Consider the following 71905-nt stretch of genomic DNA (forward strand, 5'->3'; position numbering starts at 1 on the left):
TTTTGCAAAGAGAGGGGAAAAAAACAAAACAAAGTTGAGCTATTTCCTCAAGGGAAAAATGAAAGAACCATGACTGGTAGAGATCTATTCACTACATTTAGGTGAAAGGTTTCAGTGTAATTCTGCAATTCTGTAATTTCAGATTCTGGCAATTTGGGCAAGGGTGCTATTCTGTCAGAATGAACCCAAGTGACTGTGCTCACACAGGGAGACTGAGACACAGTCCTCATTCTAGGTTCTAGGTGATCCCTTCGGCTGCTCTTCAACCTTGCCTGATAGAGTAGGAGCAGCTGATTTTCCTTTTCCTTCTATTGCCTCACAGGCCGGCCATTTTAGAAGGCACTAAAACATGGTGGTAAAGAGCTTGGCCTTTGGAGTTCCTGAGCCTTGGGTTCAAATCCTGGCTTCGCCACTCTCCTAACTGTGACTTCAAGACATTTGCTTCCCCTGTTGGGTCCTCTGTTTCCTCATGTAAAAAATGATTTTAGAGAACCTGCCTGCTAGGGTCTTTGGAATGATGAAGAGGTAAGTATAGAAAGTGCTTGGGAATTTATCCTGATGGGCACTGAATAATATATGGAACTGTTGAATCACTATGATGTACACCTGAAACTAATATAACACTGTTAACTACACTGGAATGAAAATTTTAAAAAAAGAAAGCACTTGGGAATAATAAATATATAAACAAATATCACCTATTATTGTCATCTTGCCCTGTCAATTCTCTCTTGCTAGAATTTCTTCCGTCTATCTTCTGCCTGATACACTCCTACCCATTCCTCAAACCCTGGCTCAGACGCCATCCCTGCAAAACCTCCTCTGGTCTCTCCCCGCACACCCAGAACTGGTTAACACTCTCTTATCAGAGGTTCTGCTGCATGCTGGGTACCCCAGCATCATCATTGCATGTTATGTTCTGGGTTTGCTTGCCTGTCTCCTTTACAGACCCTGACCTCCTGCAAGGCATCAGCCCCCTTCTAGCCATCTCAGAACCTCAGCACTTACCTCCGTGTGGGGCTCAGAGTTTGAATTCACATAATCTTTTTTTTCAAATAGAATTAATCTCCTCCCTGCCTCTATCCCCCCGGGCCAGGTATCTTTAGTTCCTGGTGAAACTATGGTAATAGCATTCTAATTGCTCTCCCTGCTCCGTTTCCCCCCATCCCAATCCGGGCTGATGTTCAGCCCTGGGGTTTAGTTCCACTTTTGCCACAGGCTAATGCGATCCAAGCACTCTGCTTTTTCTCCCTAACAGTTAGCTTCCTTATCTGTAAAATGGAAACAATAACCTCCTCCCACCCGGTAGTGGAGGGACTCAAAGAAAGCTGCATGTGAAGGGCATCAACATTACCCAAATTTAGCTATTGCTACTTCTGCTTTTTGCTTACTTATTTATTTACTTTGGAGAGGGAAGGGGGAGGCGGAGGGGGAGGCGCAAAGGGAGAGAGAGAGAATCTGAAGCAGGCTCCATACCCAGTGCGGAGCTGACAGGGGGCTCAATCTCAAGACCCTGAGATCATGACCTAAGCTGATTTCAAGAGCCAGCTACTTAACCGACTGAGCCACCCAGGCACCCTGCTATTTCTGCTTTTTGAAAGGCAGTGTACATCAGGGAAAATAAAAGAGTATCTGAAAAGTCCCTGTCCTGGAAGTTAAAGCACATCCTGTGATTTTGAACAAGTTTCTCTAGTTATACATAAACTGGTGAGCTCCCACCTGGGGTCCTGTTTCCTCCAGAAATTGCATTTGATGTGCCCTTCTGTGAGACCAGTCCCAGAGGCAAAGAGGCAAAGACTCTTCTCCACCCTCAGAATTAAATACAAATCGCAGAGAACGTTGGTGCAGTCCTTTACCATTCATGGAACACTTTCATGTCCGTCACTGGATTTGAAAACGGCTTTCGTAGGAAAAAATCACAGCCAAATCTTAACAGTGATAATCTCTGGATGCTGGAATTGGGCATGATTTTAATTTTATGCGTGTTTTCCTAAACCTTCAAAATTTTCAATTTTGGAGCTGGAAGGAGATCGTGTACCACATTGTGAAAGCACTAAATGCCCCTGAATTGCACATGAAGTGTACAATTTTATGTTAGCTTTGTGAATTTCACCGCATGAAAAATATTCTGCAATACACACTCATGATTTTACAGCCATTTACGGAAATGTGTTTGAGTCGAGAACAAAAACGGATTCTTAAAGCTCAAAAACTGTTCAATTAGCTGACACTCTCCGCACCCGCATCTCCTAGCCACAGGTCCTGGCGGCCAGTCTGCAGCACGCTCCTCCGACCGCCAGGGGTCTCCGCGGAGCCCTCGCGTCCCCCACCCGCGGAGGAGCGTCTTCTCTTGCGCCTTTGAAGCGCGCATGCACGCGAGAGGCGTGGTCGGGGTTTGTCCCCTCTCCCCACACGACTGCCGCCCACCCAGGCCTTGACCCGGTGCTTCTCCGGCGTCGGCAGGGACTTGTCTGTGGTCGGAGTCCTCACTGGTTCCTCCAGTTCCCACCCCCCGGCTGCAGCCTTCTGCCGTCCGGGCCGGTCCCCGACTTCCATCTCCCCACGTTTAACCGGCAACCCCGGTATCGGTTGCCCAGCCCGCTGTCCTCTGCCCTGCTCTGCTCCGCCAAGGGTCCCTGTCTCTGAGCCTCGGCCCCATGGCGCTGCAGGCGCTGCAGAGCTCGGGGGTGGCCTTCCGCAAGATCCTGTCTCACTTCCCTGAGGAGCTGAGCCTGGCTTTCGCCTACGGCTCCGGGGTGTACCGCCAGGTGGGGCCCAGTTCAGACCAGAAGGTGAGCCTGGCCCCGGGGCAGGCGCCACGCCGGGAATCGGCCTCTTCTCACGGGGTCCCTTTTGCCTTGGATGCCTCCAGAGCCCTAGAGCTGCCCATTTACTCTGCGCACTGCACGTATCAACTAGCAAAATACAAACCGTAGGAAACTGTTCCTAGTATAATGACATCATGAGCTGAGTTTTGAAGGATAAGTAGGAGCCCACTTCGGTCTAGAACAGGAGATGCAATTATGCGGAGGGCAAAGATGATGCAGAGGCAAGATGGAAGACAGGAAATACTTGCCTGGTGCTAGTTCAGTGTGCTTAGCCTTGGCTGAACATTGCCGTTTTCTGAGAAACTTTAAAATGCTGATGCCTGGGTTCCACTTGTGGAGATTCTGATTTACTTGGCCTGGGGTGAGACCTGGGCTTCAGGAATTGTAAAAACTTCCCTGGTGATTCTAATGCGCAGCCAAATTTGAGAGTCTCATCTGTAGCTGTGGGAGAAAGTACAAAATGATGCTCCTGGCTTCAGGAAGCTGACGGCTGGTTGTAGGGCCAGGGCAGATGCCGTGAAGTTACCAGCAAAAGTTAGTGGGTGACCGACATGTTTACCCACGCCCAGGACATTTAACAAGAGTCTATTCAGGAACTTTTCAAGGTTGCCTGAGTGCAACAGCGGTGAGGGTACAGTTTTCCTTGTGATTGCAGACTTTTTTTCCCCTGTAAATAAAGGGGAAAAGTTTGCTTCCAAGGTGGAAACAAGATTTAAGACATACAGCAGTGGAGTGGCAGGCAAATATTTTCATTTAAATGAGGCTGTTACTTTCTCCACTAAGGCTTGAGAGCTTTTGCTAAATTAACAAAAGGAGCAAGAGTTTAATAGAGATGTTCTCTGGTGAGCTGGATTTTTACTTGCTGTAGTTCATGCACAGCCTAACAATTCATTGTCATCTTAGTTTATTAAACTAAGGAAATGATTGCAATAGGGTCTCCTGGATTTGGAACACCTGACTGTAACCTGTTTTTTAGGTTAAAGTTTGCCTGTTCACCTCCTGGTGAGCCGTCTATACTGTTGCTTGGATTTCTGTTTCCCAACTATACCGTATTTAAGTAATACTTTGCTTTAAGTTGACAACATATGAAAAATCATAGATTGTAGGTATATAAGAAATTATAGATTATTATAGGCTAGTTATTTTTTCTAACATACATTAACGTAATTATACATTTTTTAAAAACATGTCCACCCCAAATCTTAAGTTTCACCAGTGGTTTGTGGTTTTTGAGAATCTTAAAGTAGGCCTTAGCCTCACGATTCAGTAGCCACTTCTTCATTTTTCCATGGAGATTTTCCTCTGAGTAGGCCTGGGATTTTCTCCAAGAAAAGGCCCTTTCTTCCCTTTCCTTCACGCTTATTCCCTACAAGATAACAAGTCTTATAGATTCCAACACGAAGTCTCTCTCAGATCAGTCCCTACCCTCAGTGCCTTACTTAATTAATGTCTTTTCATTTCTCACCTAGAGTTTTGCAGTTAGCCTCCTGTGTGGTTTCCCACCTTTAGTGTTCCTTCCCTCCAGTGAGCTCTTCTGTAGGAAAATTTTTTAGCACGGCAACCCAGCCTCGCTCTCTGGTCTCCCTTGCTTGTGTTCTTTTCCAGCATATCAAACTAAATGCAGCATCCAGAACATGCCTAGCTCTCATATCCGCAAGAAGGCTTTACTTTAACAAGACTCCCTTCCCTTCCCCATGCTTACACTTCCACCAAGCCTGCTTAACTCTTGGACATTCTTCAAGACTCAAGATTTATCAGAGTCTTGAAGAATATAATTTCATAGGAAAATTTCTTATTTCTGTTATGACCCCATTCTGAGTGAAATTAGTACATTTTGCATTCCTCTATCGAGTTCATTTAGTGGTAATTTGTCTACTCTCCCCAGTCGACTTTCTTTACCTCTCCCCCAGGATCTATCAGAGCTCCTTGTAGGTGCTCAGTGAGTGGCTGGTGAATGAGTAAGAGTTAAAATAACTTACTTCCCATTACATAATGCTTTTCAGAGCTTATCCGTGCTGTGTTATTTGATCTGGAAGAAAAGTGGAACACATTAAGCTACATTTAGATGACAGGCCATGTGGCATAAGGTTCAGCACTCAGAATTTGGATCCAGATTGTGTCTGCCACTCACCAGCTTTGTGTCTATGGGCGTGGAACTTATTCTGTGCCTTGGTTTCCTTCCTATAAAATTGGGGTAATATCAGTACCTACCTTGTAGGATTTTTTTGAGGATAGAATGAACTATGATACATATAGAATAAAGTATTTGAAAGAGTGCCTGGAGGACAATACGTGTGGAGGAAGCATTGTCGTTACTATGCATGTTCATGAAAACAAGCTCAGACTGGTCCCAGAGACTTGCTTAAATTTCTGATGACAGCCTCACGTCTTCTATTTATTAATCATAATGGCATAAGTTTTAGAGCTTTCCATTCTATCTAGGTGCCTTCAAGGAATTAAAACTAAAATCATTCTCTTTTCTTCATTCCCAGAATGCCATGCTGGACTTTGTTTTCACAGTAGATGACCCTGTTGCATGGCATTCACAGAACCTGAAAAAAAATTGGAGCCATTACTCTTTCCTAAAAGTTTTGGGGCCCAAGATTATCACCACTATCCAGAATAACTATGGCGCTGGAGTCTACTATAATCCATTGATCACGTGTGATGGTAGGGTAAGTGACTTTGGATGTTTGTCTTAATCTGGGCGGTTATTAAATTAAATATTAGAATATCAGCTGAATATGTGTGTTCTTGCAGTCAGGAAATGTTCACATTCCTGCTGGATAAAGGTGGTTGAGAGAGACTGTGTTGAATTATTGCCTTTGGCCAGCGCTTCTCAAATTTGAGTGAGCACCAGATCTCCTAGAGGGCCTCTCCGACATGCAGATTGCTAGGCCCCACCCCAGAGTTTCTTTTCTTTTTTTTTTTTTTTTAAGATTTTATTTATTTATTTGACAGATGGAGACAGCCAGCGAGAGAGGGAACACAAGCAGGGGGAGTGGGAGAGGAAGAAGCAGGCTCATAGCGGAGGAGCCTGATGTGGGGCTCGATCCCACAACGCGGGGATCACGCCCTGAGCCGAAGGCAGACGCTTAACCGCTGTGCCACCCAGGCGCCCCCCCACCCCAGAGTTTCTGATTCGGTAGGTCTGGGGTGAGGTTTGAGGTTTTGTATTTTTTTTTTATTGAGATATAATTATATAACATTGAGTTAGTTTTAGGTGTACAATGTAATTATTTGATACCTGTATGTATTGCAAAGATGATTCCCACCACGATAGGTTTAGTTAACATTCATCACCACACGTAGTTACAATTGTTTTTTCTTATGATGAGAACTTTTAAGATTTACTCTCTTAGGAACAAGGATTTGCATTTCTAACAGCTTCCAGATGATGCTGATGCTGCTGGTCTGGAAAACACGCTTTGAGAACCACTGGTTTGGTCAGTGGGACGAATACTCAGGCCCACTGACGATGAGGGTATCACAGGTGGTCAAGAGCATGGGATGCCACGTGATAGGAGCCTCTTGGTGCCAACAAGTGGGTAGAATTTGAGGATGCACCGCATCTCCCTGTGGGAGAGCAGATAAGAAGCACAGATCCCAGCAGAGGGTTGTCTTGACAGCAGGAACCCTGCCGGGACTGTTTTTCACACAAAGGGGCCCAGTCTCTAAGAGAGCTGTCAAGAACTGGGCAGGACTGCAGCCTAAGGGGACCAATGGGGTCTAAGTCATCTACCCCCTGGAGCCGGGCTACTCTCGACAGACAGGTTCTACCAGCTGGGCCAGTTCTGCTCTGTGCTGCTGGTGGCTTCGAGCAGTCTTTCTTTGACGTGCTGATGAGTCACCTGAGGATCTCGTTGAAATGCAGATTATGATTCGGTTGGTCTGGAATGGAGCTTGAAATTTTGCATTTTTTGACAAGCTCCCAGGTGATGCTGATACTACCAGTCAATGGACTAGGCTTTGAAGGGCAGGAGGTTGGAGTACTGACTTAAGAAGGATTTTGAAGACCTGTCTGAACTTGGCAGGAATGAGTACTATGATTGATTGGTTATGTCTGTATAGCCTTTGGGCCATATGTTTACTTTTCTGGTTGAGGTGTAATCCTGCTCCAACCTGCATTTTGCTGTTGAGGAAAATGAGGGTTCAGAGAGTGGACATGACTTCCATAAGGTCATGCAACTTGTTATAACGTGAGAGGCCCCTGACTTCCAGGTCAGTGGGGTTTCCATTACCTCCCAGCTGTTATGTGCCTGCATTAAGAAGAGCTTTCTGCTGTATTGTGGCCAGATTGGAGGGAAGATGGTGGCTCAGTGCAATTTTCCACGTCTGCTTTAGTCATGCCAAACACGTAGCTTTGTTCTTTCTCCATAATTAGTATTATGCTGAGCCTATCTCTAATTAGTGGTTTCAAACAATATTACAAGCTCCAGTAACCAAATGTTGGGGCATAATTATATGCCAAAGGGACTGTACTTTTTAATTGAAATTCTTTAGCTACTTTTTAGATATTTGTAGCCTGAGAAGGCTGTTTGGATACTGAAGTTTAGCAAAGTGAGTCTGAAGTTATTTGTAGAAGCAAATGGGATTTTGTAACCTAGAACAACTACGTTCAGGGTTTGTACAAATTGCTTTTGAAATGAGCTTGGCCATAATTCCATGTGTTTAGCTCTGATAAAGAGGTTTAATTTTTGGATGTGGCTTTGTAATTATAAAAGTGTTTGAAATACTTAACAGTGAAAGAGAAATTCATCATGTGAAGGATGTTGGTGAAAACTTCTACTTAAAGGAAATTTCTTGGACTCTGTGATGAAATGAACATTGGAAGCACAGACCGACATTCAGGGACCTAGTTTTTACTCAGCTATTAACAGTGCCACCTTGGGCACACCATTTATTAGGTTTCTCATTTCTCAGATGAGAAACATGAACTATATCTTCGCTTCTCGAACTGTGGTGCAGACCCAGTTTTTATTTCCAATTCAGTGAGGACCCGTATGTGCTAGATAGCCTCTAAGAGCCGTTGTGCCTTTGACATCACAAGAGCCTGAGTGAAGATAGTGATCACTTCACCTGGCACCCCTGAGGGGACAGATCAGTCTTGGGAACTAACCTTTGTGAAAGAGTCTGGGGGAGATGGGTGTTTTCACAAGGCAGAGATTTTAAGTGGCTTTGGAAATCACTGTGCTACTCTGGTCAGAAATGTTTTTCCTTATATTTTGCATTTGCAAAAGCAACAGTATGGTATTTTGTTCTCTTTCATGCCCGTATCTTTTCTCTTCTAGCTTATCAAATACGGGGTCATTAGCACTAACATTTTGATTGAAGATCTCCTCAACTGGAATAATTTATATGTTGCTGGACGACTCCAAAAACCGGTGAGCAAGTGTCTTATTGGCTCCCACGGTTAGGGATGTCTCTCTTCTCTGAGTCTGACCCTGCTTTGATCTGTGTGATTGCACTGAGATGGAACTTCAAAACAGAAATGAATTTGAGACTCCTTTTATTCCCTATGGAATTTAATGCCAAACAATATCCAGATATTATGCACACTACTCCTGCCTTCTCTCTAAAGATACTCCAGTTGTCTGAAAGGATAAGGCTCAGGGTCAGTCCATTTGGGCTCAGGAGGATGGCAGACGAGATGCCCAGTGCCTCAGTGGAACGTCTGTCAGCGTGACCCAGATCACCATTCCAGAATGTAAGTGCCACGGGGCACTGTTTGTCCCCTGATGTATCCCAGCAGTGCCTGGGACAGTGCCTGGGACATAGTAAGCATTCAGCAAGCATTTGTTGAATGAATGAATGAATGAATGAATCGGGTAGTCCTTCAGAAGGGAGTAGAATCTGACCCCCTTTCTTACCCTCCTCAGGCCAGTGCTGAGGTCCTATTATAAAGTCCCCCCTTCATTTGGATGCTGCCAGAGGAGGCTGCGCAGGTAGGCTTCCCCCTGGGTTTTAATAGAAACAGAACAGGAAAAAAGTAGAAAGGATTTGAACTTTTTTTTTTAAGATTTTTTTATTATTTTAGAGAGAGAGTGAGCTTGTACAGGGGGAGGAGCAGAGGGAGAGGGAGAGAGAATCTCAAGCACAATCCCTGCTGAGTGCAGAGTCTGACTCGGACTTGATCTCACAACCCTGAGATCATGACCCAAACTGAAATCAAGAGAACACCCAACCGACTGAGCCACCCAGGCGTCCCAAAGGACTTGAACTTTTGACATTGTATTTGCATATTACTTTTCTTCTTTTTTTTGCAGCTACATAGCCTATTTCCTATGAAGGAATCTTTTCATAGTTTAAGAACTATGCAAAACAGTAACAGTTGCTAATCTCATAGCAAGGAGCAATTTTCTTTGTGCTATTAGAGGGTCTTAGGCCCCAAAACAGGGTACATGGATTGTTCTCAAATGTCCCCCATAAGAGTGATTCTGCTGCTCCCCTTTTTGTGAGTTATGGCAGAAAATTAGAGATTTATGGGGCGCCTGGGTGGCTTAGTCGTTAAGTGTCTGCCTTCGGCTCAGGGTGTGATCCCTGGGTCCTGGGATTGAGCCCCACATCGGGCTCCCTGCGCCTCTGGGAGCCTGCTTCTTCCTCTTCCACTCCCCCTGCTTGTGTTCCCTCTCTCACTGGCTGTCTCTATGTTTGTCAAATAACTAAATAAAATCTGGGAAAAAAAATTAGAGATTTATAGAACCTCAGCTCATTTGGTTGTGGCATAATCTCTGTTGAGCTGCATATGGGTGGCTCGGTCGGTTAAGCATCCAATTCTTGATTTCGACTGGGTTCATGATCTCAGGGTCGTGAGATCAAGCCCTGCCTCAAGCTCTGTCCTGGATGTGGAGCATGCTTAAGATTCTCTCTCTATCTCCTCTGCCCCTCCCCCCATCCACATCTCTCTTGATACACGTGGGCGGTCACAATTCTCTTGCTTTGCTTCTGGGCTTAGAATTTAATGATGTCAAAAACAAAAACAAAAACAAAACAATTTAATGGTGTAGCTCATTAAAACATCCAGAAACACTTGATCAGGGCAAATAGGTATATGGGTATGTCCATATATAAACATTTTTCGGGGTGCCTGAGTGGCTCAGTCGGTAAAGCATATGCCTTTCGGCTCGGGTCATGATCCCAGAGTCCTGGGATCGAGTCCTGCATCAGGCTCCCTGCTCAGTGGGGAGCCTGCTTCTCCCTCTCCCTCTGCTTGTGCTCTCTCTCTCTCAAATAAATAAATAAAATCTTTAAAAAAATTTTTTTTCAAGCTGTACCCTTTAGATTTCTGTATTTCACTATATAATTTTTACTTCAGTAAAAACATTTTTTTAAAGATTTATTTGGAAGAGAGTGTGTGTGCGTGTGCACATGAGCAGGAGGAGGGGCAGAGGGAGAGGGAGAGAGAGATTCTGGAGCAGACTTCCCACCGAGCATGGAGCCTGACTTGACGCTCTATCCCAGGACCCTGAGATCATGACCCGAGCCAAAATCAAGAGTTGGCCACTGAACTGACTGAGCCAGTCAGGTGCCCCAGTAAAACATTTTTTTAGGTCCAGAAACTGAAATAATTTCAGATTTATATAGATGAATTTTCCATTTCTAAACTGGATAATTAGTGAAGATGATCCAGTAAAGCTGAATAATTAGTAAAATGAATGAATAGATGTAATTGAAAGTTTGTAAATATTAACTTTCTTTCCAAAATGTTTTTCTTTTTTCTTTAAGTTTGTAAAACATGGAGGCACCTGGCTGGCTCAGTCAGTGGAGTATACGACTCTTGATCTCGGGGTTGTGAGTTCAAGCCCCATGATGTAATTAGAGATTACTTAAAAACTTAAAAAAGATTTAAAAATGAAATAAAATAAATTTACAAAATATGTAGCCTAATGGGAAAAGTAATGAAAGTGGAATTAGAAGCCTTAGGTCTTATTCATTCCTGCCACTTGTTAGCTGTTTATGTGAACTTGGGAAACTTGTTGTACCTTTTTGTACCGCAGGTAATTTATCTGTAGGATGGAGTAACAATACAGTACTTGCCCTCACAAAGTTGTTGACAAGTGGAAGCAGAATGATAGTGCTGTAAAGAACACAGGTGTTTTAGAATTAGATCTAGGGTTTGGATCCCAACTATGACGCTCCCCAGCTGTGTGACCCTGCACTAGTGACTTAATTTCCCTGAGCCTTGGGACATCCTCCTCTGTGGATTAGACTGACGACATCAACCTTAAAAGACATTTGAGAAATGCCTAGATCTAAAATGCCTGGCACTTACTTAGTAGATACTCAGGAAATGATCGTTCCTTTCTCTTTGTCCTTGCCTATCTCAGAGTTTATTTTGAGATAAAATGAGATAGTGAATGTGAAAATGTTCTATTATTCACTATATTACGCTTTGTGCTTGGAATATTTCAATTTTTTAAAAAAATAAGCTTTAGAAAATGAAATGCCATGAAACCTCAGAATTTGGCACTGGAAATGACCTCAGATTTCATCTAAATGTCACATATCCTGATAAAACAGCAGCTTAAGACCAGTAGTAGCTGCTACACTCATCTTGATAAAAACTGCATTTCTTGGCTAATTAAACTAATAACTCAAGAAAATTAGGCTATCTTAAGACTCATTTGAAAGTGTTGAACATAACACATGGTAAAAAATAAATTATTAATGGGTGAATTAACTCTTTCATCCATTAGCATTTTCCGTGTCCATGAAAATCACTGCTAACCAGAGAATTGTCAATGGCAACAAATCTTTAAACCAATGATTTTTACCACTAGGTGGCAGCAAATAGTAATCAAACGTGAACAAATCTCATGAAAAGAAAGGGTTGGTAGCTTGTGAACAAAAAAAAATAGGTGGACTTAGAATATGAGTATGAATTCTTTGTTTTTATATGTTTTAAAAGAAGGATGTATTTTAAATTATATTGTCTAAAGCTCTAAGATGGTCTTCTATTTTGCAAATAGAACAGAATTTCTCAATTCAAATCTTTAAAAGGAATATACAGAGGGTGTATAGGAACTCTCTGTATTTTCCAGTCAGTTTTGCTATGACTCTAAAACTGCTCTAAAAAATAAAGTTTATTAATAGTATTTTAAAAATATATAGGAGTACCTTGCTTAAAAAGATGGACATTTCTGGGGAAAAAAATTGAGTGTAAATGAAATTTCTATCGTACTTTACCATTAACTCACCTCGTAATTGAGGTTAGATAAGTCATTTTTATTTCTAGCTTTATTTTATTTTATTTCTAGTTTCTGAGTCCCTTACCAAGTCATTTTTCAAGGAAAGAGCCATGAAATTTAAAGTATTTAATAGAATCTTGTGGCCAGTTCTTTTTTAAGTCAAAAGAACTCTAAACTAATATTAATAGTCATTTCCCTAATTTATTTAACATAAGTCTGGATTTTTGTATTTCGTCTTGTTTTTAGCGTATAGATAATTTGGCTTGAATTTTTAAAGCATTCTCATTGACATACAATAGTATTTTGCTACCTTGTTAGAAGGATTTTAATTTATTTTGAAGTATCGACTGAAATATTTTTTCTCTTTTATTTGTTAATAATATAGCTTTCTTATAACATAAATTATTGAGATATAATTCACATACCATACAATTCAACCATTTAAAATATACAGTGGCTTTTAGTATATTCACAGTTTCTCAATTATTACCATATTGTAACTTCATTGATTTACTTTTTATGTCTAGAAAAATCCCAGTGGTATTAAAGATCCCTGAAAGAGAGTCGGAAAACCTGACTTACTGGTCTTGGCTCTGCCCAACTGTGAACAAGTTTGTGCCCCTAGCCTTTGAAATGCAAAATTTGAGCCATTAATTTACTTATTCAAGTGACAACTACGTTTCTTCTCTGTGGGTGCTAAAGGGATAGAAAAATAACACCACACTGCTGGCCCTGGGAGAATCCACAGTCCAACAGGTAGATTATAAGGTTTCATCCAACTTGATTGTTCAGTGTTTCTTCTTGGTCCTCAAGCAGTGACCATTTAGAAAAATTAACTTTTCTGGCCATTTGGCATGGAAAACTTCTAGGGGAAGTGTCATTTGGTTACTGGTTGAGTGTTTGAACACTAGGTAGGGCCGTGTTCTTTGTGACTATAACTTCACTGTTTGCAATTCAGGGACTGTCTCCATGTGACTGTATTATAGAGGAGACCACATGTGACGCTTTTTTTTCTATCTTGAAAAGTACTCACAAATCTCTCAAGTTGAGCTTTTGAAAGTCCCTTCAGGCTTTACCCCTTCCTCTCTCCAATAACGATTTTCCCCTTGGCAGTAGTGTTAATGCTATCTGTGCGGTTCAGGTCGGGGCATTCCCAGTAAGATACAAACAGCTATTCACAAATCCGAGGACTTGCTTTTTTTCCCAGGCCTCTCTGGCAGTGTCCCAAGAGTTCACTGGCTTTTCACTCTGAACCACAAATAACAGTGCTGCCGAGACAAGTTCCTAGGTCACCTTACACTGGAGAGCCAGATCAGCACAGTAGCAGAGTCTTCTGAATTGACATTTTTCCTTTGAGTAAGGACGCTTTTATTTTTCCTCTCTTAACCTTAAATAGCAAACAGACTGCTTTTTTACAACCTAAGTAGAACGACTTTCTTGGAGAGCAAGTATATTGCTTTGAATAGGAAAATTTCCCCAAACTTACTCTGATTTGTTAGCGTCTCAGAATAACTTCTGTTTTCATTGAGTTTCTGTAAAAGCCACCAAAAAGAGAGAGGACGAAGAATTATTGAGCAGGATCTGGCGAATGAGGATGAAGAACAGGAATTTGGAAGTAAACAGGCTTCTCAGGATTATAGAAAAAGCTCTGGATAAATCAGGGCCCTAGGTCCTCTTTTGGTGTGCCACTGCTTCTGAAGGGAAGATCTTTTAACCCTCTGGGCCTCAGTTTCCCCATTACTAAGATGAGGAGGTTGCCCTCCTAGATCTGTGACTCGATATGGAATACAAAGTTTGGGAAAGTTATTCGAAGAATGAACATAGAACTTATATAGGAACTTAACATTTCTTTTAATCATCTTTCAAGATAAGAAGGTAACCAGAACAACAACAAAGTTAACCAGAACAGATCCCTAACTGAATGCATGAGAATAATTCAAAAAATTTAGAGCTGGATCTGCCAAGTATAAGGGTGTTACCCTGATTTTTACCATCAACTCATTATGCAACATTGGGCAAGTCATGCTACTGGACTGCACCTTCTTTTTCCTTTCTGCAGATGATTGCAATAATGCTAAACTCACCCAAGTGCTGAAAGGCTTAATTAAGGGCTATTAAGTGCTGTAATTACAAGGGAGGAGTTGGTAGTATTGAATAAAGTGGCTTACCTACCATATGAGAGGTTTGGGTATTATAAATATGCCCTTAGAAAAAAGTAGGGACAAAAGGTAAAAGATAGAAGTTGGGGGGCGCCTGGGTGGCACAGCGGTTAAGCGTCTGCCTTCGGCTTAGGGCGTGATCCCGGTGTTGTGGGATCGAGCCCCACATCGGGCTCCTCCGCTATGAGCCTGCTTCTTCCTCTCCCACTCCCCTGCTTGTGTTCCCTCTCTCGCTGGCTGTCTCCATCTCTGTCAAATAAATAAATAAACCTTAAAAAAAAAAAAAAGATAGAAGTTGGTTCTTAATAAAATAGTTATGTTTTATAATACCATTTTTGGCAACTAAGAAGAAACTACTTTGAGACATACATCACCCTTTCTCCTTGCTGTCTAATAAAATTTTAATTTAGTCTCTGATGGTGTATGTCTTTTAGTGCCATCTTGATTTTTCTCAGAAATCATCTTTATTTGACAGATAAAAGGCAACTTAAGCTCTGTTTTCTAGAAGTGGGGGAAGATTTGGTGATAGCACTAAATGGTTTACAGAAGGTGGATACATTTCAGATAGGTGAGGGTCCTTAATTAGGGACCTGTAGACTCTTTCCTTGTTTATAGATAATCAGTCAGAAGCAGCCTGATGGTTTAAAAAGATAATATCTGGAGTGTAAATTGGCACAACCACTCTGAAGAGCCATTTGGCATTTCTACTTCTAAATATACACCTGAGAGCAGTGGTTCTCAAAATGTGGTTCCTGGACCACCTGGGAACTTGTTAGAAATGTACATTTTCAGGCCTGACTCAGGCCTCCTGAATCAGAAGTGCTGGGGGACGGGCCTAATAATATGCATTTAATAAGCTCTCTCAGGCGATTGTGGTGCTTGCTAAAGGTGAGAACCTCTGGCCCAGGGAAGCTCTTGCATTGTGCCCAAAGACACAGAAGGAAGCTCATTCCGGCTAAGGGTTTGTATGCAGTATTTCATTTAATCTAACCAACAGCCTTATCAATTTGATTGTTATTAACCCCATTTTACTGATAAGGAATTATGGTCATAGTCACAGAGCTAGTAAGGGATGGAGCTGGGTCTTGAACACGTTTTCTTAACTACACTGCAGTCTTCAAAACAGAAAATCTCAGAACAGACTGGAGCAATTTGTATTTTAATGGATTTGAGGACAAAGAGACTACTTTTTGCTGTGTATTCAGGAGAAAAATCCTTTTTATTGATCAAGGCATTCACTAGTACATTAGGTACTTTACATTTATTATTTCATTCAATCTTTGTAACAGTTCTTTGATGCACATTTATAGCCATTTTATAGATAAGGACTTAAGTTCAGAGAAGTTAAGTAATTTGCCCAAATTCACACAGCTAGTAAATAAATACCTAGACCTGAACCCATACCAACCCCAAACCCATGCTGTTTCTACTGTAGCTAATTTTCTTTCCTTTTTTCCTTAGTCAGGTTCAAAATAAGGCATGAAGTGCTTAGGTTATGTATGGTTAAGAACAGAGGTGAGTTCTAAATAAAGAAGTAAAATGCCTTTGTCTACCATAAAATTAAGTAAATAACAATAAGATTATAAAATTTAAAAAAATACAAAATTTCCCCAAGGATGTTTATTTCATTTATACTGACTTCTTTTTCAAAACCGATGGAAAATTTCCTCATTTAAGAGAAATATTTATTTTGTTTTCTGTATCATATCTTTGATTCTGGCATAAAACACAAGCTTCTGGGATTGCTTATTAGATTAATAATTATTTCATGTCTACTGGACTAATATTCCAAGATCTTCAGGGCTAAGGGTTTGGGATAGTTCCAGTGCATGTGTAAACCCATAGCTTGAGCAAGAGTCCACTTTGACACTTTTCTTCTAAATGTTCTGCTTTATTACAGGTGAAAATCATAGCAATGAATGAGAACGTTGCTCTTCGGTCAGCCCTCGATAAAAATCTGAAGAGTGCTGTGACCACAGCTTTCCTCATGCTCCCGGAAAGCTTTTCTGAAGAAGACCTCTTTATAGAGATCGCCGGACTCTCTTATTCAGGTTAGTAGATTTGGTGCTCACGTTTTCTGCAGGAAGGAGAGGCGTTGTTTGAAGACCATGCAGACAAACATCCCGCTCCTCACTCTGCCCTGGAGCTGCAGCCCCCTGCTCCCGGATCCCACCACTTCTTGTGCAGCTGACTGCAAGAAACCCAGCATTTGCCTCCTTGCCCCCAAGGGTTCTTCCTCTCCGCATCTGTATGGAGATCACCCCAGGGTAGTCTTCTTGTTACTATTCATTTTCATTTTGAAACAATTTCAGACCGACAGAAAAGTTTCAATAATACAAAAAACTCACTCCCATATGCCCTTTCCCTGGCTTTGCCAATTTTAATGTTTCACCATATTTGTGTTATTGTCCTCTTTGTCCCAGTGGTTTCCTAACTCGCGTATACATCAGAATCCCCTGGAGATACTGGGCGCACCCCACACAGCTGCTTTGGCAGGTCTGGGGTGGAGCCTAAGAATTTGTATTTCTAGCAAGTGATGATGCCAGTGCTCCTCCAGGGATCCCACTTAGAAAACCACTGCCCTTCTGTACCTGTAAATACTGTATTATATATTTTTTTCTGAACTATTTAAGAGTAGCTCACACATATCCTGTCCTCTTCAGACCAAATATTTCCGATGTCTGTTTCCCAAGAACAAGGACATTCTCTTCCATAACTGCAGTAGAGTTACCAAATTCAGGAAATTCCACACCGATATAGTACTTGTATCAGATTGATAATCCATAGTCCATATGTTGTCAGTAGTCCCAGTGATACTTTCCCCTCTCAAGTACACAGTCCAGTCAAGGATCATATTTATTAAGATGCCCTGTCCTTCTATCGTTTAATCTGGAACACTTCCTTAGCCTTTCTTTGTCTTACATGACATTCACATTTTGAAGTCTCACACCAGTGGTGTTTGTGCCTGATAAGCAGATTTTTTTTTTCTTCTAAGCAATCAGTGGGGGGACATTTGAAGATCAAGCCAATCCCCTGCTTCTTATCAAACTTTCCCTCCTAGATCGAGCATTCATTGATGATTCTTTTTCCAACCAGTCTTTACTATGATGGTTACAAAGTGGCGACTTTCCAAGTCCACTTTTTCTTGCCCATTAAGGAAAAGCTTTCCTTTCTTCCCCATTCATTAGTTTATTTATCTAAATCTTAACTTCCTTTCCCTTTCTCCTTAAACCAGTGTGTTCCTCAGAGATGTCAGGGGCCCCTTCAAAGGGAGAGGGGAAAGCTGAGAGGATAGAGCCCCTGGCCCCTCACCCTAGCTGCAACCAGAGGGGAACTTCCCTTCCTGCTTAATGTAAGGATCCATGTAAAACTTCATTTACAAAAAAAGTAGTCTGCTACTTAAAAAACAATTTGAAACCACTGTCTTAAATAAATATCTTCTTTCCCAACTTCTAAGTGTGAGTCAAAGATCTCTATGCTGAAAACATTGCAAAAGCAGTTTACTCATTTTCTGAATCCCTGTACAGATAAGATTTCATGGAAATATAATGCTGAAAGAGACTGTAAAGCCCTTGTTTTCCAGTCTTTTTCCCACAATGCAGCTAGCAGGGCTACAGCGGCAGTTGCGACACTGGAGAGAAAGGAAGTGACATAACCCCGGTCTTGGTTGCTTCCAGCTCCACATGGCAGCATCCCTGCCTTTCAACAGGAAGTGGAGGGGCAGAGGCTGCTGTGGCTAGGTACTGGGATGAATGGGCCTGCTTGCAACATGTGGGGAAAGGGGGTCACCCCATTAGGGTGATTCCCTCCCCCTTGCTCCCCTGTGAAAGAAGACAAACCCAAAACCTTTTATGAAGGGTTAACTCTGTGGGAGAATGATGCAGAGTTGATTTCTCTTTTGCCACACCACTGCCATTCCTCCATTTCCTCCCCTGTGATTGACATCAGCATAGTGTCAGGTGGATTCTAGGAGTTCCTATAAATTCTGAACATTGACTAAGGAAGTTTCTTGAATGGCATAACTGCCTTTACCTATTAGCAGACTTCAAATTAGCATGCAAGCTGCTATCAATCTTTAGTTGACTTTTGCTTTGCCTCCTGGAAGGGCTGTGTTTTATACTCCTGGTTTCTCCTATACTGTGAGACATGTACAAGGTGTTCAGTGAGTCCTTGCTGACTTAACGACAGTATCATTGTCTGTTTTGCTTCTTTTATAATTTTTATGAAGGGCTGCTGTGTAGCAGTGCTAAACCAGACAGAGTAGGTGGGTGGGTAAGTAGATAGGTAAGTCGGTAGGTAGGTAGTGGCGGAGGATAGATATATAGATAAATTTATCATTGATTCCATCGTTGAATCCTCACACAACAACCCTGTTTGTTCAACAGATATTTTCCGTGTGCCTTCCATTTGCCGCACACTAGGCCCTGGGTATATACTGGTGCACTGGGCCCTGGGATACACTGGTGAGCCTGACATGAGTAAGACTCCTTATGGAGTTCATATTCCCTTAGGCAGAGGCAGACAGTAAAGAAGCAGAAAGATCATTTCAGAGAGCAGTAAGTGCAATGAAGAGAAGGAAAGAAATCAGGAGGAGGACCATCTTTACCCTGGATAGGCGTGGAGGGCCCTCTAAAGTTGTAATGTCTGAGCTCAGATCTAGTAGTGGCAAGGAGCCCACCCCAAGCTGCTGGGAGAAGGGCAGATTGAGAGAGTTGCTTCCTAAGAGGCAGGTCCTAACCTTGGTGCGCCTGACTCCAGCTTTTTCAGCTTCCAGTTTCTCCCATTTCTCATCTCGTCTCCTCTCGCTCCCTTGCCATTATATTATTTATTGCTTAACCCAGATTTGGATCTGAGAATTTGGCCGAGGATCCTACATTACTCATTTCACTGAGGTTGGCTTCTTTTTACTGCAAACCTTAGGACACAGTACTTGGTACATCCTCTCCAGAGGGAACTGATTCCAGTTCTGTGCAGTCCCTAGTTAATGCATGAGACATTTTCCAAAAAGCATTCTATAAGCCAGTTGTTTAGAACTGGGAACATATTTTTCCATCAAGACAACATTATATAATGTTCCTAAGCCAGGACACTGTATAATTAATGGTTACCTACTCCATAATGTAACGAAATTAGAGTAGAATAGTGAGGATAGGGAAGGATCTAGGCCTGGAAGGTAGATGCCTTTCATAAGTATGAGACCTGCCCCAGGCCATATGTTGAAAGGCAAGCTTTTCCTCCTCCCTTTCCTAGACTTCTGAGAACCCAGTATCCTTGAACTGATTGGATTCTATCCTGTCGGCAAACCTCCCAAACCCCCAGAATATTCCAAACTACAAATTACCCACCAATCTCATTTTTATTTACAACTTTGACATTTATTTTCCACTTGAGAGATGATACATTGCTCCTAACCTGCGTAGGTCAGCATTTCTTCCTGGAAAGGGGTAGGGATGGGGAGACAGGAAACAGCATCTCTCCATGTTATTGGACAAGTTCCTACCAGTAGTTACTAGCAGAGGCAAGATCTGTATTACTAGTAGTAATAATAACCCCTTACACTTTATATAGTGTTTAAGGATCACTTTGACTGCCTTGGGGGTCAGTATTCGTGACATTATTGTTGTAAATGATGGTGAGAAAGGAGTAGGTGGAAGATGAGAGCCTGCAAAATTGGGGAGGAGAAAGCTTTCTAATCCTTCAGTTATTCTTAGAAGTCAGCATTTAAGTAAACAGAAAAGGGAAACCAAATGAGCTTTAAAGGGTCACCTTGACCTTTCTCATGTAAGTACAAACTATTAAAATGACTAATTTTACATAATGATCCTGGTTTAACATTTATCAAGTGAATCAGCGTGCCGTACCTCACGAAGAATTAAAGCTATAATTTCTGCTCTAAAGAACTTCACATTAATAGACATGCAGTCATAGTGAGTCAGTGATAGACTTAAAAAACAGCACGTATAGAAAAGGCAGGGAGTGTGAAAGAACACGGCTTGTTTAGGGAAGAAGGAATAGATTAATGTGACTGAAGTCCATGGCTCATGGCAGGAGAAAATAGCACTTATTGTTATGTGCCAGGAACAACTCTCAATACTTTTGATCTAGTAACTCGTTTAATCCTCGTAACCCTCCTTTGATTTGCATGCTGATTTATTGCCCCATTTTAAGATGAGAAAATGAAGGCCCACATCTGTCTGGTAGGTCCGTGGGTGGTGGAGCTGGAATTACAGCCCACGCTCCTCACCATTGAACTTCACTGCCTCTCAGGTATTTTGGAGAAGAGGTTAGGCCCTGGCCAGGCCAGACGAGGCATTGAACACAAAGCTAAACGAGACTGGAATTTGACACCCTTACACAAATAGGAGCCACAGGAGGTTTCAAGCATTGCGAGATGGCAGGAGACTTGTTGCTGTGGAACGATCATTTTGCCAGCACTGTGTAGGAGGGAGAGAGACTAAAAACAGAGAAAAGTCTGACTCATTGAGCAAATAAGGACGAGAGTCTCCTATGCCAAGCGCTCTTTAACCTCTGTGGATGAAGGAAGTAAATCAGGCAGGCATCGTCTCTGACATCGTGGGGCTTTCATTCCGGTTGAGAAGTCAGACAGCAAACTCGTGGCAGAGCTAGAACAGGGGAGGAAGGCTCACGTAGCTTATGGTGGTGTAACCAGGGAAGGCTTCGGTGGGAGGTGGCATTTGAACTGAGCGCCAATGGGTAAGGACCCACGAGGAGAGCCCACATGAGAGCCGTCTAGGCAGAGCCTGTGTCCAGCCGGCCTTGGACCGTTGGCCTCTGGAATAGTGCTGTGGCACAAAGTAGGCCGCTGTCCCTTTTTGTCGGCTGGATAGACAGCGTGAACGGTGATGAGTCTTGAACTAGAGTAGTACCTCCTCAGCGAGTACACAAATTCTTGTGGGAAGAATTGACATCCAGCCTTAACTTCTTAAATTAAGTATCTTATTTTGTACCTTGCTGCCTTTTTTTTTTTAATATTATATTACTTCATGGAAGACAGAATTAGGGAAACTGGGGCTCTAGAGTCAGAGGTCTGGGTTCAAAACCTAGCTGCACTCTTCATTTTTTGTCTTCAGGCAAGTTTCTTAGCTCCTTGTGATTCAGTTTCTTCATCTCTAAAGAATGGTTTTGTATGGATTAAATTAAATCATACATGTAAAGTGCTTAACACAGTGGCTGGCACATAGTAAATGCTCAGTACGTGTTACCCATTGTTATTTTAGATACGTGTCTGTACTCACACAGCCACTTGATGTAATAAACAAAAGAAAGGGAAAGGCCACAGTCAGACCTTGAATACTGGTTTTGTAGAAGTGCTTGAACCTTTTGGAGCCCATTTTCTTATCTGTAAAACAGAATAACTATTGTAGTAAGGTTTTCAAGGAGATAATATAGATGAAAGTCCCTAACATCATACCTCATTGATAGTTGATGCCTAGAAAATGATTGCTATTATTATTTATTACTGTTAACATCTTATTCCTGGCCACACAAGTTTTTCTTAGATTGAGACGCCATTATTTGCTCATTCAGTGATAGATGGACACTCAGGTTGGCTCCATTTATCATTGTTTTATTAATGCCACTGCTGTGAATCACTTTGGAGAAATTACTTTGGTAGGGGAAGAGGGTAGAGGGGGTCACTAACTTCCTCGGACATGTTCTCTAAAATGGAATTTTGTTGTCAGTTACAAGATTACAAAACTTGTTACATGTTGACCAAAATCTGCAGGCATTAGAATCCATTTAGGTCAGGTGGATTCATTTGGCCCTTTCCTGTCCTTACGGAGTGAAAAACACCTTCAAGCACTCTTGTGTAAGAGAGAGAATGGGTTTTTTTCAATGCCAGATTGTCTGAACACAAGCTCAGCTACTTCTAGGAATAAGACAAAGCGAGGAAGTTGCCAGTTGAGTGATTCTTGGAGAAAAAAAATTAGAAATGGGTGCCAGCCCTCTGAAGTGTGAGTAAACATCCTCATTTCTGGATCCTAGTAAAAGCCAGTAAAGAAACTTTTTTTCTCTGGAGAGCTATTAAGATTTATTCCACGAGAGTCGCACCATCTGAAACCTTGCAAATGGTGTCATTGGATAACTTGAGTATTAGAGATTGACTATTTCAGTAATTTGGAAGCATATTTCCCTATGCTTGGCAAGCTTGAGCTTTTGCTGAAGGCTCAGTTGGAATCTGTGCTCAGTCACTGGTTAATTTCTGAGAATGCAGTACTCTGGAAGGGATATTAAGCGTCAATAATACCTAAGCTAAGGTTTATGGATTCCTTACTGTGTGTCAGTTATTGTTCTAAGTGTTTTACATGTATTAACTCATTTAATGCCTGAATCTTATAAACTACCTACTGTTATTGCTTCCATTTTACATTTGAGGATACTGAAGCCTAGAGAAGCTAAGTAGCTTGCCTTGGGTCAGGTAGCTTATGAGTACCAAGCTAGGATTTAAACACAGGTGCTCTGAAAAACAAACAAACAAACACAGGTGGTCTGATTCTAGAACCCTTTCTACAAAGGGTCTGTGGTGGCGGGTGTTGTTCCTGGTCCATACCTGGGACAGGCTTCCCCCAGGCCCCAGGTCCCTGGGTGGCTCACCTCCCTCCCTAGCCACCCCCCACCCCACCCTGTCATCTTTCTCTGCTTGCGTTCTCTTCATAGCACTGTCTGAAATACTGGTTATTTTATTTGTTTGTTGGTTTGTCTTTGGTCTTTGTTCCACTACTAGAATGTAAAAGGCAGAAATGTTTGTCTTGTTTTGCTCACTCCTACCCCAGTCCTTAGAGTGGTACCTGACACATGGTGGGTGCTCAGTAAATATGTAATGAATGAATGGATGAATGACTATAATACTGATTCCTTCCTGAACCAATATCATCAACCTGATTCCTCCCCAGCCCTTTCTACACTCATCCATTTTGTGTTTGCTAAAGTGTGGAAAAGATGATTCAAATTTACATCACCACGTGCATCAGCAATTTCTTCTTCTTTTGTTTTAAAGATTTTATTTATCTGAGAGAAAGAGAGAGTGCACAAGTAGGGTGAGGGTCAGAAAGAGAGGGAGAAGCAGACTCCCCACTGAGCCAGGATCCTAATGTGCGGCTCTATCCCAGGGTCCCGAGATCATGACCTGAGCTGAAGTCAGATGCTTAACCAACTGAGCCACGCAGGCACCCCAAAGCTGTTTATTCTTATCTCATTGTCTTCCACATGCAAGTGGTATGATACGGTGTTTTTTCTGCAGCCATTTTGGGGAATGCATTTTGAATGTTGTGTTAGACTGCCTCCTAGAAATACTGTCCTAGTCATCTATGTCAAAATAAGTATTGTTTTGTACACATACAGAAGAATGACGTTGGGCCCTTTAACTCGTACTATGCACAAAATTAACTCAAAATGGATCATGGATATAAGAGTTAAATGTAAGAGGTAAAACTATAAAACTCTTAGAGTGACTTTGGGTTAGGCAGTGGTTTCTTAGATATACACCAAAAGTACAAGCAACAAAGAAAAAATAGATAAATGGGAAAACTGTATGAAAATTAAACTTTTGTGCTGTAAACAATACCCTCAAGAAGGTGAAAAGGCAACCAATAATGTGGGAGAAGAGATTTACAAATTGTATATCTGGTAAGGAATAGCACCAGAATATATAAAGAATTCTTGGAATGCAGTAAAAAGACAACCTAATATTAAAATGGGCAAAGGATTTGAATAGACATGTTTTCAAAGAAAGTATACATATAGCAAGTAAGCACTTAAAGAGATGCTCAACATCATTAGTCATTAGGGAAACGCCAGTTAAAACCCCAGAAGCAGTGCTTCATACCCACTACAATGGCTATAATCAAAAAGACAAGAACAAATGTTGACAAGGATGCAGAGAAATTGAAACTCTCATGCATTGTTGATAGGATTGTAAGATGGTGCAGCTACTTTGGAAAAACAGTTTGGCCATATCTGAAGATATTAAACATAGAGTTACCATATGGCCCAGCAATTCTACTCTTAAGTATCTACCCAAGAAATGGGAACACATATCCACATGAAAACTTGTACACAGATGTTCATCACAGCTTTTATTCATAATAAATAGCCAAAAAGTGGAAACAGCCCAAATGTCTATCAGACGAGGAATGTGTAAAAACATGTGGTACATCCATCCAGTGGAATATTATTTAACCATAACCAGGAATGAGTGTTGATACATGCTACAACATGATGAACTTTGAAAACATAATGCTAAGTCATGAAAGATCATTTATTGTACAATTCCATTTATATAAAATGTCCAGAATAGGAAAATCTATACAGAAAATAGATTAGTCTTTGTCTAGGGTTGGGGATGGAAGGATGGAGGGAGACAGAGTGGCTTCTAATGGGTACAGGGTTTCTTTTCGGGAGGCCAAAATGTTCTAAAATTAAATGGTTGAATAACCCTTTAATATATACTAAAAATACTAAAAAAAAAAAAATTGAAGTGTATATTTTACATGGGTGAATTGTATGGTATATGAATTATATCTGGAAAAAAAACTGTTAAAAAATGAATATTAGGGCCACGTGGGTGGCTCAGTTGGTTAAGCATCTGCCTTCAGCTCAGGTCATGATCTCAGGATCCTGGGATCGAGCCCCATGTCAGGCTCCCTGCTCAGTAGGAAGTCTGCTTCTCCCTCTCTTCTGCCCTTCCCCCTGCTCATGTTCTCTCTCTCTCTCTCTCTCAAATAAATGAAATCTTTTTTAAAAAATGAATATTATTTGGGGTGCCTGGGTGGCTCATTCAGTTGAGCATCTGATTCTTGATTTTGGCTTAGGTCATAATCTCAGGTCGTGACATTGAGCCCTACATCAGGCTCCAAGCTCAGCACAGAGACTGCTTGAGTTTCTGTCCCTCTGCCCCACCCCCCTCACATGCACACTCTCTCTCAAGTAAATAAGTCTTTTTAAAAAATGAATATTATTCTGTCATATCAACATCCAGTTTGGGCTACTGTTCTTAAACACTACCACATAAGAAATACCCACGTCTTCACCCCACACTGAAATGATCTGTTTTCATAGCACTTCCTGCCTCAGGTAGGGCATATATCTTTATATCTCCAATATCTGGCACAGCTCCTGGTACTTACTAGCCGCCCAAATATTTATTGAACTGAAATAACAGCAGTTTTGCCAATGAGTTTAAGAGGGGAAAAGTTAGCCAGTTATTATTTTCAAAGACTTAGGGCTTCCTCTATCCCCTGTCCTTTCCTCATCTCATATATATATCATAGGAACAGTACTATCTGCTTTGCTATTTACAAGGCATTTGCTGGGGCGCCTGGGTGGCTCAGTCGTTAAGCGTCTGCCTTCGGCTCAGAGCGTGATCCTAGCATTCTGGGATCAAGCCCCACATCAGGCTCCTCTGCTGGGAGCCTGCTTCTTCCTCTGCCACTCCCCCTGCCTGTGTTCCCTCTCTCGCTGGCTGTCTCTCTGTCAAATAAATAAATAAAATCTTTAAAAAAAAAAAAAAACAAGGCATTTGCTACTGCCTTAATTCATTTAAATCTAAAAATAACCTCATGAGGTCAGTATGATGGCTACAGCCATTTTACAGATAAGAAAACTGACTCAGAAGGGTTAATCTCCAGTCACCGTGGGACACTGTCGAACTTGAAAGCCAGGGCCTTTCCTCTGGACGGTGCAGCCTCTTACATCCCTACGTTCACAATAAGGCCCCTGGCCATTGGTAGCATGCTGGAATCACAGAGCAGGCCAACTACAGACGCTTTACAAGCCTCTGGGTTTATTTCATTTCAAAGTCAAAGAGGAATTATCCTTTTGGTTACCCATTGTTATTAGACTGGCGGTTTTCTGGCTTGAGCAGTCAAGAGTTAAACTTACTAGTAGAGGTATAAAATAAAATAAAAGTTAGCAGCCACTTTTTCTCAATCCCTGTGTTTTGTTGCAAACATCTCTGGAGGTAAGAAAAATTGATTCTTATGATCAAAATGCTGGGTCATGCTGTGCCCACGATTTTATTCATTTTGTCCTGAAGAAATGGGTAATAAGCCCATTTGCTTGCCGTTGCCTGTGGCTGAGCTAGCTCTGTGGCCCAGCAGTTGGAGAAATTCAATTCAGCAGACATTTATTGATGTGCTTTCCATGTGCCAGGCAGTGCGCAAGGAGCTGGAGATACACAGATGAATAAGCCCCAGTCCTTGTTCTCAGAGAGTCCAGAGTATTTTCCAGGCCCTTTAATCATGGCATGCAGATGCTCTTTGGACGATGCTTTGGATTAGTTTGCTTTTTACATTTTGGTAAAATACAGCCACTCTTAGAAAGTTACTATCTAAAATATAAGAACTCCTTGTTGAATGTACAGGAAGAAAAAAAGGACACACATGTTTAGAACTCAACAGTGATACAAACTCATCTTCCACTTCAGAGCCAGCCATGTTGGATTCGGAGATGGATGACATTTTATCCCTTCCAAGATTGATAGAATCCATTTATAGGCTCTAAATAAAAGCCCAAGGATTTACATGAGTGAAAGTTAACCCAGCTGCCTCTCCATGCACATTTGCCAAGTTAGCACGTCTGTGCACCCCATGCATCTATTTAAAAATGCTAGAAGTAATATGCCAACATTATAGAAGTGAAGGAAATGGAGGAAAACTGCAAAGTAGAATAATACTAGTCACCTAAAATGTCACTTCCCTGATACCGAGAGGTGGCTGGACCTTTGCACCTCAATCTCCTCATCTGTAAAATTGGGAATACTTAATACCTTTTTTAGGAGGCTTTGCCAGGACTAAACAAGGTAACAGTGTGAAGTGCACACACCCCAAAAAAGCCCACAATAAGTGTGTACTTTTTAGAGTAAAAACATTTTTATGTAATCTTTTTGTCTCATTTTTCCTCTTTTTATACCAAGTTGTTTTCTTGTCGTACTTTTGTATCCTAGTTTCTTACTATTACATGATCCTTTTCCATCTTGCTCTGTGTGATTATTGCAGTTTTTAGTGGTTGCACGCTGTTCTGAGGTAGGGTATGCGAGTACCATTGTAACTTATCCGTTCCGCTGCTGTTGGACATTTGGGCTGCTTCCAGTGTTTCAGTATTTTATTTTATTTATTTATTTATTTTAAGATTTTATTTATTTATTTGGCAGAGATAGAGACAGCCAGTGAGAGAGGGAACACAAGCAGGGGGAGTGGGAGAGGAAGAAGCAGGCTCATAGCGGAGGAGCCTGATGTGGGGCTCGATCCCATAACGCCAGGATCACGCCCTGAGCCGAAGGCAGACGCTTAACCGCTGTGCCACCCAGGCGCCCCCCCAGTGTTTCAGTATTTTAAATAGTGACTCAGTGAACAGTTGTGTGTATGCAGTGTAGTCACTTACTTACCGGGAAATCTCAGGCAGGTGACTTCATCTCCGTCTTTGTTGCCCTGATGCTAAATGGGGATAGAATAGTATCTGTCTGAGAGGACAGGGATGTGTGGATTAAATGAAGTAATACAGCAAAGCACTTGCAACAGCGCCTGGCACTTACCAGATGCTCAGCGAACATTACCTCTGGCCCTCTGTTTGGGTCTGTTTCTTTAGGCTCTCTCTCTAGAGAGGGGGTTGTTTCATCCGCTGCTTTCCGAAGGATTTTACCAGTTTAGGATGTCAACAGTATTATGTGAAAGGACCAATTTCTCTACGCCCTCACTAGCAGTCATGCCAGGATTTAACTATGTAACTCTCTTTCCCTTTAAAATAATAGTGAAAAAAGGCACCTGGGTGTCTCAGTCGGTTAAACGTCTGCCTTTGTCTCAGGTCATGATCCCGGAGTCCTGGGATAGAGCCCCACGTTGGGCTCACGCTCATCTGGGAGTCTGCTTCTCCCTCTACCCCTCCTGCCTGCTCTGGTCTCTCTCTGTCTCTCATTCTCTCTCTCTCTCTCAAATAAAAAAATAAAATCTTTTTAAAAGTAAAATAAAATGGTAGTGAAAAAATAAGTTTGTCCGTATTGGGGCAGCTTGTTATAACTGGAACTCACTTCTGCTCACTGCCCTGAACAGACCTCATGTCACAAGGTTGGGTTCCAGAGGCTGTTAGTATGTTTATTTTCCTGAAGCTTGCAGTCCCCAGCTGCTTTCCACAAAATTGTACAAGTTGGTCGTCTGAACCTTCAAAACCCAGCATATTTTATTCCTTACTGAAGTACATAGTACTGGGTATCTGTATTTTTTCCAAAACAAAACAACAGTTTGGTCTAGTAATATCTGTTGTGGCACATAATGATTTCAATGATTCCGGGGCGCCTGGGTGGCACAGCGGTTAAGCGTCTGCCTTCGGCTCAGGGCGTGATCCCGGCGTTATGGGATCGAGCCCCACGTCAGGCTCCTCCGCTATGAGCCTGCTTCTTCCTCTCCCACTCCCCCTGCTTGTGTTCCCTCTCTCGCTGGCTGTCTCTCTCTCTGTCGAGTAAATAAATAAAATCTTAAAAAATAATAATAATAATAATAATAATAATTTCAATGATTCCCTTCTCTCCTGCCCACCCCAACCCCCCAAGAAAAGTAATTGGCAAGGGTAACCATAATTTTGGGTTTGCCCAGTTTTTACTTATCCTGGTATAATTATTCATCATGCCCACTTCACCCTCAAAAGCGACCTAGTTCAAATGATGAATGACATTGTCGCCTGATCCCCAGGAATTAGTCAGCAGCTGGGGTACCTGCCTACACTTGCTACCTTACTATTTTCCTGGGTGACTTTCTACCTGTCCAACAAAGGTTTCAGTTACAGTGCTTTCGCCAGGCTTCACCCGGGAGGCCCTCACATGCACCCAGCCTGTTTTGAACGCACATTGGCCCAGTCTGTGTTCCCTCAAGTTTTCACATTTCATCATCTTTTTCCCTCTACATCTTGCTGATAATTGTCAATGGCATAAGCAGGCCAAGGCACCTCAAATTTGTGTCAGAAGTGGCTCTTTGTCCTTCAGAACTGTTTATTCTGCAGCTCAGTTCATCCCATAGGCAAATGTAACATTCCTCATTTCACACCACTTGCAATGTAAAAAATGATACCTGCTTTCAAGAAGTTCATCTTAAATGTAAACCTCTTCTTACTAGGACTCCTAACACTTGCTGCTCTTGCCCTCATCAAATATGATGAAGTTGTTTATATTCATAAAGTACCCCAAAAACCCTTACACAAGCACAGCGAAGAGGTTCAAGCTGAGTAAGCAGTAGCAAGGACACATCTAAGGTGACACACACATCTAAGGAGCCCCCGGGTCCATGATTGGTCAGAGACAGAGTTTTGCTCACAGGATGAAAGATTATAAGTATAGGTGCTTCTGCATTGGAAAAACAACAAATCAGCTTCTCAATGATGATTACCTTTTGCACTTTAACTGCATTTTAACTGGCATAAAGGTCTTTATTATTTGAGAGGCTCTGTTTTCCCTTAAACAAGTGCCTGCATACCTTGGGTAATGTATTCAGAGTTCTAAAGAGGAAAAGCAAATGTTTTGAATATGGGATGCTGCCATCTTGAGCTGGTGTGATGAATGTGGGGCTGTAGTTTATATCAGGATGTGGACTCTCAATGGAAAATTTGTTTTTCCATTTGTTTTAACCAGGCGACTTTCGGATGGTGGTTGGAGAGGATAAGACAAAAGTGTTGAATATTGTGAAGCCCAACATAGCCCACTTTCGTGAGCTCTATGGCAACATACTGCAGGAGAATCCCCAGGTGGTGTATAAGATCCAGCAAGGCCGACTGGAGGTAAACTGTATGTGGGAAATAATTTATATTGTTTCTAAGGCAAGAGCTATTTTAAGAGGAAGAAGTCAGGGTTAGAACAATGTGACTAGTGTGATAACATTTACAGTTTAAAAAGTAGATTTCGTATGTAAACATACTAGCCCATGTATTTGGAATAATGCCAAAAGGTAACATAAGAGACTAGTAATAAGAGGCCTCCTCTGGGGAAGGGAACCTGGGGCTGATATGGGAGAGGACCTGTCTTTACCATGTGTATCTTTTTTGCCATTTGAAATTCTTATGCGTTCTAATTACCAATCAAAAACAAGTGAAAATAAATTCTCAGATTTGGCTTCTTCATCCTCAATCCTACTTCCCTCCCCAGATGTAACCTTACTGACAGTTGGCGTATATTCTCCCAGATCTCTTCTTTTGTACATTTCTGTATTTATTTGTACATATACACATGTATAGAAGTTTGTTCTTTTTTGGTTTGGTTTGGTTTTGTATAAATGGACTTTTACACATATTATTCTGACGCTTATTTTTTTCCTCACTTGTTATGTTTATTATGTCTTGGCTTTCCTTTTGAGATATCAAATGAAACTTTCATTCCAGGTATTTTTAGGAATCATATTACTAAGTATTTGAAAATAAATATTAAAGGACTTTTCCTTGGGGGAAAGTAATTTGGATTTAAGAGTGTTTAAAACTCTAGGAACCACAGAGTTGGGGTTTTTTTTAATCTTTAGCAAAAAGAACACTGTATTTTACTTTTTTAGTGCTCTTCCTCTTCCAAATAATAGGGGCAACTAATATTATATTGAATATAGAATTTAAGGGAATTTCTAAAACTGAAAGGGAACTTTGGAGAAAAAAATAGAAATTATTTAAACAAAAAGAAAGAATGATATGAAATCCCCAGAATACCTACCACTCAGTTGAACAAATTTAGCAAGTTTTTAAAATTTTTTACTTTTCTGAAAGTAATGCATGCACGTGATTTAAAAACCAAATTGAAACAAACTGAGGGCTTCGGGGGGGGATGGGATAGGCTGGTGATGGGTAGTAAGGAGGGCACGTATTGCATGGTGCACTGGGTGTTATACGCAACTAATGAATCATGGAACTTTACACCAAAAACTAGGGATGTACTGTATGGTGACTAACATAATATAATAAAAAATATTATTATTAAAAAATAAATAAATAAAAATTAAAAAATTAAAACCACATGGGACCTCAGGGTTTGTAACAAAAAGTAGCAGTTCCCTATTCGGCACACCCACTTCTCAGCGCTACTTCCCAGAGCTGACTGCTTTCGTCTTGTTAGCGGTCCCGTGTTTACCTCCATGTTTCTAAACAATATGATTTGACTGTGATTTCTTGATTTTTTTTCTGTTTTATACTTTGTTTTTGTCGTCCATCAATGGAAGATGAGGATTTTTTTTTACTCTCTTTTATCACTCCCATCAACACGTACCCACACGTGCACGCACGCGCGCACACACACACACACACACACACACTTCCCTTCCCACCTCACTCTCTCTTGCTCCACATACAGTTACTTCATAATTTTTGGTTGGGTTAATGTTCACTATTTACATTATTATGAAACTTACTTTTTCTTCATTGCTGAGATATACTACTATGAAATTTCCTTTCCTGTGCAAATTTGTTTTTCTTGGAGTTAATAATTGTCTCATTTTCTTCATTTGCTTGATTTTCTTTGTACCTGTCCCTAATTCATGCCCTCTTTCAAATCTGCATAGCTTCTCTCATCATAGACCAACACATCAGGTATTTTCTGTTTCTTGTTTTTCTTGGGGACATTTCTTCCTGGAGCCCCGTGTGCCCTGTTCTTTCTAAGCTTGCAGCATGGCTGTTCTCCTGGAGCGTCTTTTCATTATCACCCTGAGGGTTCTTTCTGTCTTCTCCTTTTGCTAGGTTTTGGTTTCCTTCATCTTTTATCTTCCTTTTTCATGGTTATACTTTAATTTTGGTGAGATACACCTTATAGTACCTCTCTAACATAGGTTGTAAATTTTTTGAGACCATGTACATCTGAACATTCTACCCTTGCACTGATTGCTAGTTGGGGCTACATATCACATTCTAGGTTGGAAATAATTTTCCCTCAGACTTTTTAAGTCATAGCGTCAGTTCTTCTAGTTTCTTTTTTTTTTTTTTTTTAAGATTTTATTTATTTATTTAACAGAGAGAGAGACAGCCAGTGAGAGAGGGAACATAAGCAGGGGGAGTGGGAGAGGAAGAAGCAGGCTCCCAGCAGAGGAGCCTGATGTGGGGCTCGATCCCAGAACGCTGGGATCACGCCCTGAGCCAAAGGCAGACGCTTAACGCCTGAGCCACCCAGGTGCCCCGGTTCTTCTAGTTTCTAAGTGTTGTGTTAAAAAGTCCAGTGGCTGAATAATATTCCATTGTATATATGGACCACATCTTCTTAATCCAGTCATCCGTTGAAGGGCATCTCGGCTCCTTCCACGATTTAGCTATTGTGGACAATGCTGCTGTGAACATTGGGGTGCATATGGCCCTTCTCTTCACTACGTCTGTATCTTTGGGGTAAATACCCAGTAGTGCAATTGCTGGATCATAGGGTAGCTCAATTTTTAACTTTTTAAGGGTTAAAAATCAAAAAGAACGATTTCTCATCATTTGCTGCAACACGGACGGCACTGGAGGAGATAATGCTACGTGAAATAAGCCAAGCAGAGAAAGACAATTATCATATGATTTCTCTCATCTATGGAACATAAGAACTAGGAAGATCGGTAGGGGAAGAAAGGGATAGAGAAAGGGGGTGTAATCAGAAGGGGGGAATGAAGCATGAGAGACTATGGACTCTGAGAAACAAACTGAGGGCTTCAGAGGGGAGGGGGGTGGGGGAATGGGATAGGCTGGTGATGGGTAGTAAGGAGGGCACGTATTGCATGGTGCACTGGGTGTTATACACAACTAATGAATCATGGAACTTTACATCAAAAACCAGGGATGTACTGTATGGTGACTAACATAATATAATTAAAAAATATTATTATTAAAAAAAAAAAAAGTCCAGTGGCATTCGGATTACCATCCTTTGGATATGACCTTTTTAGCTCTTGGACAGCATTTAGGATCTTTTCCCTTTTTCCGGTCTTAAATTTCATGATGGTTTGTCTTTGTGTATGTGTTTTTCACTATTATTCTGGCACTTCATGAGCCTTTTCGGTCTGGAAATTCATGAGCTCCAATTCTAAGAAGTTTTGTTATTTCTATAATTTCTTCTTATCCATTTTCTTTCTTTGTTCTTTCTGGAATTCCTATTAGCTGGTTGTTGGACCTCCTGGTTTGATCTCTTTAATTTCTCTTTCCTCCTTCCTGTTTCTTTGGGGGTTTTTTCCTGCTTTCCAGAAGAATTTTTCAAATTGATCTTCTAGCACCGCTATTAAATTTTTAATTTCCTTTGAATGTTCTTTTTCTTACAGCATCCTGTTCTTGTTTTCCAAATGCATTATCTTTTGTCACCCCTCTAGTTGTCTTTATTATAATTTTTGAAGTTTTATCTTGCTCTCTACATTCTCTCTGTTTCTCTTAGTGTCATTATCTGTAGGATTTCTCCAAAGGGACATCATCTACTCACTGGGATCAGGAAGGATAATGTGCCTAGCTGCCAACTTACAGAAAACTGAGCAAGGGGAAAGGGCTGGGCATTTTCCTTAACCATGAAGATAAACATTTCCAAATTCCTCACTATGGCCTGTGAAAGCCTACGTGATCTAAGTTCTGATTGATCTCTTATCCTGGGGAAACTTACAAGAGTTAGATTCGTGGGCTGAATTACAGTTCCCAGCGCAGCTGAGGCTGTCACTAACACCCACCTGCTCTTTCCCGCACTACCCATTCCAAACGCCCCTGACCCTCATCTAGCATTTGTGCTGGGCTAGACGAGGTGGCCCAGCCCCTCAACCTGAGGCATCTGAGACCCGGTCACCATGCCCGTTTCAGGCTATGATTGCTGTCCTTTCCCTTTACCATCAAAATTGGGCAAGGGGTACTAAGAGATGTGTACCAGCAGCTGTCCCCTGATGATCAGTTGCTTCTGCCACTACAGTGACTCCTCTCTTTGTGTGCTGGGCTTTTGGCGTGGCATCTGAAGAGAGTTGGTGGCAGTCATAGCTTTACGTTTTAAGTCCTGAAGTTGTAGGGATGGGAAGCACACATTCCCTGAGTGGGTCACTGGGAACAATGGGAAACAAGGCTACTTCTTCCATTCCTTGGGTCCCAGACCTAGTCATTCCACTGGTTGGGAACGAGGTACTATTTAACAGGCATTAATTTAGGATGTGTATGCACCCCATTCTCACCGGGTATCATCGCCAAGCCGCTGGCTCAGCTGTACCTCATTGCTCTGTCATAGGATTTTTTAAATGATGGCACTATTAGCATTTTAGGCTGGATAATTCTTTGCTGTGTGGCCCCCAGATTTCCTCTTTTTGAGAACTGCGCTATCAGTCTGGCAGCTTTGGTGCAGTATATGGTAGGAAGAGTGGAGCCATGGTCTGTGCCCATTGCTATACCTCTGTACCTCTTTTGCTCTAAAATGGGTCCCATAAGTGATGTTACATGGTACAGTCATGTTGGTGAAGCAAGCATTCCATAGGCCCTGTAATGGTACTGGCTAGGTCCTGTGGGCAGGAAGGGCAAACCCATGCTCAGAATATGTGTTACTTCCAGTTAAGATGAATTACGGCCCCTTCCCAGGTGGAAGGGGTCCAATGTAGTTAACTGTTCAGTCTCAAGAGATGGTCTTATTATCAGGATCTCAGTTTTGGCTTCTGTTGCTGTCAGGATAGACTTTAACAACAGCAGTAGCTAAGTCAGCCTTGGACCTAGGCAGAGCCTCTACCCTGCCACCATGGCTACTCCTTTTATAAGCATTGTGCTTGAGGCTATTGAATTAACTGGCTGAATTGTCCTTTTGGTTATTGTTGATTCTTCTGTGAAGGATGCTTTCTTGTGGATGTTAGCAAACTACAAAGATCTTCACACTTCGTGCACACCTCCCATAGATCCATCCTCATGCCTCTTCTGAGTTTTTTGTCTTTAGTCTTCTGGTCTTTTTCCTTTCGCGCCCAACCAACCAGCGAACCATGCTTTACTCACCATGGGTCTTTGTATATTCTTACCTGGGGCTGCTTTCTCCATGTAAAGTGGATGACCAGGTACACCACCTGAAGCATACCCATTTGAGAGGATTTCCCCTCATGAATGTCTTTCAGGGCTATCCCTGAGTGAGGCTGTAATGCATCGTTTTCAGCTTGTACGTACCAAGCCAAATCATCCATGCGGCAAGCTCATCCTTTATCCTCCGAAAGCCAGTCACAAGGGAACCTCCACGTAGCCATAGGCATGAACCAGTGGAGAAATAGAATGGTACGCACTGCTGCAACAGTGCGTAGTGGGTATTACGGGGCCTGGGTTTCCTGCATGTGCAGCTTACTTGTGCCCTCTGGCCTTACTCATGCGGAATGCTAGTGTACCTCTTCCATCTTAAAGTGGATTACAGTTGAGCCTGCCTGACCTTAAGATCTGGTGGATACGAGAGATCTCAGTTCCTGATGGGCAGTTCTTGATGCGTGGTCTTTCATTGCTCCGTGGTTAGAAGCTCCATCTCTACCAGAGTCTCATATCTCAGAGCTGATTTCAAATGGTGCATTGCTCTTCACTGCAGATGGCACGGCCTTGCTGCAGAACCCTAACGGTCTACATTGTGATTTCCCACTGGGAATCTACCGCAAGCTTCCTGTCGCTTCTTTTTATACCGAAGATACCTTTGGAACTATAGTTTTTACAGGGTTGTATGGCCCAAGTGGGGGGCTGCTTGCTCTGCTGCCTGGATCTGTTGCAGGCTCTTTTCTGCTCTGAGCCTCACAAACCTGGCATCCTTTTATACCACTTGGTTAATGGGTCTGAACATTACAGCCAATTGTGGAATCTGCTGCCTCTAAAACCTGAAGAGGCTTACCAAGCATCATGCTTCATTCTTAGCAGTGAGAGGTACGAGATGCAAGAAGTTGATCTTTACTTCCGAGAGGATGTCCCAGCATGCGTGAGACCACCTGACCCCTAAACACTTCATGATGTGGTGGACTCCTACAACTTCGTGGGGTTTATCTTCTACACCCTGGAGTACGTTTACCTACCAGGCATTCCAGTGTACTTGCCGCTGTCGTTTACCAGGTCACGGTAGCAACATACCGTTGATGTAGTGGATCAGCCCGAGGTTATACAGTGTCCATGGTCTGGTTTCCTTGGGATATCTTATGACGGAGGATGGGAGAGTTAACATAGCCCTGAGGCAAACCATAAGATACACTATTGTCTGTCTCATGAGAGCGAGCTGCTTCTGATCCTCCTTCCTAATAAAGATGGAAAGGAATGCCTTCCGCTGGTCTCGGCGCCATCCAGATACCTGCAGTTCTGTTGACTTGCTCAAACAGACTTACCACAGCCGGCACAGCAGATGCAACTGGGACTTCTGCTTGCTTGAGTTGTGGTGGTCTGCTGTAATCTTCCAGAACCCATTTGGATTTTGTGAGGGCCAGACTTAGTGGAAATATGAGGGAGACCATTAGCCTTTGTATTAGTCGGAGTTCTCCAAAGAAACAGAGCCAGTGGGATAGAGAGAGAGATTTATTTTAAGGAATTAAACTGCGGAGGCTGACACATTTGAAATTTGCAGAGCACGCCGGCAGGCTGGAGACCTGGGGAAGAGTATGTTGTAATTTTAAGTCTGAGGGCAATCTGGAGGCAGGATTCCTTCTTCCTGGGGCACCTGGGTGGCTCAGTCATTAAGCGTCTGCCTTTGGCCCAGGGTGTGATCCCAGGGTCCTGGGGTCGAGCCGCACATCAGGCTCCTCCTCTATGAGCCTGCTTCTTCCTCTCCCACTCCCCCTGCTTGTGTTCTCTCTCTCGCTGGCTGTCTCTCTCTCTGTCAAATAAATAAATAAAATCTTTAAAAAAAAAAAAAAAAGAATTCTTTCTTCCTCAGATACTTTAGTCTTTTTTCTTAAGGCCTTTAAGTGACTAGATGAGGCCCACCTGCATTGTAGAGGGTAATCTACTCAGTCTGCTGACTTAAATGTCAATTATATCTTAAAAAATATTTTTTTATAATAACATGTGGACTAATGTTTGACCAAGCAATTAAGCACTATAGCCTAGCCAAGTGACACAAAATTAAACATGACACCCCTGCATCCTTTAGGTTTACAGATAACACTAATCTCTGCCTTTCCTCCTGAGAGGTGGTGTTTGTTGTTGTTTTTTAATTACTGTCTTGCATAAGAGGTAAAATGGCAGCTTCGGAGGCTTCCCCTTGGCCTTCCATAATATCACAGCTCTGAAGTGCCATCATGGAGTATGCTCTTTAGGAACGCTCCTGGTAGGTGTTGTGTAGGATCGGGATTGAGGGGATTTGAAACAAGCCCCCATCTGATCCTACGGTGGCACCGTGGAACTAGATGGCCATTCCTAGTTGTCCCAGACTTTGTACTCCTGTGTCATCCAGTCGTTGGATCCAGGCAGCTCCCTTTGGCTGAGAACAGGTCTGGGAGGGATACTAAGAGAGGGATTCAGCGAACTTTCCCAGCAGCTAGTGGAATGAGTACCTTGGCCCTTAAGCCAGGATCTGGGTGGTACAACACAGCATCCAGTATCCTATGACCACATCTGCTTTTTTAAAACATTAGCTTTATTGAGATATTATTCAAATACCATAAAATTCAGTGGTTTTTAGTATATTCACAGAGTTGTGCAACTATCACTACAATCTAATTTAAAACATTTCCATCACTCGAAAAAGAAACACCACATCCATTAGCAGACCCTAGTTTCCCCTCCCCACAGGCAACCGCTAATCTGTTTTCTGCCTCTATGGATTTGTCTGTTCTGGACACTTCATATAAATGGAACCATACAGCGTGTGGTCTTTTCGTATCTGCTTTTAAAGTGCGGTTTGACTTTCACGGTTTTTTAAAAATTTCTTCTTCTTTATTTACTGACTCTCACAATTTAATTGAATGCTTTCACTTCCATGTTTTAATGAGAATCAAAGAGGATAATTACACAGAATTTAGCAATTTATTTGAAAATGTCACCTAATATTTTGTCTTTCAAGCAAAAATTCCAATGCATTCTTTTCCTCAAGAGAAAGCAGTAGCAAATACTATTTTTTAACTCCTCATATTACTCAAGCCATTTTGGTATCTCTAAAATTCCTGAAAGCTTCATAGATAAAGCCTTACAGAAATATAGGATCCTTTTGACTAATCTCAATTCTTAGCCCCAAAATATGAGTCTATAAATGTTATTTCTAATGTATTTTACAGTAGTATCCACTTTTTTTGTCATTTATTGAAGCAAAGCTTCAAATTCTGTGGATTTAGAATCCTTTTAATGATAAATATAAAATATTCAGGTTAAAAAAAAAAACCTTTACGTTTACTGGAGCCACTAGACAATAGTACTTTGTTCTTCTTTGCATAAATTTTATAGAAAACTATAAAAATCTGGACATTAACACTCAATAAATACTTGTTAAATGAAAAAAGTGGTAGAATGAGTGAATTCTAAGTGTTAATAAGAAAGTTAGTCATATCTGGAAAATCCGAATCTAAAATTTAATATATTCATTTGTCTAATTTTTTTTTTTCTTGCTGTTCTCTTAGTCAAAGTTAAAACCTAACCATTTGTTGAAAGAACACAAGACAGATTCTTACGTGAAAAATAATGAGATGAGCCGTTGAGGGCGGTGCTACTGGTTCTCACCTTGGCAGGCAGGCAGTGTTTACATGATTTTGTAAAAACTTAGTTCCATGAAGTAAAGTATATTAGACTAGGAGTTAGGGAAGCTAGGTGTGGCCTTGGCTCTGTGGCTCACTTTGGATTCAAAGTAAAGTCTGATGCATAGTTTGTATGTTTTATTTCTGTATTTATCTTTCAGCTTGATGTATTTAGAATATGTGGGGCACAGAAACCACTGGTGTAATTTAATCCTACTTAAGAAATAACGACAACTAAGTTTTATTGATGCAGTTATTCATTCCCTTACTCAGCGAGTGTTTTTTGACAACCTACCGTGTGCCAGGGGATTAAAAGCAAATAAGCTTAGTCCTTGTCCTCAGTTTATTCCTACAGTTAATGAAATACAGCATGGTGAATAAAAAGGCCCAGAAGGCAGGAGACACGAGGTTAGACGCCGCTCTCTCCGAGTGGCTCTGTGACACTGGCTGTGTCACTCAGTGCCCCTCTGTTTAAAATGGGAGAGTCTGTGCCTGGATTTGCTGAGCCTCAGTGAATGTTGGCAGCAGCCCCACTTCCTTCAGCTGCTGGATGCAAGACAAATAGAAATTTTAAAACTGAAAGTCAGAAATTGATCCTTGAAAGAGGCTTCTGTTCTTTTCTCATGTAAAAGTGGACTATTAGAGGAAAAGTGTTGGCCTTTTTGAAGGAACTTAGCATCTGAACTCTTGTGCATTCAGTTTCAGAAAGGAGCAAGTCTCCTTAGCATGCTGTCCGGTCTGGGGTATGGGTTCATGTATGTTTATGTGACTTGAAAGAGAAGCCCGTGTCTTTGAATCTTTATAGAATTCAAAGAACTTTACATAGACATTATCTTTTTTTTTCCCCTTAGATAGATAAAAGCCCAGAAGGACAATTCACTCAGCTAATGACATTGCCCAAAACATTACAGCAACAAATAAATCATATTATGGACCCTCCTGGAAAAAACAGAGATGTGGAAGAAACTTTATTTCAAGTTGCTCATGATCCTGACTGTGGAGAAGTGGTGCGACTAGGTATGTTTATGGATTTGGTGTTAAGGAAGTACTGGCCATGGGTAAAAAGCAAAGTTTGCGACTGAGATGTATTTTTTATTCTTTCTTGCCTAATGAGATCAAGAGACAGATTGTCTCAGGGAAGAAGAAAGCACTAACAATCTGGGGTTTTTCCAAATCTAAACTGTCATTTGTTTGAAGTAGGGTGGTGAAAGTACTTCTGTTTTCAGATTCCTGGGTCCTAAATCACTGTCAAAGGGGGAAACAATGTTTGTTTAGTTCTAAGAGCGTAACTTCTAGAAGTTATTCCAAAGACTCCTCTGTGTCCTTCATGGTGGTCTGAGAAGGAAGGAGACTGGTGACATTTTTAGTGCTTTTGTAACATCAAGAACACAGCTTTCATCAGCCGACTCCCATTCAGTGTGTCTCATAGTGTGTTCAGTCAGTTCCCTCTGACATGGCCCATGTTCCACATATTATCCCCAGGGCCTTCCCAATGTTTACCCAAAAATCTTATCTTCAGAGATCCACTTCCCTTTGAGGTGTTAAAGATAATTTACAAGGGCTGTCAGTAAAGAAATAATCATGATTGAAAATGACTCCCTTGCCCAGTTGAGCACGTTCTCCTGTTTTATTGAGGAATATTTCCTGAGCTCCTGAAGGATGCAAGCTACTGCCCTAGTTGCCCTTCCCAGTGACGCGCTCTCCCAGGGACCTGCCCCAGGCCGTCAGAGCATATGTTTAGGTTACCAGGTACCTATTCTGAAGATAAGTGAGGAGGCACGTTGTTTGTTTTCATTTTACCACGATTCTGGTCACAATATGGTCTCTGCTGCCTTTGTGAGAGGATGAAGGATTGAGGAGTCCCGTGTATGTTTTCAGAATGAAAGTTTTTCTCCGAGGCAGAAACTTTGGGTTCTTTTTAATCATTTCAGATCTTGGGGTTGAGAACCAGCAACCTTAAGCAGATTTAAAGTCATAAAATGACCTTTGAGGGTGACTTAATCCACCCCCTGTTTTAATTAAGGTGAGGAGGCCCAGGCCCAGAGGGGCCAGGCATTTGCCTGAGCTCACATGGCTGGTGGTGACACGGCTGGCAGCTCTGGTCTCCTGGCCCCCAATCCTGATACCCCTTCCACTGTCATTCTGCGACACCAGGGCAGAGCTCGATTTGCTGGTTTTATTGGATAACTGGAAAGAATATTTCGTTTTAGGTTTTTAAAAGTGTTAAGATGACTAACATCTGGCTTTTTTGGCATCCTTGTTGGTTTTCTCTCATAGGGCTTTCAGCAATTGTGAGACCTTCTAGTATGAAACAGAGCACCAAAGGCATTTTCACTGCTGGTAAGAACTTTCAAAAACCTATGGTTGTTTTTTTTGTTTTTGTTTTTGACAAAAGTTACGTTTAATTCACAGTGTAGTGAAGGTTACCGGTAAGAAAGCTACACACAAAGCGTGAAAAGGCCTATTACACAAATGCACGTATTTCTATACAAAGCTCCTGTCACCGTTTGCTACCTCGTCTCCTGTGTCTGTTAGGTGAGCCGAGTCCTGGGGCTCTGGGTTATGAGAGCTCTCAGTCAAGAGAGGGGGGAGGGGAAGAGCCTCTGAACCAACACCTAAAAATGCCCTCTTAGAGACATCAGTTACTTGCAAAATAAATCATTTCCTTTTTTGAAGATCCAGGCTTAATGTACCTGCTGGATTGAGTGGCCTCAGCATTCCTGATTAAAACGTAAAGCTTTATCGGTGTCCTACAAGTACTTCTGAAGTGCTGAATTCTGATGGTCGTGAACTAGAACGTAGCAGTGGTGTACAGACAGGCAAAACAGCACCGTCATCGGGTCTAAAACAGTCAAACCATGTGAGGTGCTGTTGGAAGCCTTACTGCCCCTCTCAGTTTTCTGAATAGCTCCTTGGGTGCAGGTTGTCCCCTCATTTTAGGATTTATGGAAGTCACATGTGCATATTGTTGCCAAAGCAGCAGTACCTTGCCCTTCCCCCCACCCATTTCCCCTCTCCAGAGACAACTGCTGCTACCTCTCCTAGCGGGTTGGTTTTATTTCCACTGCCAGTTTCCTAAATAGTAGGCCTATACTGCTGTTCGCTCCTTTTCAGTTATGGGCATCATCTGTGGACTTCTCACTCTGGCGGATTAGAATTCAGCTCTCATACCCACCCCGCCACACACACTCACCCCTCCCATCCCTCGGTCCTCGGGTAGTGGCTGTGTGGCTTTGGTGAAGCCAGTTGTCAGAGTTTACAGCGTATGACTCTGTTACTATGATTCATAGGTGAGCCATATCATACACTTTTCCTTCCCTGCACGACTTTCTTTTCCCACGGAGATTGTCTTCCCCTGTGTCATGGGAGGGATCCCCCGTCTCCCGTCTCTTGTGTCTTTTACTTTTGTGGTATACACTCTCATTTTGGTGAAGCACACCTCCAGTAACTTACCTCCAGTAAGGATGCAGGGAGGCAAATCGGGAGACCATGTATAACTAGAAAAATTTTTAGCTAACCCTCACAGATAATCAACACTAAGGCTAGAGATAGATTCGAAATCATTTCTTTAAGAATTTCTATATCATTATTCCGAGTATCTTCTCACTTGAGGATTGCTATGGAGGTCCAAAGCCATTCGGATTCTCAGTCCTTTGTGTATGTTCTTTCTGGAAGCCAGTTAGGTCTTCACTTGCCCCCAGGGCTCTGACATTTCTCAGTGATATGCTTTGATAATGAATCTGTTTTTATCTACTTTACTGGGTACTCATTGCTCTTTCATTTTAGAACCTCAGAAAATAACATAAGAAATTTTTCTTTTATTGTTTTTTTACCTTCTTCCCATCTGTTTTCTCTCTTGTCTTTCTGGAATTCCTTTTATTCAGATATTGGACCTCCTGGAAGAGCCCTTTGGTTTTCTTTCGTTTCCTATTTTTGATTTCTGTCTTTTTGCTCTGCTTTCTGGGAGATTTTCTCAACTTCAGCTTCCAGCCCTTCTATTGAGTATTTTATTTCTGCTATTATATTTTCAATTTCCAGGAGCTCTTTTCTGTGTTCTTTCTTTATTCTCTAATGTACATTTTTTATTTTTTAAAAGATTTATTTATTTGAGAGAGAAAGAGAGAGCGCGCATGTGTTCATGCAAGCATGGGGTGGGGCAGAGGGAGAGAATCTCAAGCAGACGCCACGCTGAGTGCAGAGCCTATGTGGGGCTTGATCTCACAACCCTGAGATCATGACCTGAGCTGAAATCAGGAGTCAGACACTTATCCAACTGAGCCACCCAGGCGCCCCTGAATGTACATTTAAAAAAAAAAAATTTAAACATCCTGTTCTTGTTTTATGGGCTTAAGCATTTGAACACATCTTTGGATATTGCCACATTGCCCTCCAGAGTGGTTGAATCAATTTATAGTCCTAGCAGGAAATGAGAGTTCTCTTTTCTCCCCGTTCTCTCCAACACTTGGTATTGTCAAATGATGGACTTTCCTAGTTTGGTCTTTCTTTATGTGACCATATACTGAGCCTTTCTAATGTGCCAGCCATGCAGGATACAAAAGTGCACACAACACCATCCTGCCTTCAAGGAGTTCATAATCTAGAAAGGGAGATAAATGTGTAAATAGAAATTTGCAGTACTGGATGATAGATGGCACAGAGGTAACTCGAAGTAAGGAGTGATCTTTCAGCCTGATTCTGATCCCTGGGCTGAGATTGCCAGGAAGCTGGTATGCTCACACCTCTTAACCTCTCACCCCAGCTGCCTGGATACCCAGCTGTGTTTGGCCCCAAGGACACAGTGCTGCCCCTCCTGAGTCTTTGGAAAGATTCAGCCAAAAATTCAACAAAGATTTAGTAGCTCATGTGCCAGATCTACTCAGCTGAAGATCTTCCTACTATGCAGGAGTGCATAGCTTTGCATTTCCAATTAAGATATTTATTTAATCTATGTTCCTGCTGGTTTATCCTGGCAAGGCTGAAGACTAGGTGTTTTTGTTTGGTTGGGTGGTTCAGGCTATTAATCTGTGATTTGCATGATTGCAGCTTCTTGGGTGAGGCTAAATGCTTTGTGTTTTTTGTTTTTTGTGGGGTTTTGGGGGGCTTCTTGTCCCATAAGGAATTATTAGATTTATGGATTTTTTTGTTTTTTAGTTGTGATCATGTGTTATGGGGTTTTTAAATTTTTCTTTTCTTTTAGAAATACATATTAAAATTTTTACAGATGAAATGACAGGATGTCTGAGATTTGCTTGAAAATAAAACATGGCTGGGACACCTGGGTGGCTCAGTTGGTTAAGCATCTGCCTGCGGCTCAGGTCATGATCCCAGAGTCCTGGGATTGAGTACCACATCTGGCTCCTTGCTCAGGAGGGGGCCTGCTTCTCTCTCTGCCTGCCGCTCCCCCTGCTTGTGTGCTGTCTTGCTCTCACACTCTCTCTCTCTCTCCCCCCGGTAAATAAATAAATAAATAAATAAAATCTTAAAAATAAAATAGAACATAGTGGAGGGAAGTGGATTAGGGGTGGATGACACAAGATTCGCCCTGAGTTGATATATTGTTGAAGCTGAGTGAAGAAACATGAGACATGTTCTATTCTTCTTTTATAAGTTTTAATTTTTCTCTAATAAAATGTTTTTAAAAATCCATCCTCATCACCTCTTGACTCTTCAACCTTAAATGAACCTTTGGTCTTCTTTCCACCCATCCTTTCCAGTGGCCAGCAGAGGGCAGTGGGTGATACAGAAGCCACAGCCCAGTTTTCCTGTGGCCGCCCTAGTGCCCTGGGCTCGTTCCTGCGCGTGCTCGCTGCCTCCTTCCCTTTCCTTCCTAAAGAGGCGTTATTGGATCCTGGAAGCCAGAATACCGGAATATATGCAGCCTGCTCTGTGGGCGCAGAATCTGTGGAAAGTGATGCGCATCCCTTCAAAGTCTGTGGGTTTACTTACCTTATGCTCTGGCTTCTCTGATTTTATGGTGCTTGTGAGCTGTGATGAAGGCGGCTTAGGCCAGAGCCCCAGAGCCTCATATTCCAACTTAACTACTGTGACTTGGGCAAGTTACCTAATTTTTCTGAGTTTTAATTTCATAGGGTTAATTATACTTGCCTCACCAGGTTGTGAAAATTACATCTTATGCTAAATAAACCCATCTAGCACTGTGCCTGGACTTTCTCTTCTTGGTATCATTACCTAAAAGTTTCCTGACCCTTCTTTAGAATAGGCTTCTTTGCACTGTCATATTCAGATGGCATTCTCCCACCCAGTAACCAGGTCTCTAGTTGGAGTAAATTAGCAACGAAAGGCCCCAAGTGGCTGGTTTACTGTTTCTCTTCCCTCTGACTTCACAGCAAGCTTCAGAGCCTCTATGCTTCTGCATGTTGTTCTTTAGAAGTCTTCTCATCGTGGTCCTGGCTGTCGTTCCGCTTGCTTTGCTAAGGTAAACCCCTCCAAGTTCTACTTGTGTTCCGTTCAGCTAGCTGATGCGTCATATGCGGGGTGAGAAAACCTGTGTATTTGATGGAGTTTGTATTCCTTAGTAGCCATTCTCACCCTTCCCCTTCGCAACGTCCCACTCAGTGGGGGTGAAAAGGAAGCTTCGGTCTTCTCCCTTAGCTAGTGAATACCCTTTATATTCAAGTACAGTTCACCTCAGAGAGATCGCTAACCAAGGAGCAAAGCTTGGGGTCAGAAGACCTGGACTTGAGTTGTATCTGCTCATTTCTTCACTCTGTAACCTTGGCATGTTAAGTAGCCCTTCTTCCTTGAAATGGAGGGGGTGTTAATACCCAGCTCACTACATGTTCTGAGAGTGTCCAGTATGTACCTAGCAGGTGCTTTATAAACGTGGGTGAGTCTAGATCTAAATATCACTCTATTCCCAGACAAGATAAAGACCAGGCATCTATAACCAGCCAAGAGGATTGCCTTTACTCATAAACCGAGTTGGATACACAGTTGCCTGTTCTCATGTGGTCTGACACTCTGTCGTATTAGTTCCCTTGAAATCCCCTCATCATCAGATACACCCGTGTTCCAAGGTGAGTACAGAAATGCCTCCAAAGCCAAACACTGTTTTCCCATTTTAGCCTAACTCACCAGCAGCTCAGAAGTGAAAGGCCATTTAGTCTCCTGATACTTGCCTGCTCTTCTTTTCATGGTAGCAGCAGATGGCATCACTCTCAAACTGGTCACAGAAGACCACCTAAGCAAACTGTCGGATTCTCAGCAGCAGCAGCCTTCACGTTACTAACCCGAGTGTTCTGGTACCGGGACTAGGAGAGAGATGGGGGAGTTATTGGTAAAACTGAGAAGGAAGCAGGAGCCGGCAAGGGGAGCCTGAAAAGCCACGCAGAGGAATTCAGAGTTTATTCTGAGGGTGGAGGGAAGCCAAGGAAGGATTGTAGAAAGACCTTGATAGCTGGAGAGTAGAGAGCAGATGGAAGGGAGCTAACGCTCTTGCTCAGGAAACTGATTAGCTATGGTTGCAGCCAGTGAGGAGAGGAGTTAGGCAGCCTGAACTTGGGTCATTGCAGTACAGTCAGAGAGAAGAGATGCACACAATATTTATTTTTTTTTCTATTTTAATAATTTTTATTTTGTTATATTAATCACCATACAGTACATCCCCAGTTTTTGATGCAATATTCCATGATTCATTATTTGCATATAACACCCAGTGCACCATGCAGTATGTGCCCGCACACAATATTTAGAGGGCAAGTTCCCTGTTCTGGATGGTTGGAGGGATATGGGAAGTGAAGGAGGGAGAGGAGTCAGAGATAATTCCGTATCTGGCTTGCGAAGTGGTGGACGGTGGTCCCATTCCCCAGAGGTGGGGAAGGTTGGGGAAGATGATGAGCGTAATTTCTGAAATCTTGCTTTATTTTTCCCCACCTGACTTTCTGGTCAGTCAGAACTGACTCTGGGGACAGATACCTATTTACCTCTCTAGCTTCAAAGGATTCACCTGAATTAACAAGACAGGTTTAGTCTTGTTCCTTAAAAGTTTCTGGCATGCCTGAGGGGTTCTTTACCAGCCCTTTCCTGAGACACAAGAGAATGGATTGTCGGTTATCCTCTGCTTCTGATCTCTTATAACTAAAACACTTCTTCCATTTTTTGGTACCTGCACATTAAATAAGAAGAACACATAATAATAGTTAAGGTTTTTTTTTTTCTAGTGATTTGCTTATTAATAACCTGAGAGTCCTTAAAATAAGTTTGTACTTCTGCTTCAAGAGACTTTCTTTGTAGATAATATCTAACTGTGGTTGGAAAATAATTGGAAGAGTGTTTGGGGGCTTACTGATTTTCCCTCCTAAGTATCTGAAATGTAGGACTATGGGAAGGGAGAGACCTCTCACAAACTACTCGTATCTCTGCCTCACATTGTTTCCTGGAGAACCATGTCTGTCTCTGGACCCATCTTATTTAAGGTCATACAGGGATTCATGGTCTTACATGTGTAGTGACTTTGCTGCAGGTCATGTGAAACAGGCTGGAAATCGACAGAAGTGAAACTTGAGGTGCCAGATATTGAAGTAGATTTCTATACACTTCCAAAAAAGACCTGACTCTAGATACTAGTCAAAATTCATAATGAATCACTTTAGGTAGATAAGGATATGTCTAAAGACATTGTTATCTAAAGAGATGTTGTATCTTTATCCATTGGGGAAGGAGCATGGTTTTTAAAGTTTCTCTCTTAGCAGCTGTCTTCCCTGAAGACACATTCTAAATGCAGACTTCCTAAGTCACCATCCTTTTCTATGGAAAGAGAGCAGAAACCAAAAGTAGGCTTAATGTAAGCCAAGTAGTATTCTGTGGATTGTAAGCTCTGTGAGAGCAGAGACCATAACCATAACCTCAACATTAGTTCAAGGTCTTACGCAGATGCTCAATAAATACTGGGTCAGTGTATTTCAGTGACTGAGTAAAGGAAAGATTTAGGTTTTCTGGTAGTAGAAAAAAACTTCCATAGACACAGAAAAGTGCACAAATCATAAATTTGGTGAATTTTTACCAAGTGAACACGCTCATGAACCTAGGACCCAGATGAAGAAATAGAACAGGACTGTCCCCCAGATGGTGTGCCAGTCATAGTCACTAGTCCTCCAGGTGTAACTACTCTCTGACTTCCAATGCCATGCTTCTATTGTGTCCATTTTTGAACTTTAGATAAATATGTAGGCTCCTGGGTCTTTCACTCCTCTTTACATCAGTGAAATTCAACATGGCGTTGGGAGCAGCAATAGTTCATTTATCCTCATTGCAACGAGTCCATTGTATGATTACACCACGGTGTATCTACTCCCCTGTTCATGGTTTCTTGGGTTGGTTCCAGTTTGGGGCCCTTACAGGTAGTGCTGCTGTGAATGTTTTCATACCTGTCTTTTGGTAGGCGAACACATGCATTTCTCATAGGTGCATACCTAGGGGTAGAATTACAGCATCACAGTGTGTGTGAATGGTCCGCTTTGGTACTACCACCAAACAGTTGTCCACATTACACTCCCACTAGCTGAGCTCTCAGCGCAGCTCCTCCTCACTTGGTACTCCGTGTCTTTTTCATTTTAGGCACTCCAGTAGGCGAGTCGTGGTATCATATTGGAGTTTAATTTACGTTTTCCTGATGACTCATGAAGCTGGGCATTTGTTCACGTTTATTTGGATGTCCTCTTTTGTGAAGTGCCTATTCTAGTGTTTTGCTCATTTTTCTATTCAGTTGTCTGCCTTTTCTTACTGAATTCCTCATATAGTCTGGATATAGGTCCTTTGTCTGATATATGTAACATAAAAGTCTCCTGCTGGGGGCCGGGGGGCTGTCATTTTACTCTCTTGATGGTGTCTTTTGATAAAAAGACGTTCTTAATTTTATTCAATTCAGTTTGTCAGTTTTGTCCTTTATGGGTAGCAGCTCTTGTACCCTGTATAGGAAAGGCTGCCCACCACAACTTCGTGGAGTTTTAGTTTTCCACCTATGTTGTAATTAGACTGTTAAGGCAGAAAGGATCCTTCATTCCAGTCTGTTGGTTCTTAACCTGCTGCAAATCCTGGCTTCCTGTGAAAACCCCCAGCACAGAAGTACACACATGCACACACACAGCAAACTTTCCTGGTTTCCGCCTAACTCCCCTGCAGACCGACGTTGAAATCTGCCCATGGCCCCTTGTCAGGGAACCCCAAACTAGTCCAACCGGTCTTTTTACAGATGAGGAAGTTGAGGCCTAGGGAGGGTACGTCACACTGCAAGTTTGTGGTCCAGTTGGGACCAGAATTCAGGTCCCTTGACTCCTATTCTAGTGCTCTTTCTAGTACAATTCCCTGCTGCAGTCTTTCTGAGAATCTCAGTTAGAGCCATGTAAGGGAGAGACTGTTTTTAATGAAGGGAGGTTTCTTTTTTTTTTTAAGATTTTATTTTTTTGAGAGTGAGAGTGAAAGAGAAAGAGAACACAAGCCAGGGGAGAGGCAGAGGGAGAGGGAGAAGCAGACTCCCTGTTGAGCAGGGAGCCCAACGTGGGACTCGATCCCAGGACCCTGAGATCACGACCTGAGCCAAAAGCAGACACTTAACCGACTGAGCCACCCAGGCGCCTCAATGAAGGGAGGTTTTTTGCAGTAGCAGCAAAATATGGCTACATGGTGACACTCAGGTACTTTAGATATTTACCTTAAATGTTAAAGTGTAGCATGTCTGTATGTAAGGCGTGTGACGTTGAGCTGCGACTGATCGTGGCCGATGCATCTTCCTCTAGCTGTGACTCAGTGCCCTGGGGTTGCTGTGTTGATCCTTACTGTATGCACCTACCTGTGTTCTGCTTAGTGTCTCGATTGGTTCTGGCTGGAATATTAAAAAGCACCTTACGTAAGAAGTTTCCAGTCTCAATGCTCAAGTGGGTGAGGTTCACCAATGTGGTTGCTCCAGGGAGAATATTAAGAGGTGGAGGCAGGGGAAAGGAGCTCTGAGTTTCTTGACTAGGCTAAGTCCATTTGCAAACAGTAGGCAAGCTGGGCCAGAGTTTCTAGAAGTTTTTGCCAACAATTTTCCTGGTATGCAGCCTTTTTACCTGCCACTGCCTGCAGTAGCTTCTTCAAAGATTCTGAGCGGACTGGGCAGCTTACAGGTAACAGGCCCAGGTATTTTCAAGAGACCACTCAAACCCCAGTACTAGAAGTCTCCAAATTTAATCCTGTTACCTCATCCACAGTGCCTACCAATGCTTAAAGCGCACTGCCAGAGGTGTGCATTTCAGACTTGCAGCACAGACCACAATTCGTATCTCCTGGGGAAGAAGACCGTTTGGTTCTTTGGGCCACACCCTGAAACACAGACTAAATGATCTCATCCTTAGCACAAAGGAAGTCGAGCCCATAATACCATCTGCAAATAGGATCCCATTAGACCTGACAGACAGATAGCATCCCATTATTCTACCCCATTTTACTTCTGTCCCATTAGCCCCCAGAGAGCTTGCTTCTCCAGTTTCATCAGGTACTTGTGATTAAGTAGGTGGGGGGTGCTAGAAGGTCAGATAGCTCAGTGAGGTGCACCTGTTCCATCATTTCAAAAGCATTTACTGAGTACCTACTATGTGTTAGGTACTGTACCAGGTGATGGGGATACAGGGATGAATGGAACAAGCTCCCTGTCCTTGAGGAGCTCCCAGCCTAGGCAGAGGGACAGGTCAGTAAGCTGACGAGCACCACGCAGAGTGGAAAGTGCTGTGCGAGAGGTCAGCACGGGTGCTCTGGGACCAGGAGGAGCTATGTCTGAGTTGGCCTGGGGTGTCCAGGGAGGCACTTCTGTGGAAGGAATCTGAAAGGGGATGAGGAGTGTACAGGTGGAAAGTGATGGAACCGACATTTGTTCTAGGCAGGCCGGTGGCATACACAGTGATACAGCAGCAGGGAGCTGGGGGTGGTTGGGATGCCAGCGTAGAAGGGAGCTGAGGACACCCAGTTACACACAGAGTTTGCTTTATTTTCCTTTCGCCTCTTTAAAAGAGCTACTCAAGTCAGAGGTTGATGATAGACTCGTGACTTGGAAGATTCACTTATCCCATTAACTCAGGTACCTTTGGGATCCGTGTAACTGCTGGAGTAGATGCCTAAATCAGAATCTCTTCCCCTCATGTTGATCATGGTGACCTTTAATCATCTTCTGCTCCCAGGGTCTCCCGTCAGCCCATCACTGCCCCACTCCAGAGACAGGTCTCCGGTCAGGATAGCATGGAAACTAGCTGAGTATGTAGTCCACAAGCACCAATCTCCTCACCATCTCTCTTCTTTTTTTTTTTTTTTGTCTTTTAGGTGTGAAGAAATCAGTGGTTTATAGTTCACTAAAGCTACACAAAATGTGGAAAGGATGGCTAAGGAAAGCATCCTGATTTTGCTTGCTCTTATATGTGTTATGTATAGATGAATAAAGTGATCCTTTTTGACAGAACAGTGTTTGCTACCTTGACCCACTGCTTGAATTTGAAGATACCTAGGTTTGTATATTTGACTTTGAAATGTAGGTGTTAGACCTTTATCCGGGGGACCCAAATACCTTTGAGGACGAGCAAATGAGTGGTTTCAAAGGTTTCAAAGTGGTTTCAAAGATTCCCACCTGTGGGAATCTGAAATTATTTTTAGCTAGCAAAGGATTAAATAGAACAGGGAAAATTACCTAATGTTCATGCAAGGCCTACACACCAGGTGTGACAGGTGAACTGCTTTGTTTAACCCTTACCCTACTTCTGCAACATCGATACGAGCCCTGCTTTTTTACAACCAAGGAAACTGAGGGTAAAGAAGTTAACTAACAGACCCACTGGCCCACAGCCCCAAAACAGCTGGGATTTGAATTCAAGTCTGTTCCGCTCAGAAGACCAGTATCACATCCCACTTGAGGCCTCGCCTGCAAGATGTGAATAATTCTTTCCTGGTTTATCCAGATGATTTCTGTGATTATTTCCAGTTATCAGTGGCCATGGAGCTAAAGACACCTGAATGGTTTCTTCTATACCATTTCTATTCTGTGTCTTCTGAGATCAAGTGGAACACTAGAAAATTCCTTCCTAGAATGAGCTACTTCTGGAGAGATGATTCATGCTATGTCAGAATTTATGGCACACTTAGAGACCATTTATACTCCTTCACTTTACAGGTAAGGCCCAGAGAGGCAGTGACTTCCAAGGTCACATATATTTGTCGACAGCCTAGACTAAAACTTGCATCTCTACATCCTGTTTAATCCCCCTTCTGCTTCAGCCTGCCATTCTACCCACCCAGCATGCAGGTAAACTATAACAAGGCCTTGGATTTCAGTAGCTTTTACAAGATCAGGAAGAACAAAATCCCTTGGCTTGGTGTTATTTTCAAAAATCACAGGACGCCTTATCTAAATGGAACTCCTAACTCTAACTTGAGTTTTACTGTCCTCAATCCCTTCTTGTATAACTAACCTACTCTAACAATTGGGCAGCAGATACAGGAAAGCCTTTCCCTGGAATTTCAGGTTATGGTGGGTTATGTAGAAGTAGATCAGAGGTTATGGCAGATGGAAAAGCCAGGAAGAGGCTAAAGGCTCGCAGGGAGGAGAATTTAATTCAACTGATTAATTCAATGTTGCTAAGCAACCCTGGGTTGGAGGGAGATGGGATTGGCCAAGATGACCATATTTGTGATCCTGCCCTCAGTAAGTTTGCAGTACATCAAGTGGGGAGGACAGAATTTATCCTCATAATAGAAAGTGAGAAGTGATCGTTGCGTGAAGACAAGCTCATTCATTCAGTGAGTCAATTAACAAATATTTAGTAAATACTGCCTGTCAGGAACTGAAGCCTAATGAATAAGACATTGTCCCAAACCTAAGGATCTTACAATACAGTTAAGTAGTCAGGTAAGTAAATTGGTTATTATATTTATCTGACAAATGCTTAATTATAGGGGTAACTATAGGGTGCTGTGGAGATAGCTAAAATTAATGGCAAATACTTGTTGAGCCCTAACGGTGTCAGGCACTATTCTGAGCACTTCCTGTTTCATTTAATCCCCACCACAGCCTTATGTAATAGGGACTCATTATTCCCTAATTTATGCCTCGGGAAACACAGGCACAGAGGAGTGAGTAAGGCCTTGCATACCATTTCAAAGCTGATAGATGACAGCCAGGATTCAAAACTGGGCCATCAATTTGCAGAGCCCTCCCTCTTAACCTCCTAGCTAAACTATCTTTTAATCACTTTGTGTTTGTCCAGTTTGAAGAGAAGGAGCAAGAGATGTCCAGCCTACTGCTTTAAGAACAAGTAAGAGTCACCCGAGGAGAGGGAAGAATATCCCAGGCACAGGGAAGTGCTTGCTCAAAAGCCCTGAATGAAGAGATCACACTGGGATTAGGGAACTAAATCTAGCTCAAGATCAATAAAATGCCAGGCAGATGCTGTACGGAAGTGAGGCTGGAGAATTGACAGAGGCCAGATCATAAAAGGTCTTACTAAAGCCTGTCGGTGTATTAATCATTGTTCTCAGGGCAGTGGAGAGCCAGTGAGGGATTTGGGGGCTGGAGAATGGCAAAACTGGATTTGCATTTTATAAAAATCATTATGGTTGCAACATGAAGAATGGATTAGAAGAGGCAAGACTATGGGGTGCCTGGGTGGCTCAGTCGGTTAAACATCTGACTCTTGATTTTGGCTCAGGTCATGATCTCAGGGTTGTGGGACTGAGCCCTCCATCAGGCTCCATGCTCAGTGGGGAGTCTGTTAGGTATTCTCTCTCTCCCTCTGCCCCTCCCCTTGCTCACACTCTAAATAAATAAATAAAATTTTAAAGAGAAAAAAAAGGTGCCAAGGTTCTGGCTGGGGCAACTGGGAGAGTGGTGTGCTATTTCCCAAGCTGGGGATTCAGGAGGAGGTGCAGATTTCGGATGGCATGAAGACAGTGATAAATTCAGGTCTGGGGGTGCTGAGTTTGCGATGTCTGTGGAGATGTTCAGTAGACATCGGCTACACAGGTCAGAAGCTGGCAGTATAACTAAAAGTTGGCAGGTAGTAGATGGTGGGAGTGGATGAGATTTCCCCAGGAAGTCTGTAGAGTATGAAGACAGGAAAGCCAAGCTCGCAACACTGGGAAACACCAACATAAAAGCAGCTGGCAGAGAAAGCTAAGGGGTAAGAAGAGGTCAGAAGAAAACGAGGAGGGCAAGGTGTCAAGTCATACAGGAAATGGTGAGGAACCATTAAATTGTATTACTGTTCCCCAGAAGAATCTCTTTTCCCTCCCTGCAGTTCCCCACCCTATAGGACCAATTTTCCTCCCTCCAAGGACCTCAGGGTGGCCTTATGACTTTTCTTGGCCAATGAAGTGAGAATGGGAGTGACACGTCACTTCTGAGCAAAAACTTTAAGAGCCAGCCCAGAGTTTATCATGTCTCATTTTCCCTCTGCTGCAGGACTGGCAGTGCTCCACATAGAGGCTGCCCTCTCGGACAGGTCCTCTTTCGGCTGGGAGGGTCAAAAAAGGTTTTATGTAGTCAGTTGATTTCTTGAGTTTTGACGGGCACCAAGGCATAAATGAGGGAAAATGATTTTTTCCAACAAATGGTGCTGGGACAATTGGATAGCCACATCCAAAGAAAGAAATTGAACCCTTACCTCACACCGTATACAAAATTAACTCAAATGGATCCAAGCATAAATATAACAACTAAAACTCTAAAACCCTTAGAAGAGAATATGATTAAATCTTCATAACCATGGATTAGTTAATGGCTTCTTAGACAAGACACCAAAAGCACAAGCAACAAAAGAAAAAAATAGGTAAATGGGACTTCATCAAAATTTAAAACTTGTGTGCTTCAAAGGACACCATCAAGAAGGTTAAAAGACAGGGGCGCCTGGGTAGCGCAGTCGTTAAGCGTCTGCCTTTGGCTCAGGGCGTGATCCTGGCGTTCCGGGATCGAGTCCCACATCAGGCTCCTCCGCTGGGAGCCTGCTTCTTCCTCTCCCACTCCCCTGCTGTGTTCCCTCTCTCGCTGGCTGTCTCTCTGTCACATAAATAAATAAAATCTTTAAAAAAAACAAAAAAAAAGAAGGTTAAAAGACAACCCACAGAAAAATGGGAGAAAATAATTGTCAATCATATATTTGATAAGGCGCTTGTACCTAGTATATATAAAGACATTTACAATGCAATAATAAAAACATAATTGACCATATTTTAAGATGGGCAAAGATCTGGATACACATTCCTCGAAAGAGGATACACAAACAGCCAATAAGGACACGAGAAGATACTCAGCATTAGCCATCAAGAAAATGCAAATTGAACCACAATGGTATACCACTTTATACCCACCAGAGTGGCTATCATCCGAAGACAGAAAATACCAGGTATTGATGACAACGTAGAGAAATGGGAACCCTTATCCGCTGCTTGCAGGAACGTAACAGCACAGTTGCTGTGGAAAACAGGCTGGCAGCTCCTCAAATGGTTAAACACAGACTTAGCACATGGTCTAGTCATTCCACTTAGAGCTGTATTGCCAAGAAAAATGAAAACATGGACCTGCACAAAAACTTGTACAAGAATATTCATAGCACCATGATCCACAATAGCCAAGAAGTACAAATAACCCAATATCCATCATGGATCAATGGATAGATAAAATGCGGTATATCCCACATAGTGGAATATTATTCAACATTAACAAAGAATGAAGTACTGACAACATGCTACAACACGGATGAACCTTGAAAACATGCTAGGTGAAATAAGCCACGCACAACATCTTGTAGGATTTGATTTCTAGTAAGTGCCCAGAAGAGACAGATACATAGAGACAGAAAGTAGATCAGTGGTTTACCCATGGCTGGAGGGGGGTAATGGGAGTGACAGCTCAGGGATGCAGGGTGTCTTTTTGGGTTTTTCAAAATGTTCTGTAAGTGATTTTGGTGATGGATGGCTACACAACTCTGTGAGTATACTGTAAACCATCGACTTGTGCTTAAATTCAATGGTTAAAATACATTAAATGGTAAGTTGTATGGTATGTGAATCATATCAGTGCTTTAAAGTGGAAGAAATGGGGACACCTGGGTGGCTCAGTCTGTTGGGCATCTGCCTTTGGCTCAGGTCATGATCCCAGGGTCCTGGGATCGACTCCCAAGTCAGGTTCCCTGCTCAGCAGAGAGTCTGCTTCTCCCTTTCCCTCTGCCCCTCCTCCCCACTCATGTTCTCTCTCTGTCTCTCAAATTAAAAAAACAAAACAAAAACGAGCAAGTTGTAAGAGGGATTTGCAGTGATTACATATTTTCCTCCTTTGGTGCAGTTCTGTAGCCAGTCATCTGACAAGAGGCCCACAGACTTGGGTGTCCTTGTGCAAGTAGGACACACAAAAGCCTCAGTCTGTTAATGCAGCTGCTGTCCTTGTGAAGAACAGCCTAACACTGGGGATAGAAGTCTTAGGTGGATTCCCTGGGAAACAGGCTCTGAGAAGGGGGTCTGCGTGGAGGAGGTGTATGGAAGCGTGCTGTCAAGAGCAGTACCTGTAAGAAGGTGAGGGCAGCCACGGGGTCAGGCAGAGGGACAAGCTGAGCTGGGAAGCAGCTGCAACGGGCCTCAGCCATTCCTCCAGGGTAGCTCTGGAGCTGGGTGGCCTTGCAGGGTGGTCCCAAATCAAGACAAGGCAATCAGGCCTTCTTACCAATGCAACAACTGGTTATTGGATGTGGGGCCTACCCTTGGCGAGGCAACTCCCTTTGGCCGGTGACAAAGCCCACAGAAAGACGCAGCTGTGAGCCATCAGCCATCAACAGTCCCGGCAGCTGGAGAGACGTTTGATCTGTTTCCGGAAGGAGCTCTGAATGGTACTGAAGTCAAAAGGGCCTTCCGGACCTTTTTCAGCCGGTAAAACCTCAGACCCCCCATAACATATAAAAAAGAAACATTCAAACATGAAATGTTTATATGCTAACACTTTTCTTGAGCACTTTTCTCTGAAGGTCTCACAGATCTCCCGCCCAATATGGTGGCCACCAGACACATGTCATCACAGAGCCCTTGAAACGCGAGTGGTCCAAATTGAGATGTGATGTAAGGACAGAATACACAACACAGTTCAGAGACTTAGCATGGCAAAAAGGATACAGTGTTTCCTTAATAATTTTTTAATATTGATTGCATGTTGAAATTAGCATTTGGAATACATTGGCCCAATATATTATTAATGCTAATATTAATACTAATTTCACCTGTTCCTTTTTATTATTTTTTTTAATCTGCTGCTAAACAATTGAAAACACGTGTGGCTCCCATTAGGTCTCCACTGGGCAGTGCTCTCATGCACATTTTCTGACAGTCTACACGCTGGTTTCTCTCTGCCGTGAGAAGAAGGTGGTTTCTCTCCTCATTTGATGGCTGGTAAGCACTCTATTCATTTCTTCCGGTCACCCATACCTTGCCCAGAGTAAACGCTCACAAAAGTTTGCTCAGGAAAATGACGAAGCAGGAACATCCCATTCAGTTTCACTTCCCTCTTTCAGATGCTGCTACATAATATTGCTCGTCTGTTCCCTAGCTTCCTCGCAGATGGGAAAGAAGAAAGACGGTGTGTCCAGGGTGTGTGAAAGGAAGAGGAGCTTACGAGGAGGTCGTGATGTCCTGCAAAGAAAGCAAGTGGGCAAAGATCCCACACTCACAATGGTTACTATCCGAGCAGTCTTCACAGCCACAAGAGCTCTCTGAGCACATGTTCCCGGGCATTATTTAATTCAATCCTCACAAAGTACAGCAAGATGTATATTTTCATTTCCCTCATCTTACAGGAGAGGGAAACCTGTCCCTCCAAACTCTGCCTGGCCCTGTGGGATTGGAGATTTCGACCCCTGTCCCTTGGCCAATTGCTTGTTTTGTATATTGAAAAACTGATAGGAGCCGAATGAGTTGGGTTCCAATCTAGGTCTTAGTTAAAGAGTAGCATGGAACTTTTTAATCAGATGTATTTGCATGGTGGTTGAAATACTTACTTTGACCTGATTTGATCCCTGGCACGAAAGATTCCATTTAAGTTCTTTTGTAAGTACAGTTGAGTTGTTTAGCATAACCTTATTATGCATCTTTCCTAACTCAGAGTTAATTTTAAGGTTTCCTTTTTGGGAGGACCAGATGCTGCAAATAATTTGTTTTTTCCAAATTCTGGAGCTATTCCAGAATATGAAGCTAATCGAAGCAGATAACTGAATTCGCTGGGAGGTGACCCATTTCCAATTCTGCAGGTCAGGTGTGGGGGGGATTTGAGGTCGTCTTTTGACTATTTTAATTAGGAGTACAGTCACAGCATAATGTAGCGATGTTGATAGTTTTATTTAACTAGAACAACAAACATATGTTTTCCAGATATTTTTATTCAAGACCAAAAAAGCAAAAGATTTTTTCCAATAAAAGAATGAGAATTTTAGAAATGTTTAACTCATTTATAAATGTAAAATACATTTTGTTTTAAAAATATCTACTAAGCAGGCTGTTTTCATCAGGTTGGCATGTGAACCTTAAGCTATGTGATGATTCTACACATGATTACATATGTACATATGATTATGTAGCTAACACTCTTCTCAATTTCTCCTTCCTTTCTATTCACAGGACAGAAGAAAAAGCATCCCCACTTTCCAGTTCCCAAATATTTCCGCATAGTATCAACTTATTGAAAGGAAATACGTATTCTTTCTATGCTTATGGCTATGAGAAGCTTAATTATTAACTCAGAAAGTGACTGGGTTGTTTAAAGGGAAAGATGTGGCCTCTGGGGGTAATCAGACCTGGGTTCAAATCCAGACCCTACTGCTTATCCTCCCTTATTTATCTTCCAAGAAGTTGGACTTCCCCTTCTAACAGATAGGGATAATCACTACCTTGCAAGGGTTCACGTGAGGCTCAGATTAACTAACTATGGTAGCATTTTACCCATCATAAAGCTTACATGCGTCTTCCCTGATGAATCCCAGTGATTAAGAGGAAGCATGATATAATGGCTCCAATTGTGAAGGGCCACGGGAAGGAAGGTGACACTCCATAAGCGTGTCTTGCACTTCACATTAGTGCATCAAGTTCTCTACACTCACCCCGCCAGGTAGGTGTTAATAGTCCCGTCTGCACTCTGCCCGCCTCACCATACCTCAGATTTAAGCTCAAGTTTCCAGTACGCTCATTACTCAGTGGGCTTGGGGATGACAGTTATTCTAATGCTCAGTTTTCTTATCTGTAAAACTGCAGCAGTATTAATCCTGACATCACACGGTAGCACCTCAACCCCTTTTTGAAGATGCCCAAGCCCTTCTTAGAGTTAGATTAGCTCTGAAGAAAAAAGTAAAAGCTCCAATGGTTACCTTTAGGATTGAATGGGACAATGTGCATAGTAACACCTAGCTCACAGTAGGGGCTCAGTAAATAATCATGATATCTGGATCCGAATTAAGTTACCTCTACTGGCATAGTAGAATGATTTTATTTTAAAACTTCTCAGCACACACATCTCTTAAAATTGTGATGGTTTGTATATGGAGATGTGACCGCAGGATGGCCAGGCCCTGGCCACCTTGATGAAATTGTAACACAGTCCTGGAAGACATAGTTCAAAGCTGAGCTATTCACATGGATACCAGAAATCTCAGAACACCTGGCTGGCTCAGTCAGTGGTGTATGCAACTCTTGATCTTTCTGTTGTAAGTTCGAGCCCCTCATTGGGTGTAGAAATTACTTAAAAATAAAATCTTAAAAAAAAAAAAAAAAAGGAAGGAAAGAAGAAAGAAAAGAAAGAAATCTCCAGGAAGGAAGAAGAAGAGGGGAGGGGACGGGAGGGGTTAGGGAGAGGAGAAGTGAGGAAAGGAGAGGGGCAGGGGATGTGACTGAAAGGAAGGTGTGAGCAGGATTCCAAAGCCTGCAGGGAATGTAGGGACGTCATTTGGAGACAGTAATAAAAAAAGTATTCTGGCTCATGGCCTGGACCTCAAAGGGCAAGAGGTAAGGTCTGGGGGCAGTCTTGGGAGCAAGGAGAGTGCAGGCTCCACCCGTCAGCCTGTGGCTTGTGGTTGCTTGGACAGGCTCCTGCTTCTGCCCATTGCACAACTAGTCAACCTTGTGCTAGCCTGGCCATCTAGTTAAGAGCCACTCTGGAACTTGGTTACCGCTTTTGATGGCAGGGTGGGGAGCCTATCTGGGTCAGCTTGGTTTGATAGGGAACTTTCCAGGTGCACATATAAAGGGAAAGANNNCCTTCTGATTAGCAAGGAAGAAGAAAAAAAAAAAACTCCCAGAGCTGGGATTTCTAAGGTGGCAAGAGAACTCTCCTTTGCTCTGTTTTGTCCAGGAAGTTTTCCTGTGCGTGAATTGGGCATTCACAGAGTCAGAGAACAAGGGTGCTCAAACCTGTTTTAGATGGCAGAACACCTGCATGTCAGCTTCCTTTGCAGAAGATGATGAAACACTGGCATATCTACGCCTCATTATACCAACGACGATTTAGCTCAGAATACACTGATGGATTTCGCCTCTAGGTCGGGCTAGAAACATCTGCTTAATTAATCGTGCATACTGTTATAAAATAAAATCACAGCTGTAAGCGTACTGGCTCATGGGAGAAATAAGCTGTTGAGCTACTCAGGATCCAGTTCCCAAGTGTCTCCACAACACTGATTTCCAGTATTCACTTGCCAGTAAGTTTGGGTATTCTGCTAGTACTTGATAGCAATCATCAAAGAAAAATGTTGGGAGAAAAAAAATTAACAAAATACTAGCCTTTAGCTTTTTTTTTTTTTTTTAAGGCAAATCAAAATGGAAAAAATGATCACATGTAAGGCACTTTGGAGTCAGAAAGACCTGGGTTTATATCTTGTTTTCTTTTGTGTTTTAAGTGGGCACCATGACCAGCATGGGGCTTGAACTCACAACCCTGAGATCAAGACCTGAGATCAAGAGTCAGATGTTCCACCAACTGAGCCACCCAGGTGCCCCGAAAAGACCTGGGTTTAAATCCAGTGTATTAGCTGTGGGACAGTGGGCAAGTTACTTAATCTCTTGGAACTTGCTTGCTGCTTCTTCTTTAAGTTGGAGATAATACCCCCTTGGCAGGATTAGTCTGAAGATTAGCATTCATGTATGTGACGTCCCTGGCACCGTGCCAGGCCCACAGTAGGAGGCTTACGAAAGGACAAGTATTGTTAGCGTGATTGGCATTGGAACGCTCTGTCCAGCTCCTGAAACACCAGTGTTCCATCAGTAGGGGAAAACTAAGCTAGAAAAGACCTAGAGAAGATTGAATGGTGCCCCCCCCCCCATGCAACAGATGAGGCAACAGAGACTCGCAGAGATCCCAAAGTCGCAGCAAGTTTGCCGTGAGCCGGGCATAGGATCCCAACTCCCAGCGACTTCGCTGCCACGATGCGCTGCTCTCTTCTGCAAACCCAGAGCCTTTCTCAAAGGCCCCACGCTGTCCCTGGAGGCCAGCGTCCGTGGCACGTGTTCTCTTTTGGTAGCCAGCCAGGAGGAGAGAGTGTGCAGTGACTCACCAGGTGAGCCCATCCCCAGGCCCTAGTTAGTGTTCCTGGGAGAGAAAACACCCCTCTCCCGACTGCCCACACGTCTGTGTTTCTTGTTACGTTTAGTCCTCCTGCTGTGGCTTTGCTCTGTTCGGAGAATTTGTCAAGGTAGGTGTCTTGTCCCCACGCGAGACCACAGCTTGGGAGGCTGATCTTGTGGCCACCTGGAGCAGGGAAGGGCCCGGGCGCTCGGGCTGGCCTGGGAGGCAGAGGGGGGTGGCGGGCTGCCTGCCTCAGGGCTCCAGAGAGCAGGTCCGGGCAGAGGAAGAGGGACTGGGCGTGGAGGGAGGCGTGTCAGTACTTGTCTGCAAGTCGCCAGGGAGAGAGAGACAGCTGGTGCAAGAGGAGGCAGAAGGAACACGAAAGAACCCAGGTGCACCTTGGGGGCCATGCATAGTTTTCACTACCTTCAAGACCGTTTTTACTATTTTAAACACGGCTCCATGCCTGAAAAGATTGTGGTCCCTGCCCCCTGCTCTTCTGATCCCATCCTGGACACGTGCCACTCGTGTCCTCCACCTTCCTGCTCAGAGGCTCGGGCTGGCGTGGCTGGCCCGCCAATCATGTTCGTGAACTTCTATTATGTCACCAGCAGCCAATCAGAGTGGCTGATTAGGATGCGATAACCCGTGTTACTACCTTGGGTTGACATAATCCTAGCCGAGAGCAAAGAAGCTTGACAGTTTTTGTCAGCAGGCAGAACTTTTTAACCGGCTGTTTGAAAGCCTGCGTATTTTTATAGGGCCACTCATAAACCTGCTCGGCGTCTCCACCCCATGCTGACTGTTGAGCCATCTGCACACCAGGGTGAAAAACTGATATGCAAAGCCTGCAGCAGCCACTGCGAGACCAAGAGAGGCATTGGTTCCTGATTCTGCAGCTCCTGGCTGTAGCCCAGGAGCACGGCAGGTCCCACCTCTGAGTTCTAGCGGGTGCCCTGAACACATTCTTCTTTACTTAAATTACTTTATTTTTACTTAAATTCATTAAGCCTTCCTGTCTCTGACCAAATGGTGCTTTGCCAAGACTTTCAGCCTTTTTACCTAGGCTTCTCCTTGCCTGGGCTGTGGGTTCCTTGGCAGGACTGTCACTAGTAGAGATTCTGTGTCTCCCACCTTGCTCACACAAGGGCCTGAGGAGAACCCCAGCAGCCTGAATGAAAGACGTGCTTTGGCACAGCTTTGGGGTACAGGCTTGCCTTTTAGGAAATGCTGCCTGGTGGGTGGGAAGCAGAGTCCCACTCTCCAGCCCAGCCCGTGTTGAGGACCTGACTTCTTGAAGTCTAAACATACCCTCCGTCTCAGTTAAAAGTCATGCTTCCTTTGCTCCATTTTGATTCTTACCACTAGTGAGAGAACTTCTGGATAGTCGGGGGTCTACTGGTTTTCATTCTTCCCTTGGTCTAATCGAAGAGTCACTAAGCCACAGCCCCCCAGACACATCCATTCCACCTGGTTATAAAGACAGTTGTATCAGGACACAGCTAGGCTTATACATTTGAGTATCGTCTATGACTGCTTTCACGCTGCAGGAGTAGAGATGTTGTGACAAAGATCATGTTTTGGCAGGACCAAAATATTTGCTATTTGGTCCTTCCCAGAGTTTGCAAACCTCTTAATTCATCTACTTGGCTGCCCCCAGAGTGATCTATCAAGATTCAGATGCAATCTATGGACTATGAGAAACAAACTGAGGACTTCAGAGGGGAGGGGGGTAGGGGAATGGGATAGACCGGTGATGGGTAGTAAGGAGGGCACGTATTGCATGGTGCACTGGGTGTTATACACAACTAATGAATCATCGAGCCTTACATCGGAAACCGGGGATGTACTGTATGGTGACTAACATAATATAATAAAAAATCATTAAAAAAAAAAAAGATTCAGATGCAATCATGCCATTCTTCTTCAAAACAAAAACAAAAAACCCTCAAAATCAACAGTCTGTAAACAGAGCTCGTTGGTGTGCTCTCCACAGCCTGCCCACACCTGCTTCCATCCCTCCTGCACGCCCTTCGCCTCTGCCCTTGCTCAGCTCTGACATCGCCGGTTACGTCTTTGTCCGTGGTGTGCCTGATGCCTGGAATGCCCCCCCACTTTCTCTATCTGCCAAACCCCTAAACATCCTTTAACACCAAACTCAAATATCACCTCCCCTATGCCCCCTTCCTGCATGTCCAGCAGAATTAATTGCTCCTTCCTCTAGGCTCCCATAGCTCTTTGGAAAGATGTATGCCATTGTATTGACCAAATGGGATTTCATGATGTGTTTATGTGTTTGTCTCCACCACTAGACAATGAACTACTAGAGATCAAGGACCTTGTCTCATTGCCTTTCTGCCTCTGACAGAAACGAAGATGAATCATCTGGATGTTACAAGTAAGTCAGAAACAGACCTTTATAAAAGTCCCAGGAACCTGACTGTAACATCTTCTCTATGCCACCTCTCATGATTGACTATCTGGTTTCTTCTCAGCTCCATACTTCCTGGTAGCTGAAATATAGGTGCTGAGAAAATGTCTCAGTGAGTGTGTAAATGTATCAAATAACATGTGGGTTTTTTTTTTCTATTCTAACATCAAAATTCAGTAAGCATATTGTCACATTTACTTTATCATCAAGTACATACAGGACTTTTTAAAAAAGTCTGCCTTTGGGGCACCTGGGTGGCTCAGTCGGTGAAGCATCTGCCTTTGGCTCAGGTCATGATCTCAGGGTCCTGGGATCAAGCCCTGAATCGGGCTCCTGCTCAGCAGGGAGTCTGCTTGTCCCTCTCCCTTTGCCCCTCCGCCACTCATTCTCTCTCTCTCTCTCTCTCTCTCTGCTTTCTTCAAATAAATAAAATCTTTTTAAAAATAATAATAGCAAAAATGTATAAGCAACGAAAATGCCCATTGACTGATAAATGGAAAAATAAAATGTGGTATATTGCATACAATGAAATATTATTTAACCTTAAGAAGGAATGAAATTCTGACACGTGCTACAGAATGTATGAACCTTGAAGACGTTATGCTCAGTGAGAAAGAAGCCAGTCCCAAAATGCCATGCATTGTAAAACTTATATAAAATGTCCAGAATAGACAAATCCATAGACAGAAAATAGATTAGTGTTGGCCTGGGTTTAGTGGGGATGAGGGTGGGGGGAGGAGAAGAGCAGGAACTGCTAAAGGGTAGGGAGTTGCTTTTGGGGCAGATAAAAATGTTATGGAATTAGACAGTGCCAATGGTCATACAACTCTGTGAATGTACTAAATCACTGAACTGCACACTTTGAATGGGTTAATTTAATGGTAGTGGATTATGCGTTGTTGTTGCTGCTGTTGTTGAAGTGCTCTGCAGCAAGTCAGAGCTAAAACTGGTGAAGTCTATCAATTTGACTTCCTGGTTGGGAAATTGTACTATCGTTTTGCAAGATGTTACCACTGGGAGAAACTGGGTAAGAGGTACATGGGATCTCTCTCTATTCTATATTACAATTGCATGTGAATGTACAATAATCTAAAAATAAAAAATTTAATTTAAAAACGTACTCTGTTTCCTATTTCTCTCCTTCCCAAATAAGAATTTCCCAGAGCATCATGTCCATGTTCCTTAAGTGATACTGCTATTTGATGGCATCTCTTACTGGTTTGAAGCAACAGACTTAGCTCATAGACCTATGAATTTTTCAAAAGCTGACCAAAGTGTTAGATGCAACAAAAATATTTATCGTCTCCAAAAAGTGAAAAAACCTAAAATCATTAATGAATGTTTAAAGATTTTTATTTATATATATATTTGGGAGAGAGAGAGAGTGATCGAGTGAGTGAGAGAGAGAACACATGCCGGGGTGCGGGCAGGGGATGGGGAGAGGCAGAGGGATAAGCAGGATCATGACCTGAGCCGAAGGCAAAGGCTTAACCACTGAGCCATCCCGGTGCCCCCATTAATGAATGTTTAAATGGCTACCTAATATGATCTTATATCAAATAGTGAGCTGCAACTCAGCTCATTTATTTCTCTGTATGTGTGTGTATTGTACACATGATATTTAATGTGGGATATTAGGAGGAGTCAAACCAGAGGTGACTTGTTTTGAATCTTGTCTTTACCTCTTGTAAATAAGTTTTTAACTTCTTTGAATCTCAATTTCATTTTCCATAAAAAGAAAATTATAGTATCTACTCCATAGACTTGTTGTGCATGTTAAAATTATAGGAATAATTAATTCATGTAAAAGACTCAGTAGAGTACCTGCCCCATTGTAAGGGCTCAGAAAATGGTAGTTATTTTGATGACGATAATACCAAGCATGGCAATTTATGCACTGTTGTCCCTGATGTATATTTGTAGGTTCCTGGAGCTGGTGTTAAGAGCCCTAAGCCCAGCAGGTTCTTGGGCCCACTTGATAATGGGCTTGTATGTCACTAGAGCCAGAGAAAAGGCTTCTATTGTCACTTCTGCTACAGGATCAGTAGGAAGAGGAGAACAAAGGCCTGGTTACGTTGGAGGCTCAAGCTAATATTATTTTAAATGAAAGCTATGAAAACAGTGTGGGAAAAAACACAGGAGGGGTGAGGCCAGCTAAGGTTTGTGTCCTGAGGTCAGCTAGTGGTTGACTGAGTCATGAAGCATTTCATACAAATCGTGCTCTGACAATCTGACTGTATTTTCCCTGCAAAAACTCAGGATACCTATTCTAAAAAAGCTTTTTTTTTTTTTTTAATGTGTGTGATATGTGGTGCCTTATATATGAAAAGGTTTGTATATGACTTAAATCACATTTGGTTGCACATTTACTCTTTACTGAAAAGTGTAAGACTGTGTGACATGGGCACCTGCTTGGCAAACCCGAGCTCTCAGGTTGTGTACGATTGTGTAACCTTCGGGATAACTGTTTGGAACATCTCTGCAAACATGCATCAAGGCCAGATACCTCACTGAGCACTGAGGAGACAAAACAGTCCTTGTCCTCAGGCACACCTGGTACTGTACCTACGAAATGTAACAAACCACAACAACAAAACCCACAGAAGAAAAACCCAGATAGAGCTGTAATAAATAAAAGTCAGTGATTCTATGCATGTTTTATCTTATCAGTCAGAGATAATATTAACACAAAAATGATAATGAAGGTCATCTTCATGTTTCTGACACTTGTATAGTTTTAGAAAAACGGGAGAACAGTAGAAATACCACTACCGTACTAGGCAATACAAAGATTAGAAATGAGAAAGAGCGAGGGTTCTGATACTTAGCTACTGTGTCACTTCAGCTAAGTCACTTAACCTCTCTGTGCTTCACTTTCCTCATCTGTGAGAAGTGAATACTAATATGTACCTCATGGGTTTGCTGTGAAATTAAGTAAGATAAATTAAATTTTAATCAAATATAAGGTAATATTATAGGAAGTTATAGAGAATGTTCTCACTTGTGGGCTGTCTACAGATAACCTAGGATCACAGAATTGTATTAATATTTTGTATTAATTGTTTCACATCTTAGGCCAAAATTAGAGCCGAAAGTAAAAATCCCAGGACAATGGAAGGACACCACTGGATGAACCTAATTTACCAATTTTTCCATGTTTTGTCGTTCAAGAGCTTTACGATCTTTGATTCATAAAAGAGAAATTTGTGTCCACATCGGGGGGCAAATGCTCATCAAACCTCAAGTGCTAGGTAAGGAGGGGTCACGCAGCATGGCCTGGCCGATAAGAGAGAGTTCTCTGATTGTGATGTTTGGCATGGGAACAGGAAGGGTAGGATAGAAAAGAATTAGGTGTTTATTGGCCTTACATTTCCAAATAGAGGGATACTATGTTAGCATGGGTGGGGGGTGGAAAGCAAAGGAAGATTATGATATATCTAGAAGACAGCAATGGGAGTCTAAGATGAAGTCATTCAACAAACATTAACTAAGCACCTATTTTGTGCCAGACTTTGTGCAAGGCATCAGGGATGGGGGGATGAATGGGTCTGTATTCCTCAGTGTTCTAGACAAGAGGCCTTGGAGTGTGTAACTGAGGTTCAAATCCTGGTTCTGCCACTTGCCCTATAACTTTGGGTAAGTGGTGGAGTCAGCCATGGAAACAATTACAGTACCACGTAACAAGTGGGCTAAGAGAGGTGTATGCAGAAGATCTGAGAGGCTTCTGGTCAAGATGATGTCACAAGGTCATGCTTTGGGGCCTTCCTCTGCTCCAAATATATGAAATGATAAAGTATAAAAGAGAAAGGAAAAAATGGCCACACTAAAAAATATAATAAATATCTCTGTGGTGCAAAAATGGAAGAAAACTAGTGTAATAAATGGGCCTTCAGGGTTCTGGATGGGAAAGCAAGCAGAGGTGACCAGGGATCAGGCTTTTGTGTAGGAAGAGAAATGACAAGGGCACCAAGCAAGGTGAAAGGCCAGACTCCGGCAACTGGAAACTGCTGGAGAGGAAAGGAGTGCAACAGGGAGCCTGGGGTGGTCAAGAGGGAAAACACACTCTTAAAATGAATGTGTAATCCAGAATTCCCAAAGTCTATAAAGAAAATCAGTGCTGGGGCGCCTGGCTGACTCAGTGGATAGAGCACGCAACTCTTGATCTCAGGGTTGTAAGTTCAAGTCCCATGTTGGGTGTAGAGATTACTTTAAAAAATATATTTTAAAAAAAGGAAAGAAGAAAAAAAAATCAATGCTAAAACACAGAGCCAAACAAAATCAACAATCAATAGATGAATTCATTCCAGGTAAAATGAAAATAATAAAGCAACCTGAAGATGACTTTAAGATGATTGTGTTTACAGTCCTTTAAGGGATAGAGGGAGAAACAGTATGTATTTTTTTGTAAAGGACAAAACATTAAAATATAAAAATGGGAAGAAATGAAAAGTGGATATGAACGAGAAGAAAATGCTGAAAATGAAAAATAAAACTATTTACAATGAAGTATTAATAAAGAATAGAAAAGAAAACTCCTAATTCAGTGTGTGGTAGAGCTCAGGAGGAAACGTTGAGTCGCTTTAAGGCTTATAGGTGCCACCAGGGAGGGAACTCCTTGGTGTGTTTTGGAATGTTATACTCACCTTTGGGTTGTCAGAAAGGCGGTAGGCTGACCTGGCTTTTGGGGAGAAAAGTAAGCAATCGGTTGCATTATAAAGAAAACAAGCTTTGTTTGACAATGAAGTTATTTCCTTAAATTGAAAAGCTCCTGAGAGGATAGCAACTTGCCCACCCAGAAATACTATAATTGCATGCTCTGGAAATATTATTATTGGGTCTGTCATCTTTGTGTGGGTTTTCTGCTGAGGAATGTTTTCTTAAACCTGATTCGTAGAATTTGGTTTTCGTCTAGATGCTTCAGCCTGGAAGGTGGAGGAGCTGGAGTGGGAGGAGCCACACACTGTGCTTGTTTTCCATACATGTTCTCATTGATCCACACACCAACTGTGGAAGTCAGCTATTTTTATCCCCATGTTGCAGTGAGGAACCTGAGACTCCGAAAGTTCAATGTAGGTCAGTCAAATTTTCCAGGATGTAGTGAGGGGGGTGTCTGAAGTCATGTCTTCCTGTCCCAGTTCACATGAGGCTCCACGCGGGGCTCCATCTCCACACCCTGAGATCATGACCTGACCTGAAATCAAGAGTCCGACGCTTAACCAACCGAGCCACCTGGGAGCCCCTAGAACCCTTCACATTTTAACCTCACCAACAGAGTCCTGCACGATCTGTTCCCACCGAGCTGTCCTGCCTCTGTATAATGCTCTCCCTCTTGCTCTCTCTCCTGCTGCCAAATTGGACTTTGCTGTCTCCTGCCTTCATAATGCTTTTCTTTCCTTCTTGTACAGGCCTCCCTCCTACTCAACTTCTAGGCCTCAGTGAGATATCAATTCTGCAGAGAAACATCCTCTGCCCTCCTAAGACTGAGTTGAGACCTTTGTTGTATGCTCCCATGGCTCCCTGTACACTGCCCTTAATAAACTCTAGTTGGTTCTTAAATATCCCCCTTCCCAACTGCACTCAGTCCTAACCGACTGGGACCGTACCATTCTTGTCCACTAACATATCCTGAGCACCTACTCCGTGAACAGACATATAAGACACTCTCAGTGAGTACATGTTCTCTGCAGGAATGATTTTCATACTATACTTAAGTGCTGACATGCCCAGTGATTGAAGGGAAGTGACACAGAATTGCTTCTAAATCGCAGAATCAGAGCAAAGATTAAACAACCTTGTGATTTACTTCCGAGTGACTTTTACACGGAGAGCTCCTGATGGTCTGAAGAATAAGTTAAAAAGCATTGTCATTTTGCAGCCTGTAGCGGGCAGTTAATCAAACCCCAGTGGGGCCCGATTCCCATGCGGGGAATAAACAAGGTGACATCATGGTGACACACTCCCAAGGGATCGTGCAAGTTGTCAGCTCTGTTTGCTGGGTGGAAGAGGCTGTCCTTGCTGTCTTGGGCTGCTAATCATCTTTGTAAGGCTTATGATTCTGGAGGTCTGCAGAGATGGGTGACAGACTTCCGTCTCCCAGTTCCTTCCCCCTCCACGTGACCCTCAGGATCTAGCCCGGCCTGTGGGATGGTGTCCTCCACTGCTCGTGCAGAGCTCCAGGGGAACAGTGCCTCTGCTCCCTGGTTTGTGAGTGCTGTGAACACTCAAAACGTCCCCTCGTGTGCACTGCAGCGTAACAGCTCACATCCTTCTAACAAACCTTCACTGTTTGTAAAACTCTCCCACGTTCTTTCTGTCATTTGATCATGGATCTCATGCTCATTGAGGAAAGAAGATGGACTGAAATCACAGTGTTCTATGACATATTATATATACACACAGACTCTGCCTGGTGATCTGGGCAAGCATGTTAACCTCTTGATCCTTCACTTCTCTGTGAAGTGAAATACTAATCGAAACGACTTCGTATGATGCTTGCCAAGGTTAATTAAACTAATACATATACAGAGCTATGCTAGTTACTGCCACATAGCTAATCACTAAATGTTTAGCCATTTCTATTACTATTTATATTACTATTACCTTTCATGAGAAGAGATGTAGTCTATTTGAAAGAACGTGGGCTCTGAAACTGGAAGACTGGGTTTCTATCTGGGATCTATCAATTACGGGCTGTGTGACTTCAGGGTAATTATTTAACTTCTCAGAGCCTCAAGTTGGTCATTTATAGGATAGTGGTTAATACTACAAGCCCCCTAAGGATCATTGTGAATATTAACCGAGAGACTATCTGGAAAACATCTAGTGAAGGCCAGGCACAGGGTGGACACCCAGTAAATGATACCTCCTGCCTGTTACTCCACATGGAAAATGCATCACTTCCAATACAAAATAAATGAGAATTGCATTCAAGCTAACCAGTAAGGAGAAGTCAAGGAAGAAGGGAAAGGCAATGCTATCAGGCACTGTTGGTAGCATCCTGCAAACAGCAGTTCTTCAATGACTCTGCTTCTCCCTCCCCATCTGCCCCTCCCCTCTGCCCCTCCCCTCCACTCGTGCTCGCTTTCTCTCTCAAATAAAGAAATAAAATCTGGAAAAAAAAGAAAAGAAAAAAGAAAGAAAGAAATGGCCAAAAGAGAAGAAAAAAAAAATCTGCCAACAGATCCTGACCAACTGCAGTAACCAGTCCGTTGTCCCTGTGCCTTAACTATGTAGGCTGGCGTTGCAGAGAACTCAGGGGCCCTCTGGGGACCCTAAACTTTGTAAAGCAAAGGAAACAGGTTTTGGTGGCCAGGACCCAAGGCATATGAATATAGGATTCCAGTTTCCACTTATGTAGTCAAAAGAGTATGAGGTTCAAGCCCTAGTTCAACCACTTTCTGTCTGTGTTACAAGGAAGTTATTTAGCAAATCTGAGCCTTTTTGATCAATCCTAAGCATGAGTAAAATGAAATTTGCTTCCTAGGGTGTTGAGGGCCAAATGACAGCACACAGGCATAAGTGCCAACCAGGACCCCTTCTAAGCTCTCATTGCAGTAACAAAATGATTGCCACGGGTTCAAATCTCATGCTTTCCACTGTACCATCCGATGACATCCCCGATGACTTTTGAGAGTTCTCTCTCAAAAAAACTGTCAATTTCTGTTTCTTTTCTTCATCGTTTTACTATTCCATGTAACAGTACAGAAACATTAACATTAATATGAGTCATTGAGGCTGAAGAGTGGGATTCTAGTGTTTGATATGTAAATACTGTGTCCCACTAGCATTTTTCCAACTTTATTGAAGTATAATCTAGATCTATTTCAAGCGTATGGCTTAAGGACTTTTGACAAATGCATACACCTATGAAACCACCAATCAAGATAAAACTATTTCCACCATTCCAGAAAGTTCCTTCATGCCTCTTTACAGCCATTCCCTCCAGCCCTATCCTTGGTAACCACTGAATCATTTCTATCTCATATCAGATTTGTCTTTTCTAGAATTTCGTAGAGCTGAAATCCTATAGTATGTAGTCTTGTATGCCTTGGGGGTTTTCCTCAGCATGTTCTGAGATTCTTCTATGTTGTTACGTGTATTAGTGGTTCATTCCTTTTACTGTTGAGGAGTATT

At 42.6% G+C, this 71905-nt stretch overlaps 1 protein-coding gene across 3 annotated transcripts; it reads left to right on the plus strand.

Annotated features, from left to right (window-relative positions):
* The first annotated feature begins 2358 nt into the window (after positions 1-2358).
* On the plus strand, positions 2359-51225 carry TAMM41 (TAM41 mitochondrial translocator assembly and maintenance homolog). 3 transcript variants are annotated; one of them, XM_008697872.2, is made up of 8 exons: positions 2359-2792; positions 5321-5503; positions 8120-8212; positions 16076-16226; positions 29810-29955; positions 39635-39800; positions 41061-41123; positions 51093-51225. In XM_008697872.2, exons 1-8 carry the CDS (start codon positions 2658-2660, stop codon positions 51167-51169), a joined length of 1014 nt encoding a protein of 337 aa, XP_008696094.1. In that variant the 5' UTR covers positions 2359-2657; the 3' UTR covers positions 51170-51225. The 3 variants fall into 3 exon arrangements, with proteins under 3 accessions (XP_008696094.1, XP_008696095.1, XP_040484376.1); XM_008697873.2 differs by lacking the exon at positions 8120-8212; XM_040628442.1 differs by lacking the exons at positions 2359-2792; positions 5321-5503; positions 8120-8212 and adding an exon at positions 8751-8773.
* Positions 51226-71905: the final 20680 nt, after the last annotated feature.

Source organism: Ursus maritimus, unplaced genomic scaffold (assembly GCF_017311325.1).
Source record: "Ursus maritimus isolate PB19 unplaced genomic scaffold, ASM1731132v1 scaffold_14, whole genome shotgun sequence".
In the NCBI taxonomy this organism is placed as follows: domain Eukaryota; kingdom Metazoa; phylum Chordata; class Mammalia; order Carnivora; family Ursidae; genus Ursus; species Ursus maritimus.

What these genes read in the sequence shown, in the direction of transcription:
- TAMM41 (XM_008697872.2), top strand. Translation starts at nt 2,658, where the DNA reads ATGGCGCTGCAGGCGCTGCAGAGCTCGGGGGTGGCCTTCCGCAAGATC. An exon ending in TGATCACGTGTGATGGTAGG is followed by an intron (nt 5,504 to 8,119) that starts GTAAGTGACTTT and finishes TTTCTCTTCTAG; the next exon opens with CTTATCAAATACGGGGTCAT. An exon ending in CAAAGGCATTTTCACTGCTG is followed by an intron (nt 41,124 to 51,092) that starts GTAAGAACTTTC and finishes TTTGTCTTTTAG; the next exon opens with GTGTGAAGAAATCAGTGGTT.